Source organism: Populus trichocarpa, chromosome 2 (genome assembly GCF_000002775.5).
Source record: "Populus trichocarpa isolate Nisqually-1 chromosome 2, P.trichocarpa_v4.1, whole genome shotgun sequence".
NCBI lineage: Eukaryota > Viridiplantae > Streptophyta > Magnoliopsida > Malpighiales > Salicaceae > Populus > Populus trichocarpa.
The window spans coordinates 14,796,933-14,869,021 of NC_037286.2; the positions used below are offsets into that span (position 1 = coordinate 14,796,933).

At 32.9% G+C, this 72,089-nt stretch overlaps 5 protein-coding genes across 8 annotated transcripts; 3 read left to right on the top strand and 2 right to left on the bottom strand.

Moving 5' to 3' along the window:
* Positions 1–906: 906 nt before the first annotated feature.
* LOC7457191 (meiosis-specific protein ASY3) lies at positions 907–9,049 on the bottom strand. Of its 4 annotated transcripts, XR_002980283.2 has the most exons (13): positions 8,877–9,049; positions 8,179–8,256; positions 6,026–7,735; positions 5,770–5,914; positions 5,494–5,634; positions 5,326–5,389; positions 5,068–5,217; positions 4,934–4,992; positions 3,656–3,790; positions 2,891–2,982; positions 2,272–2,434; positions 1,518–1,774; positions 907–1,127 (listed from the first exon to the last, which is right to left on the bottom strand). XR_002980283.2 is itself a non-coding variant. In XM_024595063.2 (11 exons), exons 2-11 carry the CDS (start codon positions 8,212–8,214, stop codon positions 2,363–2,365), a joined length of 2,604 nt encoding a protein of 867 aa, XP_024450831.2. In that variant the 5' UTR covers positions 8,215–8,256; positions 8,877–9,049; the 3' UTR covers positions 2,084–2,362. The 4 variants fall into 4 exon arrangements, 1 of the variants encoding a protein (XP_024450831.2); XR_008058455.1 differs by lacking the exon at positions 1,518–1,774 and having other exon boundaries at positions 908–1,127; positions 2,263–2,434; XR_002980282.2 differs by lacking the exon at positions 1,518–1,774 and having other exon boundaries at positions 909–1,127.
* Positions 9,050–13,357: 4,308 nt separating this feature from the next.
* Positions 13,358–18,302, top strand: LOC7460503 (protoporphyrinogen oxidase 1, chloroplastic). The gene is made up of 9 exons (XM_002302774.3): positions 13,358–13,874; positions 14,023–14,208; positions 14,347–14,431; positions 15,010–15,157; positions 15,247–15,327; positions 15,536–15,707; positions 16,389–16,548; positions 16,718–16,821; positions 17,741–18,302. The coding sequence occupies exons 1-9, from the start codon at positions 13,479–13,481 to the stop codon at positions 18,038–18,040; spliced, it is 1,632 nt and encodes a 543-aa protein (XP_002302810.1). The 5' UTR covers positions 13,358–13,478; the 3' UTR covers positions 18,041–18,302.
* Positions 18,303–29,502: 11,200 nt separating this feature from the next.
* LOC7481449 (auxin-responsive protein IAA30) lies at positions 29,503–30,681 on the top strand. The gene is made up of 4 exons (XM_002302773.3): positions 29,503–29,734; positions 29,848–30,053; positions 30,160–30,256; positions 30,387–30,681. The coding sequence occupies exons 1-4, from the start codon at positions 29,568–29,570 to the stop codon at positions 30,439–30,441; spliced, it is 525 nt and encodes a 174-aa protein (XP_002302809.1). The 5' UTR covers positions 29,503–29,567; the 3' UTR covers positions 30,442–30,681.
* A 3,397-nt stretch (positions 30,682–34,078) lies between these two features.
* On the bottom strand, positions 34,079–35,291 carry LOC7460502 (chitinase 10). Its single transcript, XM_002301519.3, has 2 exons — positions 34,699–35,291; positions 34,079–34,591 (listed from the first exon to the last, which is right to left on the bottom strand). The coding sequence occupies exons 1-2, from the start codon at positions 35,154–35,156 to the stop codon at positions 34,222–34,224; spliced, it is 828 nt and encodes a 275-aa protein (XP_002301555.3). The 5' UTR covers positions 35,157–35,291; the 3' UTR covers positions 34,079–34,221.
* A 26,855-nt stretch (positions 35,292–62,146) lies between these two features.
* On the top strand, positions 62,147–65,697 carry LOC7481448 (probable WRKY transcription factor 47). The gene is made up of 6 exons (XM_002302772.4): positions 62,147–62,453; positions 62,659–62,733; positions 62,839–62,991; positions 63,763–64,098; positions 64,215–64,328; positions 64,713–65,697. Exons 1-6 carry the CDS (start codon positions 62,226–62,228, stop codon positions 65,325–65,327), a joined length of 1,521 nt encoding a protein of 506 aa, XP_002302808.1. The 5' UTR covers positions 62,147–62,225; the 3' UTR covers positions 65,328–65,697.
* The last annotated feature ends 6,392 nt before the right edge of the window (positions 65,698–72,089 follow it).

Sequence of the window (72,089 nt, forward strand, 5' to 3'; positions counted from 1 at the left end):
TATTTCTCATACTTTAACATCATGTTCTTTCTCATTCTACATGAAAGATTATCTTTATTTCTACACATTTGTGATATGTTTGTATGCATATAAATAAATTCATTGGAGAAAGAATTTGATATAACATACAAAAAGTAAAAAAATTTCAATGTAACCATGTAAAAAATCTTTACATGGTTAAAATAACTTCACATGGATCTAACATTTTTCCAATCCTCAAAACTAAGTGTCCCTATATTTTTTTTTTGTTTCTCTTTAAATCAACCTCTATAAAATAACTCATATCCATAAAGTCATTTTCACCTAACTTTATAAATATCCTCAAATTTTTCAGCAGCTTCTAATATCAATGAGTTGAATTCCATTGAGTTACTAGATCAAAACAAATTGATTTCTTACACCATATCTTCAATCTACCTCTCCGCACACTTCTTAAATGTATGTTATCTATATGGTAAAGATCTCAAAAACCTGACTGTATTTTGAATCTTAACAGCTAAAACATTAATCTCTTTCAAGTCCTTACGCACAATAAGGTTTACAATATATACATAATATGTAACATGCAAATACTCATTTAACAATATAATAGTTGGTTAATCTTGAATCATATTCTTCAAATATACAATAGTCAAATTATTAGAGCTTCCATTGCCTATTGCAACAATCAAAACTTTATCAATCTTCCACTTTAACAAACAGTTCTCAATAATTTGATCAATTGTCTCACCCCTATAATTAAAATCTTGATAAAAATTTAGAATTTTTATGCAAATCTCAATTATCATCAATCCAGTGAGTTGTCAAGCACATAATTAATATTTTAGATTGATGTTCATATATCAGTTATTAAGCATACACGTCAACCCCTAAGAACTTTCCTCAATTTCTCTTTTTTATAAACTTTCAAACAATATCTCATAACAGTAAAATAAAAAGGAATATCAAATGTAGATTATATAATCTTACAAAATAATATAAATCCCTAATTCTTCATAAAAATAAAATAAAAGGTTTGCACTTCACGTGTGCACGCGTGGTGGTTCACGTGCCTCTTTGTTTTCCTATCTGGGATGCGCCCTTTTCCCTCCCCGGACACCGACCGACTGACGAAACAAAATCACAGCCTATAAAATTCAACAATCAGACGAGGATTGATTGACAATGAAAACACAGATTACAAACAATGATAAGAGGATGCAGGTCCCACCATCAAAGCAATGAATGGTGTATACAGCACGCCAAGGAATTCTCTCATTTTCAGCTGGAATATATCCTTGCTGGATTCTAAAATGTCAAAAGGCTAACCCAGGTCACCTTTCTTTGTCATGTCATTATCATATATTATAACCTAGGAATTTCTTGGCTAATAATGGATGTACATGGAATATCTACAAACTTGTGGTTTATCCCAGCAAAGCATGTCAAATGCTGACATAGCGTATAATAAAGAAATCCAGATCACAAAAAGAAAAAAAAAAAAAAACTTTGAAATATATTTTAACCTCGAAAATGACCTGGATAGCCTTCAACACTCCGCTATTTGTTGGCCTCCGACATACTTAGCTTTTCGGATTATATGTTGCATCAATCAGGCACAGTTATAACCCATCAAAGCAACAATGCATGCTTACCTTCCACAACGTCTTCTTGAGCTTTTGTCTATCAAACTTATCCGTGAGCTCTTCACACCACATGCCCCACATCAAATACTCTCTTGAAGCTCTCACAAATTTTTAACCTTTTCCTTTTCTTTCTATTGAGAAGTAGTGGTCTGAAAGATTTGAACCTACTATCACTTTATATTTAGAAAGCAAATTGTCAAGAAAGACTCACAGGTGCCTCCTGAAGCAACTTATAGGAACATTGTCAAGTTCATTTCTAGTGAAAATGTTCTGTGCATGCAGTGACTTAGACTGTAAAATTGGACTACCCTCAATCATTCTCATGCACCGCTACGCTCTATATTTTCAGAAACGAAAATTCTGGAACATACTTTTACCATTATGGACTGTTTAACTCGTCCAAAGGCAGCTTAGGAAAGAAAAAAAAAGCTATCTAATCTGAGGTTGACTACTAAATGAAAAATCTCAGTATGGTTTACTATATAGCTAAACGGCAACACCGTGGACGTATGACAAAAATACCTGCCAGAGGGACTTGACTGTCACAACAATTAAAGCATGGTTCCCAGCGCAGTTATGAAATGAATGACCAATTCCACAGCATGATGTGCAATCTTATAACCTAGAAAAAGCTTACAGGCTCAACCTCTAGGAAACTCGTAAAACCTTCGGCCTCTTCCTAATTCTGATCTCTGTACAAAGTCCCCATCTTGTTAGCCATCAGTTAAAAAACCTCGTCAACTTAGAACACCCTCATTCAAGCACTCGGCTACAACATACTTCAACTGGAGCGTCTTTTCCCTTGCCAACTGCAATGAATGAATGACAGGGAAGGTTCACATTAGCTCCGCAAGCTCTCTTTCAATTATAAACACTAACATTATTATTTTATGGGCATAATCCTAGATGCACGAGGACATAACCTTCAATAGGCAACAACTTGACAAATCTATAGGTGTAATTATGAACATTAAAGGTTCAACCACTAATAGATTGATATTGCAAGAAGAATACTAATTCATAAGCTTCTAGACTGTGACCCCCACGAATGTAAACTCACACCATTATAGATACATACAGTTAGGTGTCTTGCCATCTTTTCATAATTAATGCCATACCAACGGAGGAAAAAAAAAACAGCTACGTATCCACACAAGCAAAGGCCGTAGAGCATGCAATGATACAATTATCAGGAATAATATACCCAGAACCCAGATGCTAGAAAATGCTGAGGATCATGTTTCCTAAAATAGAAGCAGACTTGCCTTTTGCACAGCTGTGATTCTTCTTTGTGCACCATCTAGCTGTGTCTTCACTGCTTCTTCCGCTTGCATAAGAAGCTTCTGGTGTGATGCTTCTGCAATATGGAGATAGACAACAAATAAAACACTAGGGTATTTCAGAGTTTCCACACAGGGTACATCTCCATTCAACTCTGTTTCTGTTGTTACCAGACTGTGACTCATTAGTGTATCTAGGATGCCCTAGATCAAGCTAATGGCATTTAGATACTTCCATGTTGTGTCAAAACTTAAGTCATACCATCACAATAAATAAGAGCATTGCAGATGAAGTAACTTTATTGATGCAAAATGATAAATAAATAATGTAGGCACCTATTTACATTCCTGTGGAGGTCCAAAGCACTAAAGAGACGGAGCATATGACTGCAATTAATCTTCAACCAAATAATTGCCCTGACATGTTGCTATCCCAAATCATTTACATCAAATGAAAACTTTGCTAGTAAAAAATTAATTTACGTTGGATAAACAAGTAACCAATTAAAAATAGAAAACTTTTTAACATAAAGATGCCAGTTAAAAATGTTTGGAAGTTGTTGATCAACTTGAAACTTCAATTATCACAGATCCACCACAAGCATCATGACGTCCAAACTCACATGCTTGTATGTGTAACTCAAGTTAAAAAGTTTTAATAAAAATTAGGAATAATATGAAATCAATCAAACACATTTCAATAATGTATTTATTAAAAAAATTTACTAGCTATAACATAAGCTCACATACTTCGCTTTTTCACAGTTCCGTTGAAGTCAATCTGGTGCAATTCTAGTCCTTCAAGCGTGGTTTTACACTCCTGGAGATGCTGATAAATATCTTGTTTGAATTTATCATGTATCAACTTTAGTTCCTCTTGTTGTTCTGCACAGAAAAAAAAAACAAAAAGGAATCAGAACACCAGCTATTAAAGCTTGGGCAAGAAAAAAATTCTCAGACAATGAATTGATTCAACATAACAGGTAGATGACCCTTAAGAAGTTAAGGCTGAGTTAGACTGATTAGAATTTATCAAATCCACAGAACCTTTTATTTAAAGAAACATGTATGCCTGGTATGGATCTGCATGAGTTGCTAATACTATGTTATATTAATAAAACAATCAGTTGTTGACAGCTTGAAGACCTTCAGATGCCAGTGGTGAAAGGGAAGGGGACGGCAGATACCATGACCGATCACCTTCGAGAAAGAAGAGTCTTTCTAAATTACTTCTGTTCAGTGGGACCTTCAATGGCAATCAATCAAGATGGAGCTATAGAAGACACCTTAGTTGTGGTTTTTTCCATTCTCTACCTTTCCTACTAGTAGTAAAGAAAGTGAAATACACCTTATTGCGGTCTGGTTCCTAAAAAAGATATTTTCAATCGCAGAGCTTTGAAATATAGGAAAGAAATACCATTAAGGCATTATTTCCAAATGAGTTGCAAATGGATCCACAGGTTCACCAATCATTGATGGTTCTAGAATCACTAATCCTACATTACAGGCAATAGTACCTAGACATGCAGTGATAAGGGAAACTAACATCAGAGACACAAGATTTCATAGAAGAAATACAAAGTCATTAAGACAGGAATTGGTCAAAAATTTGAATGTTCTTATTCTGAAGCTAGTTTCCATCCCTGGCAATATAAATATGAGACTCGATAATTTCTTGATAAAAAAACTGCATACTCGGTATTGATGGTGTACCTCACCTGTCAGTTGATGGATCTTCATGTCTAATGCACTAATGATTCAAAACAGGTGGTGCTAAGCGAGGTTTGATTGCTAATAAAAGGGACTGTTGGATGTTATAAAATGTGTATTTGCACTGCAAATAGATGGCTAATGGGAGTTCAGAATATGTTGGGTGAATACTAAAGAAGCAGAAAAATACACCATCATATTCAACAATAAAAAGTTGAAGATATGCTTTTACTGCAATAACATTCTGATAAATTTAAATAGCAGCAAACATTTAAGATAAGTTCATGAAGCTGTACAGTAGCAGATGAAATTCATTACCTTCAAATCTTGACTCCAGGCGTCTCCTTTTTGATTTACTAACACTTGACAGCTTCCCCCTGAAAACATTATTGAGATTAGACCTGATAACTAACTTTTACATTTAGAAAATCAATTAATTTAAAAAAACCTACAGATCTGTTTGGATTTGCGACTCAATATTCTTCAACTGTAGACGTATCTCCTCTGAGACAGACATCAAAATGTCCGAGGATTTCTTTCTAGTCTCCAACTTCATTTTCTTTTTGAAGTTTTCTAAAGCTGTGGCGAACAGCATAATGGCCCTGAAACATGATTATGCCCCAAAATCATGCAAAATTAAAAACATAATGGTATTTAATAGTTTGGATCCAATTAATTCTCATATCTGTCTTAAGTACAGAAAGGAATACCTTTCCAGTTCATTCCCTTGGTTTTGTTCTGAAATCTCAGGAGTGAGCTCAGTTTCAACAATGCCTAAGGATTTATTTTACAGAGAAAGGACAGATAAAAAAAAGTCAGATGATGGCAGTAACACCGTGGACATGGAGCAGAAAGTGTAACTATGTTATAAGAAGTGCCTGTTGGAGAGGGTGATGTGGGACTAAATTTTCTGAGTTTTTCAACATTGTGGTTGCGGAGCCTTTTAGTTGGATGAAGCATGAATTTTGATCTGTCAGCAGTTGCAATTTCTGGAGAGAAGTTATCTCCTTCTCTATGACCTGCACACCATGATTAAGGAGGTGAGAAAAAGAGAAAATAAAGAAAATGATATTTTTGAGAACAAAGAATGATCACCCTTAGTACTTGGTGAACATTCTATGACAAGCATGCATGAGGAATAAAATAGTCGTTACCCTTAACAATTGGTGAACCTTCTTCAGAGCTCTCAGAGTATCCATCTTCAGATGATGATTCAAAAAGACCACCTTCCACATCTTTTCCCCCCTTAAGAGGTGATGTTTTGCTGGGTGGGGAATCCATAATTTCTGCTGCAACATCCTGAAGTTCAATAAGGAAACACATAGGCAAAATGAAACAAAACTTAACCTTATACATCACTAACATGATAATACACTATCATATTGAAGCCCTCAAAATAGCTAAGGATACAGGCGATTCTGTTTGACTATTTGAGGCAAAACAATCTGCCTTTGAAGTCCACAAAGTCCTGAAGCTATTTATTTTTCCCACAGTAAAGTTTCTCACTGCTTGTTCAGGACTGCCAAAAACCTGTTTTATCTGGTCATATTTTGGCATTGAGCTTGGGGGGGAGCTTAAGGTACAGGAATTGATTTTGAATGGTGGACTCTGGAAATCATTCTGAGGATCAACAGCGCTATTTGAGGAGGGAGGATCAAATTTTTCTTGTTGATCCCCATGTTCAGGTACTGCGGAGCTGCTAAAATCCTTCTGTTGACCAGTCCTGAGTGTCCATAAAGACTGGTGGGAGTCTTCGCTTGCAGATTTATGGGAATCTCTTTCTTGGTTTCTATTCTTCGGTTCAGTGTATTCTCTCTTATTCCTACAAGAACCATGAAAATCTCCCATTTTGTTGCTAAGAGAAGATGCTTTCTCAGCAGGGAAAGGTGTTTTCCTTGCAGATTGATGGGGATCTCTTTCTTTGTTTCTATTCTTTGGTTCACAGTAGTCTCTCTTATTCTGAGAACCATGGATATTTCCCATTTTATTGCTATGAGAAGACATTTTCTCAGCAGGGAGTGATATTTCACTCTTGTGACTTCCTTCCTGAATCTCATCTCCATTGTTGTCTTCACTGAAGTGAATCTTACGTGGTTTGATGCTGCAACACTTTATCTGGCCCTTCTTCCTTGTAGACATTGAAGAGCCATCATTGACAGCAACATTTTGTTTTCCAAGCAATCCTTCTTCGAAGGAGTAGACATCCTTCTCTTGAATTTTTTGCCTGTGACTGGAGGATGGATCAACTTCAGTTTTCTCTGGTTTCTGTTTGGTTGAAGCTCTTTTTTGGGTCAAGGAACGAGTCACTGGTCTCTTCATAGTATGATCAGGAGTTTCAGAATCAGTTTCTATGGTATCTGAGCTCTGTCTAGGCTTGACAACTACATCATCTGTTTGATCAAGAATTTGCTTCTGATTTAAATTATTGACACCAATCTGATGAGCCTGAGAATTAGATGGCTGACTTTTCGGTGAAGAAACATTTCCCAGTATTTCCCATAGTTTCATTTTCAAAGTTTCAGTTCTTCTCTCTTCTGTCTTATCATCAGTCACTGCTATATCTTGCATGGTGCCTTCTTTTTCAGTTGCAAATGTAAATTCCTCTTCTGAATTTGAGTTTCTATACTTTCCGCCCTTCCTTTTGTAGGTGAATCCACTAAACTTCTGCTTTAAATCACCAGAATGTGAATTTGATGGTTGGTTGGCAAAAAACTCTACCGAGTGCGTTACAGGCACATTCTTTACTCTGCTAATCTTGTTCCTTCTTCCAGTAGAACCAGGTAAATTGGAAGTTTCTACTGCGTAAAGGACACCCTCAGAAGCTGGCAATTTTTGGTCAAAGGATCTTGTAGTAATCCAAGGGGAATGGACCTGCTCAGGAGCTTCAGTTTGGTTGCCTTTAGTAGCATCAAAAGCACCTTTTCCCATATTTTTACCTTCAACTGAACTTTCTTTCTTAGAATTTACCCTTTCTGTGTTTGGTACTGCAGCTTCATTTTCCTTAGCGCCTCCAGATCCTTTCTTCCACGTTGAGTCAATCAGAATTCCAATCGAAATCTTTCTAGACTGGCTAGATGGACGACAATTGCCGCCAAAGCTGCGACAGTCACTCATTTGATCCTGAAACGTGTATTTAGAAGTTGTCAAATATCTAAATTCACAAGACTTCACCAAGTGGCAACAGGTGACAGTGACATCATCTGGTCCTAGGAATCCGATTCCCCTGAATATTGTTTGTGTATTTAAATTTAATTCAAGGGTAATTCATGACTAAGAAAATTTCACCAGCAGACCAAGGGTTCCAAATTGCACAAATAAAATTCAACCAGGACCAGCAACATGCAGCTGAGCATTCCATGCAATGCAAAATTAAAATATTCATCACACAAGATTTTACAAGCAGATAATCTCATCTGTATCATAAAACAATCACTCTGCTATTTCTCTGACAAATAATACATTTCACTATAAAAATAGACAAAGCTTTAGCTAACAAGCAGAAACCATGTAGAAACACTTTCCATTAGCAGTATAGTCCTAAGAGTCACGTATTCACCACTTACATCTTGTAATTTCTGCCGTGTATCCACCTCCATCATGTTGCTTCAGCCAAAAAGGTATGAAATGTATACCGCAAGAATCTGCAGCCCAAATAACAAGCAAATTAGTCAAATAGAGAAATAATTCAGGACCAAAAAATCCATTATGAAATCGAAAGAAAAAAAAAACTAGAACACTTAAATCTAAGAAAATCCACGTAATCCCTCCACTCAGATCAGCTGTTTTCTTTGATATGAAAAATAAATACAATATTTTGCAGAAGATTGTAAGTTTCGGTTTCCTAATCAACATGAGATAGTGAAATATCAAAAGAGAAAATGAAAACAGTCCAGGAAAATTTTGAAGTGACAAATTCACTGTTCATACAAGTAGATCACAAACCATCACAAATTTCTACGGATATCTGAACCCTAATAATCTGCAGGTTCAACTTAATTTGTTATTCATTACATAATTTCAAGCGCACGAAATCTCGAATTGAACGAAGTTAGGTTTCGAATTTCTGAGATTAATTACTATATCAGAATAAATTAAGATAGTGAAATTAGAAAAAACAACTATAATCAGTCGCATATTTAGAACTCAGTACAGTAAGAGCAGATCATCTAGTCATGAAAAAAAAAATCAAGATTGAGCAGTACGTGCTAAATTGAAGCATTTGATTTAAAATTTACGGTAATTAATACGAGAAGTCGCTTACGGATTATTCGGCGGTGATAATCGGTGAGCTCGATTTTATCTTATGATTTTTAACATGAGAGTCACAGAGAAGTGAGACGCAGTGGAGAGATTTGGCGGAATGAGACAGAGAAGGGGGGATTGATTTCGAAACAATACTACAGTAGTGTTGCGGGTACCGAACGAGGCGGGAAATTAAAAATGTGTTATTGATGAATCTAAAACGGCCTGCTGATTCTAACTTGTTTAGAGTGCGTATCGCGCCATGATTCTCGAATAGACAGAAATGCCCCTGTATTCTTACTTATATTGTATAGTCAAAATGGTAACTTAGACCTTGTATGTTTGCTGTTTTTTTAAGTGGTTTCTATGAAAAGAAATTTTTTGGAAAGTTGATTATTATTTTACATTTAATAGTGTCAAAAAAAATTAAAATATAATTTTTATTATTTAATTATATTATGAAAAATAAATTGTTATATATATATATATATATATATAGAAAATTAAATTAAATGTAATCATCTAACTACTTAGAATAAAAGAATGAGATATAAAAAATGTAATAATGAAAAAAATATTATTGTATCATATATTTATATAAAGTTTTTTTTTATATAAAATGTAATTATACAAATAATATAAATATAATATTATAGACATAAAACCTTGTTAAATATTTTTTAAGTAAAATTTTTTAATATTTTTTTATTTTTTAAACCTCAAAATATTTTTTTCTCATATTAAAAAAGATAAAATAGTTAATGATAAGTAGATACAAAAATATTTTAATCGATTTTGTAGATAAAATATATATTTTTTTCATATTGAGAGAGAAATGTTTTGACAACGTTACCAATTAAAGATGAGAGGGGTGTTTTATAAAGATAAGAAAGGAAAATATTTTTCTTCTGGAAATACTCGTATTTTTCTTTGGTGGGAAACTACTTTCTTAGAAAAGTACTAACCATGGAAAAGTGGAAAAAGTGGTATTTAAAAAAAGTATTTCTAGAAACAAACAAGGCCTTACAAAGGATTTTTTTTTCTTTTATCATTATTGAGGATGGCAATTTGTTTGTTTACACCCCTCGGCCTCTGTCATCGAGTGTTACAAACTTATCCTTTTAAAAATTGTGTATCTAATAAAGCTAACTTAAACAACTACAGCTGAACTAAGAAAACACATGGAATGTATAAAGCTACTTGGAGTTTATAACTCAAGACAATTATGTTATGTGTAAAGTCTTTCTAACAACATTCAATTGATTTGTCTAGGTATAATGTCATAGCTTGAAGCTTAGCTGTCTTTTTACTTTCACGATCTCACCACTAAACTTATTTTCTAGTTTAGCTCAAGTATATCAACTAAGAAAAGTATAACTAAGCTCTTTTTCATCACACTATGAGAAGATGAGAGCATTAGAGTATATCATCAAAGGTTTAATGAGAAAATATTCAACATAAAAAGTCTACTTAAGCTTATTACCATTATAACCTTGATTAATGGAGTTTACTACTATTCTTTGTAGGAATGGTTGTACTCTCTTCCTAACCAAAATCTTCTCAAATTGAAACAAGAAATGAAAAATCATATTTGAGTAGAAGAAATGAGCATGACAAGGCAAGGCCCTCAATTCCAACTACAAAGAATAAAATCTCCTAAATGTTACTGATCTCCTAACAACTCCAGGGCATCCAAGAGAAACACCAATGGATCAATTCATGATTGACTGATGTTTCTTGAGCTCATGACCACAACTTTGACCATCACGTTTATTGATATTGGTTTTCATTAAAAACAATTTCGTGTAATATTCACCTTCTATAAAATATGGTGCGAATACTTTTGTTTATTTCACCATAATATTGAACATGACATTGAAGACTATTATGTCATGAAAAAAAAGAAGATAAAAAGACTAGCTACTAGAGTTTATCTCTAATAGTTTGTAAAGAAGGAAATGCAACCCAAATAGAAAAAAAAAGAGGTTATTGCATCCTATAAAACATTAGTCGAGATCATATAGTTTTTAAGGATTATATCTTCACTTATGTAAGAGAATCTCTTGAACTTTTCAATGAAAAAAAATAGTCTCTCCAATAGTTCCATACATTATTCCCCATGGCATTACTTATCTTCATATCTCTAAAATAAAATCTTCATGCAAAATCTCTATGTCTCTAATGAAATATCTATATTTCTAGATAAAATCTTCATATAAATAGTTCGTTTAGGAACGTGGTTGAAACCATGTTCCCTTAAATTTTATTTTTTTTGCTAAAAATTATTATTTTTTATGTTTTTAGATCGTTTTGATGTGCTGATCTCAAACATAATTTTTTAAAAATGAAAAAACATCATTTGGATGCATTTTTAAACGAAAAGCATTTTAAATCGCAATCACTACCACAATCCCAAATAGACCCAAAATCTTCATGTTTCCAACAAAATCTTTATGTCTCTAAATAATGAGCTATCTAAACATTCATCTTGACAATATCTTATATCTTCATTACTCCTCCTTTGTTATTGGCGCAATTCTTACCATTACATAACTTTGGCGATTACAAATATTTCCCCCCATAGCTTGATGAGAAGAAATTCATGAGCCTTTCAAATCATACAATTCCAAAACAAGGAGTAACTAATGGAACAAAAAAAAGAGAAATAATGAAAGGAATAGCCTTATACATTAAAAGGCCTTGTCCAAATCAAACAACCTCTATTCGTTAAGTTATGGGCCTCAACCCAACTTCTAATCTCATTTTCAAGGAGTTTAACATTAACACACACACCATAATGCAATGTTATGACCTTTAAGAGGTTAGTGTTGCACCTAGATTTATTGTCGATATCTATATAAGTACAACATACACCTTATCAGTATGACACTGATCTTTCTTGCCAATCACCTATGGTCGTCAACCTTTCCCATCAATAGTCACGACGGCTAACCCTTTAGTACGATGCCTAAACAATTATTCTCCATCATTCACCTATGGGTGTTAGCCTTTCCCATCAATAGTCACGACGACTAACCTTTTAGTATGATGCCTAAACAATTATTCTATGTCATTATTTAATATAATGTTTACAACTCTATATTCTATGAGATAATCTCATATAACCAATGTGTGCATAATATTTCGAATTATCAAGAGACATCATAAGTCACATTACATTACAACAATCAAAACAATATATACTTTTTTTATATTTTTGTTATTATATTTTTCTTTTCTCTTTTAATCTATTGATTTAAATTAGAGAGGTTCCTCTTGATAAAAAAAAAAAAAAATTCTTTTAGTAGAAAAGCACCCTAAAACACAGTCATGGAAGCGTAGAAGCCTATATAAGTTTCCATGACTTCATTAATTATTAAAATTACAATTCAACCTATAGAATCACATTATTTTATGATACAAATTAAGTTGAACAAGTTGAGTCAGTTAAACAATTGATCTCCGTTGAAATCATACTAAATTATCTCTTTAACTTGGTAAGGTCATTAAAATTGCAATCTCACAGGGATTTAAACGATTTTATTTTTGACACCTTGTTATTCATTAAGCATGAAGTGGATTCACATCACGGTAACTTACTTGTAGGGGTGATCGTTTTCGGTTCGGTTTTTATAAAAAAAAATAATCAAATCAAATATTTTTTTAAAAAAACCGAAACCGAACCGAAACCGGTTCAAACCGACTAGTTTCGGTTCGGTTCAGTTTTTTAGGGCAAAAACCGGTTTGGATCGGTTTTTCGGTTTGGCTCGGTTTTTTTGGTTTGACTCGGTTTTGGCTCAATTTTTTTCTTTTTTTTTCCGGTTTGGGTTCGGTTCAGTTTTTTCAGCTTCAGATTTATAAAACCGAAACCGCACCGAACCGGTCTGTTTTCTCAAAATTTTAATCGGTTTAATTAGTTTTTTTTCACGGTTCAGTTTTTTTGGTTTTCTCCGTTTAATCAGTTTTTCAGTTTTTTTACTTATTCCTAATAAATTGTGCTTAAAACATGTCTTTGTTTTAAAAACAAAGTTGAAAGAGGGAGGAAAAGAAGAATGAAAAAAAAAACTTTAATATTTTTTAAATACTAAAATTTATTCATTAAACATGAAGTGGCTTCGCATCACTATAAATTGTGCTTGTTTCTCTTATTTTTTTTTTCAAATATGATTTCAATTTATTATTCCTCCATATTTTTTCAAATATTTTCAAATAAAATTTAATATTTTTCTTACCAAAATAACTTGAAAATTGATAAAAATATACACTTTCAACATATATATATATATATATATATATATATATATTAATTTTTTATGTTTTATATATAATTTGTAAACTATAAAGATCTTACAATCCAAATTTCTTAACCCTCCACCGATCTTACATGAAGCAACCATTTTAATAACCTCGGGTTGATATAAAAATAATTAATTAAATAAGGGATCGCATTAATAAAAAACAAAAAAGACAAGTGGTTACAGACGCATGCGTCATCACAAGGCACAACACAACGGATTGAGATGCGGGCGTATAAGCGAAACAAAACACTTCCAATCTTCATCAAAGATAACAACACGCTTCCGGTGGTTTCTTTGCTTGTAAAACCGCGAGTGTGCCCGCCATGACTACCTTCATTGACTTCTCTCTTCTCCGTCCAACAACGCCCTCTCTCATCCCCTCCTCATTCTCAAAATTCTCCACTCCCAGACCCTTTAAACTCCGATGCTCCCTAACCGAAGAGTCAGCTACAATTACTCCGTCGAAGCTCAACGGCGAAGCCCAGTCCAACGGCGGACATTCTGCCGCGGCGGATTGTGTCATTGTCGGAGGAGGCATTAGTGGGCTCTGTATCGCCCAGGCTCTTGCAACCAAACACCGGGATGTTGCTCCCAATGTGATTGTCACCGAAGCCAGAGATCGCGTCGGTGGCAACATTACCACCCTGGAAAGAGATGGTTATCTATGGGAAGAGGGCCCCAACAGTTTCCAGCCTTCCGATCCTATGCTCACTATGGTGGTAAGTTCTTCAATTACCAGTCAGATTTTATTTTATCTTATTTTTCTAGTTCAATTGCAGATAGTTTCATATATGATCAATCAATGCTTTATATAATCTGGAGTTTTAAGAGTTTATTTATTACTGAATTGGTTGAATTTGTGTGCAGGTGGATAGTGGATTAAAAGAGGATTTGGTACTAGGGGATCCAAATGCGCCCCGTTTTGTATTGTGGAATGGGAAGTTAAGGCCAGTACCAGGCAAGCCTACTGACTTGCCATTTTTCGACTTGATGAGTATTGGTGGCAAACTCAGAGCTGGATTTGGTGCTCTTGGACTTCGGCCTCCGCCACCAGTTTGTTCTCCTTTTAACTTTAATTAATTGCTATAATATGCACTTGATAAGGACATCAAATGATAGTGTAATGGTGCATATTTATGTGTTCTTGTCAACGAGTCTTCTCGTAATTTTAGACTTTGACAAAGGTGACAGGGACATGAAGAATCAGTTGAAGAGTTTGTGCGGCGTAACCTTGGTGATGAGGTTTTCGAGCGATTGATTGAGCCTTTTTGTTCAGGTGATAATTAGTAGCTTATGTTGTCAACCAATGTGTATAACTTCTAATATGATGCCCATTTCTGTTCTTTATAACTGTACCATGCTCAAAGCCAGCGCGTCACTTCATGGTATAATCTAGTTGATGTTAAACACATGCAGCATTGTTGATGCCTGTTATTAATTAGTTTCACAATACCTTTTCCTCTATTTCTTTAGTCCTCATGTATTTCTTGTATTTGTCTGCTTCAATAACGAATGACAAAGAAAAATGAAACATTTTGTCAAATTGGCTAAACTTGATTTTTCTCTGATGGTTGTATCTTTATTCTTATTAGGCCATGCAAGACAATTTATTTATTCCTTCCCACAAATATTGTGTTCTATACAATGTGGTCATCCATCTAACTCCACTGACTATACGTTGTGGAAACCCCCAGCCAGTATTTTGTTGCATAATAGATGAACTAGATCTGTCACACACTGAATTCCTCTAATCTGTTTTTTTTTTTTTTTTGCCAAGAGCATCTATACTACAATTTATTTTATCTTATACGGAGAGTAGTTTCTGGGTTTACCTAAAACTTTTGCAGTACACAGGTGTTTATGCGGGTGATCCTTCCAAACTAAGCATGAAAGCGGCTTTTGGAAAAGTTTGGAACCTGGAGCAAACTGGTGGTAGTATCATTGGTGGAACTTTCAAAACAATCCAGGAGAGAAGAAAAAACCCCAAGCCACCTCGAGACCCGTAATAATATATGCTTGGACTGAATCATTTTTTATTATCTTATATTTGTTAGTTTATCCTCAGTTTCTTAACTCATAATTATCTTTCAGGCGCCTACCAACACCAAAGGGCCAAACTGTTGGATCTTTTAGAAAAGGACTTGCTATGTTGCCTGATGCAATAGCAACAAGGTGCGCCTTGCTACCGAATCTCTTTTTTTGAAAAGCAGACTTTCTGTTTGAAGGATACTTATCGTTCTTCACAATGAGCGAAGTTCCTCCATTGTTATTTGATTCAGTCAATGCCCTTGTGCTATTGTTTGAAATTGTCTTTTTCGTGGCTTTTTTTTTTTTGGTTTGATGATTTTCAGGTACTAATTAGCCATGTTGATTTTGGCAGGTTGGGTAGCAATGTAAAATTATCTTGGAAGCTGGCAAGCGTCATTAAATTGGATAGTGGTGGATATAGTTTGACATATGAAACACCTGAAGGATTAGTTTCTCTACTGAGCAAAAGCGTGGTCTTCACTATTCCATCCCACATTGCAAGCACTCTACTGCATCCGCTTTCTGTATGTTTCATTCTTGAAGACTTTACCCTATTTCAAATCAATCCTTTTTGCTGCTGTTCGTTAGTGAATAATCACAATTGGATTGTGGCCAAGTTCTTTCCATGCTAGCAGTGTTTGATTTTGTGTGCCTTTATAATTAGTGAAAGTTACAACTTGTTCTTGAAGTGAGGAAACTAATAGGGTTGAATTAGTGCATACAGGTTTCTAAGAAAATCTGTTTCGAATGTTGTTTGTATCATTCATGGATCTGACTTTCTTTTAAATTTGTTTTCTAAATTTATTGATAGATGCTAATGGCCTGTTGTGCTCTTGTGACAATGTTATTCCTAGAATTGGTTTCTACTATCCTAACATCATGCATATCTCCCCATGAGACATTCAAGAATACGAGTCATCCTATTTTAGCCCAAATGTCTTACGGTGTCAGAAATTTATTTTTGTAAAGTATATAATCTGCTCCATGATGCCTAATTCAAATATGTGTAAATTTTTAGTAATCTGTTGTAAAAGCATTGGTGGTATCTAACCAAAATATCCAATAATAAGGCTTAATAAAATAATTGGTGTCTGGCTGTTTTAACTGACCAATGGAGGCTTTATTTGCAGTTCCTTTATTTTTTTCTTTAAAAGAGATTTCCAAAATATGCAGTTAATCCTTTCCATGTTTACTCTTGTTTACAGGCTACAGCTGCAGATGCACTATCAAAATTTTATTACCCACCAGTAGCAGCAGTGTCTGTTTCATATCCAAAGGAAGCAATTAGACCAGAACGATTAATAGATGGTGAACTCAAGGGGTTTGGTCAGCTGCATCCACGAAGCCAAGGGGTGGAAACATTAGGTACATACGTTGTAGTGCGAAAATTATTTGCCATTACTGTATCACAATCTCAAACCCTGTCTTGCACCTAGAAGTCACCATTCAAGTATGAAAATAATTACAAAATACTCCACAGTTTACCAAAAAAATAATGTCTAATTTTGTTTGTGAATTTTTGTGTGTTCCGCAGGAACTATATATAGCTCATCTCTTTTTCCTAATCGTGCTCCTACTGGAAGGATTTTGCTCTTGAACTACATTGGAGGAACTACTAACCCTGGAATAGTGTCTAAGGTAAGACAGTTATAGAAACATTTAGATTTCTGTTGTGAATGATCCTAGACACAGATCCAAGGAGAAATATGATGGTGGGGTTGGTGATAAATTATCGATCTCATAGGCTCATGCACAGAGTATTTTTAGCTTAGTTCTCCAGAAAGATGCTTAGTTGGGTCCTAACAATTGTCTACTCAACATTGAATTCTCATATACCTTTATCAGCTTTTTTTTTTTTAATAAAGAAAATTGAACTCGGATAAAGTAGATCAGAAGTCTTATTTACAGGATGGAGGACAAGTCTTCCTCCAAAATCAGAACTAAAAGGAAAAAGATGAAACAACATGGTGAAAAGAATATCATAAACGCCTGATAAATGAATATCAGAAAAGAGAGATATCCAAATGAAGCCCTGGAAGTGGATCCAGGAACGCCTTATAAATTCTAAAAGAATGTTTCTATCCCATTACAGTTGATTAGACAGGATTGAATTGCAAAATTATGGAATTCCTGGGTTCCACAAGAACCAATGGCTGAGAAAATTGTGCCTTACCATAATAGCTTGTAATCCATTCATTTCCCATAACCAACCCAATGACCAAAGGGTATTAATCGCTCATCCATCTCTCTCAGATGGGTTTCATTTCCAACGAAGCAACTTCAGTTTGAATTTTTGTGGTTGATCTTGTCCCCCCCTGGTTCATTGTAGCTATCATATCTATGCTATGGCTTGTGTACCAAAGGTCTTGTTTACTTAAATTATCTGATTTTTGGTTTATGTGTAAGCCAATTATATCTTATGGGATACTGCCTAAAGTCTCTCTTTCCTCTTTTTGACAGAGTAACAGATAATCACTTCCTCTCTGAGATTCATGTTCTTCAGTCTCCTTTTGTTTTATGGGTAAATTTCTTATCATCACTTTTTTTGTCTTTGCAGACAGAGAGTGAACTTGTAGAAGCAGTTGATCGTGATTTGAGAAAGATGCTTATAAATCCTAACGCGACAGATCCTCTTGTATTAGGGGTGAGAGTATGGCCACAAGCCATTCCTCAGTTCTTGATTGGTCATTTTGACATCCTAGATGCTGCAAGAGATGCTCTCAAGGCTAAAGGGTTGCAGGGGCTGTTTCTTGGGGGGAACTATGTATCTGGTGTTGCGTTGGGCCGATGTGTAGAAGGAGCTTATGAAGTTGCTGCTGAGGTAACTGATTTCCTCTCCCAGTATGCCAACAAATAGTGTCAGATGCTGGACGATCACTACAGATGTTAGTCAAGTGTTCTGGTATCCTGTAGGAATGATCAGATAAGCGATTTCTCTACGGCTGTTGCATGAAGTTTTGATTGGCTTAGTTATTCTTTGTTTAGATCTTCTGTATGACTCTGTAATTACTCAAAATCCACTTTAGGTTTTATCATTAGTGACAGTAGCAATAACTCTGTTCTTATCGCTACACCATGTTCAGAAATGCAGTTAGCACAATGCTTAAGATTTGGCAACCCATCTTCCTGTAGCGTCAGGCTCTTAACGATAACAACAGCAGTCACACCAGGTTTAAACAGGCATTTCTCCCACTAATGCATGGAGGACCACAAATGTGGCAGCTTCTGGCACTGAATGATGTGTTTTCTCCTGGACCTTGGGTGACCATGGGCCTCAATAGATTTTAAACTCTAAGGAACCACACACCTCTAAGTGACTGTATGGCTTTCCAATAGCTTCTGTTTTTATTTTATTTTTTAAAATTATTTTTGTTTGAAAAATATTAAATTAATGTTTTTAGATATTTTTATAATTTTAATGTGTTATGTAAAAAATAAGATAAAATAATGAGAAATTATTATTTTAATATATTTTTAATTAAAAAATATTTTTTAAAATACTGTACAAAGAATAATATAATTGAAATCAACTAAACCCAGGGTTAGTCTATACCAACAGGCATAGGAACCACAATTAATTCTACGTGCTGTTTTCCAAATTGTTAAGCGCAAACAGCTGAGTTTATTTCCAAAAAGCAGGGCACAACATGTTGTTGAAGGGATATTCGACAGTATGACAGTCTTACGATACTTATTTTTTTAAGTATATTTTGAATGTAAATATATTAAAATAATATTTAATTTATTTTTTAAAAATTATTTTTAATATTAATACATCAAAATGATATAAAAATATTAATTTGAAATAAATAAAAATGATAATATTTTTTAAAAAAATATACAGAAAAGAAAAATTGTACACGTGCTTGAACTCTATAGGAGCCCGATGTTCATAGGGTGCCGTAGTCTAGCCTGGTAACTACCCTGGCGGCTATGTTTTTCCAACTGTATCGTATTTCGAAACAAATTTGGTGAGAAAGTCATGCTGATTGGAGAAAAGGATCTGTAAAGCAGAGCTCAAAGAGGGGATCCTGCCCCACTCAGGGCCTAATCCTGGAGACATGCTTGAATGGAGAATTAAAGGCAATCTGAAGTTTGACTGAATAGAATTAACATTCAAAAGGCGCAGACATCATGATGGAATGCATTGAAGCACACAGCTAGGCGAGGAGAGAAAAATGACAGGGTTTGCTATAGGAAACTAAGGACATTGAGGATTCTGGAAAGAGTGGTAAGGTTCGTAGCTAATGCCTTCGGGTTAAAACCAAAAAGTCGTTGGAGGAAGGGAAAGGTCCTATAATGTCAAATCTAAGCAACATTGGTAGGGGTGGTGGGGGACATTTACCTATTCTTTTTCTCCCCGTGTGTTTTGTTTGAAATCCCAAGCGGAGATTTCATGTTCCCCCCTGCGTTAAAGAAGATGGAGTATATATTTGAATCAGAGATTAGCATTTGACCCATGGATTTACACGTGATTGAGAGATTGGATTGAAGAAGAAAGGAAGAATGTAATCACTGCTTTGTGTCTTTCCTTCCTTTTACACCTTTTCCTTGTGTTCCCAAAATTAGTTGATTACATGTCTCCAATTTAGGACGACTAGATTGCATGTGAATGGAATAATTGCATTTGCTAGCAGATTGCTTAGCATACTTAGCAGATGCAGAATTAATAGATTTAATAGGCTATTCCAACAATTAAGAGATTTGAATATGTGATTACATGTATTTTAACGTCATTCTAGATCAAGAACATAAAACAGACTTGTATGTATGTGTCTTTCTCTCTCTCTCTCTCTCTATATAGAGATATAGACACACACACTACAACTTGTAACAAAGATATAATTAGATTGCAGAAGTTTTGTTTCTCTGTTTATTTTTCTTCATGATATCAGAGCAGGTTAGTGTCCACCTATCTCTTCACTAGGGATGGAGACCTTGATTGTTCCTCCTCCATCAAACAATTCTGATGACAACACAAATCAACGTCCGTGTTCAGTATTGTTGAACGATTTCAATTATCTTTCTTAGTCTAGGCTTATGTCATTAGCTCTTACAGAAAGATCTAAAATTGACTTCATCGACAAAAGCAATGTCGCCCATAATGTCAAGTCATCTCAATATAAATCTTAGTTTTCAAATGATCAGATGATTCAATAATGATTGCTCAACACCATGGAACCATATATTACAGAAATCTTTAGCTATTTAGAATTTGCTACTGATTTATAGGAGGAAGTAAAGGAGATGTATGAGAATCAGAATAATGTTGAACATGTATTTCAGCTGAAGAAGGACATTTCATGTCTGTAACAAGAAGGCAAATATTTTGTTCAATATCTAGAAAACATGAAAAACATGTGGAATGAGCTAGCAGTTTATAGACCTCACACTACTGATCCTACAATATTATTGAAACAAGCTGAAGAAGATAAGATTTTCCAATTGTTGGCCAATTTATCTCCTGAATATGAAGATCTCTGAAGTCATATACTTATAAATCTAGAACCTCCACCCTTTGCAAGTGTATGTGCAACCATCCAGCGAGAGGAAACCAAAAGAAGGGCCATAAATGTACACACCAAAACTAACATATCTGAAGTTAGAGTATATCTATCAAACTCTAGACATTTTGAAGACAAAAGAAACGAAGGTAAGTGATCAGACTTGAAGTGCAACTACTGCAATAATCTCAACCATTCTGCAAATCATTGTTGGGTTTTACATTTAGACTTGAAAGAAAAGTTTGCAAGAGATAACATGGAAGACTAGAAGAGATCTTAAGCATTTGGATATAAGGCTCATATGATGACCAATACAACAACTAATGGATTATCCAGTTTTATCTCTAGTCCCGTAACTCTCATTAATGAGTTTGCAGCATATCTTCAATAAAAATGTAACTGACAACTCCTCTGCATTGCTTGGAAATTTTGTAGGATTTCTTGCTACTAATAAAAGTGTTTTAGCTGAAGAAATCCTAGGTATTTTGAATGCCTTCATATAAGCTTTTACAATAAGTAAAGTACATGATTGTTAGGTCATAGATTCTGGTGCCATTGCACGTATTTAATGATCATAATCTCATACTTGACTTTAAAATCATGTCTCCGTCATCTCAAATTTCAGTTGCCAATAGTGACAGAATACTCGTTGTTGAGTAAGAGAAAGTGAAACTACTTTCTTAAATAATTACGTCTCTTATTTTATATGTTCTTTCATTTCTTTTTAAGCTACTGTTAATTAAGAAAATTACTATAGTGTTGAATTGTGTTTCTAGCTTCTCTTCTCACACTGTTCTGTTTCAGGATCTAGCCATTAAAAAGATGATTAGTGAGGGATTTTTTTTTAAGGTCTTTGTTATCTTCAAATAGACTCTTGCATCTCTAAGGGACTTCACTTCAATACTAGTCTAGATTCTGAACTAAAACAATGGCATCAACATTTGACTCATCCTTCAAAACCTATTTTGTATAAATTATTTCCTTATTTGAACGATAATTCAATAAATTGTGATGTCCATCATCTATCAAATCTACATGTCTATCGTTTTTTTTTCTACTTCTTGTTCTAATAAATCTTTTAACTTGATACATTCTGATGTCTAGGGTTTAATTTTAATGTCCTTCAATGGCTATAAGTATTTCGTTACATTTATTGATGATTACTTGCGATATACTTGTCTATCTCTTCTTAAAACAAAAAATAAAGTCGCAACTGTCTTTCAAGGCTTTTGTAATTTAGTTAAAACTCAATTCGTATCCACAATAAAAGCTGTACAATCAAATAATGACACCGAATATATGTCACACATCATGACATAATACCTGAGCATGCATGACATTATTCATCAAATTAGCTGTGTGGGAACTCCATAATAGAATGGAGTAGCATAAAGAAAAAAAACAAGATATTCTAGAAAAAACAAGATCACTAATAATCTAAATGAATGTTCTTAAAACATTTTGGTCACAAGGGGTACTCACAATCACTTATCTTATAAATCAGTTACCTAGTAAAACTTTAAATTTTACCTCTCATGCTGAGTTGTTGACAGGAAAAACTGTAAATTTGATGCATCTTAGAGTTTTTGGGTGTTTATGCTATGTACACATTTAACCCTCGTAACGGGACAAACTAGACCACCGAGTTATCAACTATATATTTATTGGGTTATTGAGCTACCCAAAAGGGATATAAATGCTATTATCCCAACTCATAAAAGCTATTAGTGACCATGGACGTACGTTTTGATGGGATCACTGTATATCACCTTTATTCTAGCATAATTAACAAATACAGGGAGTTCATATTCAGTTTTTTTTTCTACCGCCACTTTCAGATGACGATACAAATCATTCAGACCTGTCATCCAACGCCATAAATATGGGACACTCTATTGATTCTGATCCTTTACCATATGAAACTGCTGATACAAATATAACAGCTACCCCTGTTAGTGAATCTGAAGCTTTCTATAGACACCATTTAATTCATAATCGATAGCCATTATCCAGACTTCATGACTTTGTCACATATATTATATACATCCAATAAATAATGCTTTAACTTCTCATAAACTTTCTTCATCACATGCTGCCTATCTTAATGCTATATCCAAGAGGTCAGATCCTTAGAGTTTTCATGAAGCTAATCAACAAGAGGAATGGTAGAAGACAATGTAGCAGGAACTTTAAGCTTTAAATGAAAATAACACTTGGAGTGTTGTATCACTTCCAAAAGGAAAAAGGGCCATGGGCTGCCGATGGATATACAAGAGTAAATTTAGAGTAGATGACATCATTGAGAGATATAAAGCACGACTAGTTGCATAGGGGTTCACCCAAACATATGGTATAGACTACAAAGAAACTTTTGAACCTGTTGTTGTAAATCAAAATTTAGAGTAGATGACATTAAAATTTTGTTTTCAGTTATTGTAAATCATGGCTGGACATTGTCTCAACTGGATGTCAAAAAGGCCTTCTAGCATGGTGATCTCCAAGAGAAAATATATATGAAGCTCCAACTTAGACATCTAAATAGTTGTGATCCTAAATTGGTTTGCAGATTACATAATCCATTTATGGATTAAAACAATCTCTTTGTGCTTGGTATGCTAAACTAAGTGTAGTATTTAAAAAAAATGGGTTCAGAAGATGTAATGCTGATCATTCTCTATTTGTTCAAACAAAATTAGGTAAAAGGTTGGTGGTGTTAATTTGTGTTGATGATCTCATTGTCACTGGTACCAATCTTGTTGTTGTTGCTGCTAATCTTAAACGGGTTCTTTATTAGAAATTTGCTATCAAAGATCTTGGTGCTCTCAAATACTTTCTTGGTATAAAAATGACTACTTCATATAAGAGGCTGTTTTTTAACCAAAGAAATACATTCTTGATTTGTTATAAGAAGCTGATATGTTTAACTGCAAGCTTGGATGTTGAACTTCTTCACCAACTACAAGCCTGTCAGTATTCATTTGGATAACAAATAGCAAATGACCATGGATGTTGAACTTCTTCACCAACTACAAATTTATCAAAGGATGGTAGGGAAGCTTATTTATCTTATAAATACGCAACCTAATATAAGCCATGCAGTCAACCTTGTAAGCCAATTCATGCATGCACCTACTACAAATCATATATTGATTGTTAAAAGGATTCTTCAATCCATTAAAGGGTCTATTAGACGTGATTTACTCATGAAAAATATTGGTCACACTCAGGTACTTGGATATACCAATGTAGATTAAGCAGAAAACACTTTTGATCACAAATCAACCACTAGATATTGTATATTTGTTAGGGAAAATTTGGTTTCATGGAAAAGAAAAAAACAATTGGTTGTTGCTCGTTCTAGCGCAAAAACAGAATATCATGTTATGGCATCCACTGCTTCTAAACTTATATGGGTGAAGACATTGCTTGAGGATTTGGGTTTTTTGCCTTTTTAGCCTATATCTCTTTGCTGTGATAATCAAGCTGCCATGCAAATTACATCTCATTCAGTTTTCCATGAGAGAACTAAACATATCAATGTTGACTGCAATTATGTTTGAGAAAAAAGTTCAATCTCAAATAATGGTAACTCACTACACTCGAAGTCAGGATCAACTTACAGATATCTTAACCAAGCCTTTGTCTTCAACTAAATTTCATCAGTTACTTTCCAAGCTTGGATCATTCAATTTTCTTGATCCAGCTAGAGAAGGAGTATTAGCGGGAGCAAAATTCTTAGCAGAAGCAAATTTACAGTTGCAAATCACTTAGGATAATTGCATATACAAGCAGATTGCTTAACATATTAAACAGATGTAGAATAAATGGATTTAATAGGCTCTTCCTACAATTAAGAGATTTAAATATGTAATTACATATATTCTGGCATGATTCTAGATCAAGAACATAAAACAGACTTGTATATGTGTGTGTGTGTGTGTGTGTGTGTGTACACTACAACATATAACAAAGATATAATAAGAATGTAGAAGTTTTGTTTCTCTGTTTATTTTTTTTTCAGTACCCACAACCAACCAAATTATTACACACAACTAAAGTGTAAGGCAAACCTGATTGCAATCAAAATATAATGCAATCAAAGAGTGTGCTGTTGCAGAGGCTGAGTGGAAGCAAATTAACTTAAGGTAAAAGAAATAGTAAAGAGACAACACAAAAGCCTAATGGGGAGAGTCAACAAGAAGAAAAAGAAAAAAACAAATAAATGAAAAAAAAAAAACAAGAGCATAGCCAAATTAGATGTGATGCCAAAGTTTGCCTCTTTCTTGAAATATTTTCCTTCCTTTTTAGCACTCCATGAAAATTAATGTCCCTTTTCTTTCTATTAACATCTTTACTCAGATGATTGATTAACTTATGCGTGAAATACAATATAATAGGTGATTTTTTTTTAACTTTAATTGTGTTGGCATTGAATTCATCATAACCCTAAATTATTTTTATATGCTACATAATTTTTTTTTCTTATATCATCCAAACTTACCTGCAATTATATATGACTTTAGATACCTGAATCTAAGTTTAGTATGTTCTTGTTAAGAACATTAGCTATCTTATTTAGGTTGATGTGTTCCTATCATGAAATATAGAGCTTTTAGCTTGACAATTAAGTAAGACTTAAGTTCTTTCTCTTTGATGTTTTAAGTTCTCTCCATAGGTCAGTGATTGCAAACTTTAATAGCTAAATTTAGTTCAATTTTAAAGTGGACTAGTTTTTTTTTACTTGTGTTACGTCATAGGTCAAATTATTTTTTTTCAACCTAAAAAGATATAAAGACGTTAGAAAGTAAAAAACTTGATTTATACAGGCCGAAACACTTTTTAAATACTTGATTGGTGACACATGGCATGATATTTTTTTATATAAAAAAGGTATTGAGACAACGATAAACTAGATTGACTTAGAATAACTATGATTACTGTGTAAAACCTGCAATATAGGTATGAGATAGTGATAAAACCACAAAACCGATAACGAAACAAAATAGAAAGCTTAATTATAACAAACCAAATATTAAAAGTTAAAAATGAAAAAAATTAATTTTAAAAAAAGAACAAAAAAAACTAACTTGAGCAAAATTATATCAATGGTCTATGCAACGCCTTGGGATGAGACAAATTTGTCAACCTAAAAAAGAAAAAAGTTAAGACGATGCTAGGATTTTTAAAGAATTAAAAGAAATTCAAGACTCGAGTCGATTTTGTTTAATAAGTTTGGTGTATGTGTGTGTGTAAATAACCCCAATTTAATAACATGAAAATACAAGCATACCCGGGTGAATATTCTAAACCAGGTTTAATTTTCAAAATCACAACCCGTGAAATCTTAGACTTGGGCTTAAATAAGAAACCCAATTCCCATTCAAATTTAATTTTGAAGGATAGAAATAGAAAAAAAATAGCAATAAAAGGAATGGAGACCAAACATGAAAAAAAAAAAGAACGAGGATGAAATTGCAAGAAATAAATAAAATTTATAAACCATCCCAAACAAAAATAATAAAATCAAAAGAATGGAGACTATATTTGAGAGATAAGAAATTGAAGGAGGATAAAATTGGAATTTGTTTTCCAATTTGAAGTGATTTTTTCAAATAAAACAATTGCAATTCAAAGAATATGAATTAAATTTGAAGGAAAAAGAAATTGAAAGACCGCTATGATTTTTTATATGGATAGCGCACAAACCAAGGTAGAGGAGAGAGAAACGAAGGGGAAAAAAGAAAATCAAACCAGCACCAAATCAAATAGAATCACTAAACACGCATTGTTCAGGTAGAAAGAGAACGCCGAGACGCATCAAATGACACGGCATAACATTTTTTTTTCCATCAAGTGAAGTTAACAACACATGTCGGTCAAAGGTTACAGAGTGCCTAATGCATCAACAACTTGTTTTTTTTGTTTTGATGTATCAAAAGACAACATTACCGTCATAACCAAATAAATATTGCTAAAAAAACTATTATAAAATGACAAATTAGCCACTACAAAGATACTTTGAGAATTTTGATTTTAAAAGCGATAAAGTTATTATACTATGCTTAAAAAAAGTAAAAACCAACTATTGTTCCTTGTCATGATATTTTGCTTTTAAGAATATTAAAGTAAATTAATTGTACAAAACAAATCTAGGAAAGGACATAGATGCTTCTTAACAATTTTAAAACGACAAATAAACCATATAAAAATATAAATATATCCTTCTATGCAGTTCAATGAGCTTTCTTTTTTAAGGGTAAAAACACCGCTATTATAATTCACAGTCATTGACGCCTATTATACAATAGTTTGGCCACAGGGCTTAGATTCTGTTAGTGTATTTGAGTACTTAATAGTGCTCAGTAACTCAACACTTAGGGCTCACATGACAATGGCATTCCTTTTTAAAAATAAAAAGTTTTCACAGGCATCTCCCATATACTCTAGAGCAGCTTCATTTTCCTGTGATATACTTTGATATTTATGTGAGGTGTCATCTCTAACCTAGAAAAAAATACTGACTTATTATGCAATAGTAAATTATTACAAATTATATTGTGAAAAAATATTTTTCATAGGCATTCAAATTTAATTTTAAAAAAATACAATTACCTATAATCTTAACTAAATTTATTTTTTGAAAATATAATAAGATACTTACTAGAAATCTAAACATGGTTTTTTTTTTAATAATGTTAAATATATTTAAAAAAGGCATTATGAAAATTTCATAAAATATTTATTTTCTGATTAAATTTTAAAATACATTGAGGACTAAGCTAACAATTTTCTTTTTTAAAATATAAATGTTTTCATTGAATATCCGGATGACACTAAAATGTCATTTTTTATATATATTGACAAACACACACGAACATTAAACATAATAGCATATGGTAATGAAATATATACTAGAGATAGATAAAGCTAATGATTTAGATAACTGACAAAACCTTAAGGTTCTAAATCTAAGAACACAAACTTCTTAAATTAAATTTGTTATTGTAATGATATCTCGTTAATTTCTATTTTTTAAAAACAATATCTTATAAATTTTTGGACTTTATATTCTCTTAAGAATGATACATTTTTAGACAACAATAAACTTTGATATTAAATGATTTCATATATACACAATAAAACAAATTTAGTCACCATCAATAATATTTCGTATGCAATTGATAGTTTTAGGATTGTAATTTTTGACATGTAAATTAGCAATGTAAAATATTTAACATTAATAATGTACATTTTTTTTTCTATTACACGAATAATTATTAATTTAGTAAACAATCTCTTTTCTCAATTAAGCTTCTTTCCTTTTATAAAAACGTTTGCATGATATATGTGAAAAAATAGGGCATATTTCTGATTTAAAATGTAGAAATTTACTAAATAAAAAAAGAATATAAAGATTTTAATTATCAAAGCAACCTGAGAGTTTATTACTAGAATGGTATTAAAATGTAATGAATGCATCATGTTGAAGTGCGCTATCTTGTCACCGTACATAATATCATATGTCCGCTTGGGACGGTTGTATAGTTTTTCATAAAGTTTTGAATTTTTTTTTGTTTTAAATTAATTTTTTTTATATATTTTTAGATTATTTTGATATTAAAAATAAATTTTAAAATAAAATATATTTAATATATTTCAAAACAAAAATTATTCTAAAAACCAATTACTACTAAACAAGCCGCAGTCTCACCACCACCAATACCCTTAATTATGCAACTGTATCTAACCATCTAGTTGGTGGTCCAGTGGTAAGAGTTTAAGACCAAAAGATTTACTTCTTCTATGGTTTCAAGTTCGAGTTTTGTGATTGCTAATATGATAGCTACTAGAGGTTTACATGGTCATTAACTTTAGAATCTGTAAAATTAGCCAAGATATGCACAAACTGACCCGGACATCCCCGTCAATAATAATAAAAAAATTATATAACTGTACCCAAGGCCTTCAAGCGCAGCTCGATAATCTAATCCATTGAACATTGGCATGAGATTGTGTGTTAACTTCAATGTGTATTTTTTTTTTTTTTTGTGGAGGAGAAGGGCCTCGAATACCGATGCCTTTGTATCCTATCTGAATATCCCTATATCCCTAGCTAGTTTGTCTACATTCATCTCTTCAACTATCCTCAAGAGCTAGTCTTCATCAACCATGCCTGCAGAATCATCTTTTCACTGTTAAAATAATTCTTAACATAGTCATTAAAACGCTTTGCAACACCAATATTTTACTTCAACTGTCAAGCCCTGGATATGATCATGCCCATGACTTCAGCTTGTTAAGTGAGCAATCAATCCATACACTTATACTTCTACTACATTTGTATTGCTTGGAAAATACCTAATAATTTCTAATTAATATGATCACTACATTCAAAAAAAAAAAAAACCCTACAATACTTTATCAATTATCTCAATTTAGGAGTCGGAATAATTATTTCTTGAATGAAAATTGTATAGGAGAATTGAATGATCGAGGTCTCTTCGCACTTCTTTTTAATTTCCTTTTCTTCTAGAGAATCATTGAGCTATAAACCAATGATGAGTTTTCGGAAAATCCGAGCAAAGAGAATACTACAATAGGCCTACAAAGTAAAATAATTTGCGAATAAACGACCGATATATGTAGACTTTATGCACATGAACCACATTGAATTTAAGCTCGAACAAAAATCACGACACCTTATAAGCAGGATTCAACTTGACACGTGTAGATGCCGGCTACATGGACAACATATCAGGGCCGTGAGCTGCATGAGGAGATGCCTTTCCTCACTATATTAATACTCATAAACGTGGTATGCTCTCTATGCTATGTATTTGAGCCTAAGGTGGCGGCTTCATTAGCTTCACATCTCCAAAAATGGGCAGAGGAGCTGCCTCTAGCTCTTCATCATCTTTCGAAAGCAGCCGCTACCCATCTGTCTCCGGCGAGTCTTCTTTCCCTCATGTAAAGAGGGACCTTAGCACAGATCTAAGGCTTGGACTTGGCATATCAACCTCTCGACAGGACAACCCTTCCACACCAAGGTACATGTGTCTCTAATTAATTATTCAATAAACCAATAGTTCCCATTTGAAGAAACTTATTGGTAATCCTCTTAAATTATTAATTTTTGGTGATCTCATACGAATCAATCCAGTGAGCAGCTATTGGATTGGCCACCGATCAAGCCGTCTCCGGGGAAGGCAGTAACATCAGAAGAAAATGAGTGCTGTAGTTCCACCTTATTCGTCAAGGTGTACATGGAAGGCATTCAAATTGGAAGGAAACTGAACCTATTAGCCCACGATGGTTACCATGACTTGATACAGACTCTCGACGAAATGTTCAACACTAGCATTCTCTGTTAAGTGTCTTCTTTTTCCGTTGATCCATTTCCATAGCAATACAATTTTATTTTATTTTTATTAATGGAGAGTATATAATAATTAAGCTGAAGATGATTAAGCAGGGCCTGAAATGGATGTTGAACATTCCGGGAAATGCCATGTGCTGACATATGAAGACAAAGAGGGCGATTGGTTGATTGTTGGGGATGTTCCATGGGAGTAAGTTCCTTCGTTTTAATCTTCTTCTTTGTTTTAATCATAAACCATATTTCTCTGTTGACACAAAGTAGCAAGAGAGCAGCTACAAACATAAATGCCTTAATATTAATTTATTTTCTTTAATTTGTAGGGTGTTCTTACCTTCTGTGCGGAGATTGAAGATCACCAGGGCAGACAGCCTATGATTTTGGTTCATGATTCATATGCAGTCTCCTCTTCTCCCTAGACATGCACTTGTATATGGTGAATCGAAAATAACTAGGTAGTGGACAGCTAGGTAACTCCAAATGAATATGTTGAGGATGATAGAACAAAAGCTGGTCTTTTGTTGTAAATTAAGGATTTTCAGAGTGTATCATATTCTTTGTCAATTGATATGATACCACTTGCTACTTGCTATTATAAAATTCTTTTTTGAGAAAGTATATTATTAGTATTTCTCATAGGATATACTTTTCCTATTATTATGTTATAAATAGCCTAGCATCAATTGTTACTTTACCGAGTTAAAGAGTGAGTACAAAATTAAATCTTACGACTCCTAGCAGAGCTGTTTAATCTATCAAATTTCTCGCGAAACTGGGGCAGGCCCTAAACCTATCTTTGTTATACAAGTAACCACATCTTGTGTAGTTATTAGGCTAGTGTGGCCTTGAAAAAAATAGCTATCAAATTTATATAGTTTCGACGCCGGTAATTATATATATATATATGTGTGTGTGTGTGTGTGTGTGTGTGTGTGTGTGTGTGTGACCACTTCATAAATCAAACCCAAGTTTGATAGGAGAATTGTCGAGTAATTTGGGCGTGGAGAAGCTACTGGTATAGTGAGTTACGAGTTTATCTTGCTACGCCTGCAGGTTGGATATAAAACACTTAAAATAATATATTAAACTTGTTTGTTTTTTTTTGTTAGTTGAGAAAAGAATTTGGCGCCTCCAATTCTCAAACCAATAACCTCACGTCATTTCCACGCCTTAACCATTGAGCTATAACACAAATCTTGTAACCAATCATTAATTAAAGAAATATGAATCTTGTAAACAATTGATTAAAAAAATATTAACCAATTTCATTATTCATATGAACAGTTAAATTAACTTTTAGCATTTTAGCTGTGTTTATAATGAGTATTCAGTGTGTTTAGTTCCAAATATAATACTTAAGTAATTTGGTTATGTTAAGTTAGGTTTAAAATTATGTACAATATATATAGTAGAGATTATACAACAAGGACAACATGGTAGGATCGATACATGAGAGATGGGACTAATTTATATTTTGTTTAATAGATAACAAGATAGGTGGCTTGTATTATGCTATGGACTAACCTAAATTTTTTATAACATAGAAAAATATTCAAACAATGGTATCGTTTTCAAAGAAGCAAGAAAAATATGAGATAATGTTCATTGATTTGATTAAATTCAATAAACTAAATTAATTTAATAATATGATTTCAAAAAAAGACATTGACAACAAATAGAGTGAAGAAAAAAAATAGCAATAATTAACTATAAAAAATAAGTTGTCAATATCATACACGGGAAGAGAAGAAATAAAAGCTCGTTGGAGACTAACCGTCTCTCACCATAGACACTGCCCCACCACCAAAAAGAGTTCATTAAAACAGTTCTAACGCCACTATAAAACGTTGCACAATAACACTAAAAGAAGCCACATGAGCTATTAGAGTAATGATTTGGATAACAAACCAAACAAAATATCCTGAAGTGAGCACCTTATGTTTATAATTAATCAATCAATTTAATTTAATTCAAAAATATAATTTCTTTTTTAAAAAACTAATTTTAACAAAGAACTAAAAATAAAAAGACTCGTGATGACTCAATTCATTTTTAAAAGTAGTGAAAAATCCTATATTTTGTAGAATAGGGAGAGAATGTAGCAACATTGAGGGTTTTGTATTCTCCATTTTATCTATCTAAAACATCAAGTGTTTCATATGTTCTTCCTTTGTTTTGCTATATACTAAGATGTCATAAAAAAAGAAACAACACAAATTTTTCAAGGAAAGGTCTAAATATCTTATTCATTAAACATGACAACTTTTATTTGATTGTGGAATTGGCCATAACAAGGACTAGATTATATCGCTAGTAATTTCTCTCTCTTTTCTTTCTTCTTCATGTCTCTTATTTTTCATGATTTTTTCTTTTATATTTTTGATATTTTTGTTTAGACAAATATAAAAGTAAAAAATAATTCATGTGAAATTAAAGGTTAAGATTGATAAGTGAGGGGCATGTCATGAAGTTTTGTAAAGTTTATAAAGATAGCTTTGGAATAAAATTTTATAATGTTCTATGTCTTTGTCTTCATTCCACATGTCCCCTATACAAAAATTCACTCATTTTTGTTCATGTGATAAGAGATAAAAATGAAATTTGATCCCGTCTTATGAATCAAACATGATATCTTTATCTCGTGCCTATCACTTTCATTTTGTATATGATTCCAATCCCAACCTTATTGAATTTTAAATTAATGTAATTTAAAATATAACCTATTATACCAAACTATGGATTCAATTAAACTGAATCTAATTTTATAAAGTTAATTTTTGGTTATCATGATTAATCCCATTCCATAAGCATTTTTCCTCTCATTTTAATCTCTAAACTATTTAATTCCAAAACTCCAAATTTCAAAATTTTTCCATCTAAAGACATCTTAAAAATATCAATAAACCTATTTCAAACATTAAAACCCTCTAGTAAGTTTAAGAATAAAAAACAATATGAATGCAAAACTTCATGTCATGTTTTGCTTTTTTTCCATTATGTTTGAAGGGAAAAATCATCTCTATTAAACTCTCATTTGAAAGCCGAACTCATTAATACCAAGTTTGATATTTTTAGCGGTTAGAATGTGGTCGACTGAACCTTTTATCTCTCCCTTTTTTTTTATAACTTTCTCTCTCTTCTCTCAATAAACAAGGATTGAAACATGACAAAAAAAAATTCAAACCGATACATAAACACCTAAAATAGCATATACCAAATATGCATAATTGAAACTTCAAGAGCCAAATTGAAGTTTATGTGCATTTTGAATAGTGAAAATAAAAATGACTCCTTTTATGTTAATTTTGGTCATTGTTCTTTCAGTTTCTTAACTATAACCTAAAATTATATTTTGTAATATCGACTTTTAGTTTAATATCAAAATATGTTTTGACACCGTGTATATGCAAGAACTTGAAAAGAGAAAAATTATTCAATATATAAAATCATATTAATGTAATTTGTGAGGATGAGATTGTAACGAACTAAAGTTCAATGACCAAAGTGTAAAGAAAGAATTTCAGAGATCAAAAAGGAAAAAAACTGGCTATGACAATAAAATAAGTGTGAGTGATCTGTGTTTTGCTTAGTAAAAATCTGTGTTTTAGTTTATTTTGTATTGTGTATGGAGTTGTGATGTGATGAATTGGTCAATTTGGTTAGCCAACTCTAAAATTTCTTTAACCAAAATTCTTTTTAAATAGTCTTTCAAAATCCAAAGAATCGAACAAAATTGACCAAGGCAAGTTGTTTCTTAGTTTGAAAATTCAGTTAAACTGAATTATGCTCACCTCTAGATATGGTAGAGGTGAATTTCATCATAAAAGCGAGTGATTTCTTCTTTTCTATATTGGAACAAAAAGCTGAAAATATTAATATTAAATATATTAAAGTATAAATAAATTTTTAAAATGATTTTTTTCATGGGAGTGTGCATAAAAAAATATATTTATAATATTCAAAAAGCTATATCAACAATTTGACTTTTCTAAATTACCTTCAAAGCACAGTTCAGTTAATTAACGATATTTTTCATATAGTCGTCACAAAATGATCTCTTAATATGGATCATATACATAATCATAATTTATTGCAAGAACTAATCATAGCAACAAGCAACCACAACAGCATTCCACTGCCCTAAACGGGAAAAAAAATCTAAGTAAAGGGCTTCTGATTTTCACAATCTAAGTTAGGCCCAGTACTTACATTAAACAATGCTGCGTATCTCTGAAAAAACCCAATCCGATCATTAACTCGCGCATCGTTAGGTATTCCACATTCAAGACCACCGTTGATGATGTTAGTCACCAACCCGTAGCCGGCAGTCCGATTAGCTGCCACACCAGCTGCTGTTGGCTTATATTTTCCAATCATGACGTTGTGGCAAGATGGTTTTGGGCTCTGCTTAGTCATCCAAAACCAAAGAGCTGTCTTGAAGGCGATTAAGGAGTTGTTAGACACTATATCTGGGTTGTTAAGCCCATCAAATCCTAATGCCTTGCCTGCTGGTCCATAATTGTAATTCCTGCCCAACGTCATCAAAATAAGTATAAGTAGCCTTGTTAATATTGAAACCAAATTGAAATCAACATGGATCCTGAATGCAATGCTTGTTTAACGAATGAATATTACCATGATAGTTGAATAGGCCCTCTTCCTTTGTAGGATTTCCCAGGGGAGCATGGCCATCGAGTGTTGCTTGAGTTACAGTAATTACCTTGTGGACTCACTTCTTCCTTGAAGCACAAACCCCATGCAAATGGTCCATCGGGTGCGGTAGGCCACCCACCTGTGGTCTCATGGGATATCTGAGCAAGAAAAGCTGCAATTTCTCGCTTCCTCTTTATAGAACTACCTGTCCTGCCGAACCGAGGAAAAGATCTAGATGCTTGAATGAAGGAGCTGTACGTGTAAAAATCTTTAGCAGGGCATGCGTTGTTGTCCTTGTGTAGAAATATGGAATCAAAGAGGCCTTTACTAACAAGAGAAGAGATGTCATTGAATCTCCAAGCTTCAGCTTTATATGATCCAGACGAGAGGAAGATGGTGTAAAAAGTGAATGACAACAAAGTATAAGCAGGAGATGCCATCTTGTCTTTGCTAAAATGGGATGTAAAGAGGCGAGCAAGGCTTCTTATACATAATACATGTGTTAAGCATAGTTCTGTTTATGTATTTTAGTTCCAAAAACTCCATAAAGAAAGTCAGATACGTGCGATTCTTTTTCCGACGGTGCTATGCATGTATTATACATATAAAAGAGATTCAAGAGATCCCTTTTTCGAATGGTTTGCAGTTGACTAACTAGATATCACATTCTCCCATTAATGATCTCCTCTATAGTCTTTGCCTAAGCGGAAATGTCGAAACCAAGCACAATAGTTTATTTTTAGTCGCTACTGAAACCCAGCTTGTCATTTCTTAATGCCATCCAATTCCAGCGAGTCGTTTAATGCTTAATTATATACGTTGATTTCTGACTGAGCAGTTTCTTCCCACAGGCCACAGAGCACCACTTTAGGCTCAGAAGTCAAACAAAGAGCATGTGATGTGCGATCTTATTGCATATGCCTACGTTACCGGACCCTCTTTTTGGGTGCATCATCACCATGCTCTCCGGGTTCAACTCGCATTTACTAGTACTGGTCTTAAGAATCTCTGCTAACATAAAATACATTGTTCCTAAGGCAACGCTCATCTCTCTAGTGGGTATTGGGCTGTTAGCCGTTAATAATTCATACAATATCCTAAAAATACTCCCGGCCTCTTAAGAAGTGAATCAACATATGTCATTAATATTCCGGTTATAAGAAAAAATATATATGTAAAAAGAAGTCACAGTGTGAAAACGGAATAGGGCTCGATAAAAGGCTTTGACCCAGTGTTATCAATGCTCGACAATTATGGGCAACTAGCCGAGATATCATAATGGGCTCGGACTTACCTAGAAAATCCACGGGCTAGAGGGAGATATCCATGATTTATCTTTTCATCTATATATTTATTTTTTGAAAAGGATGATTTTCATTTAAATTGAAGACTAAAGAAAAGTTCATAACATAGCTCACCATTTCCGACGCGAGGCGGAGGCAAGACATTGAGTTATTTTGAGTTGAAAAATAAAATTTTGAGTTATTTTAAAGAATCAAAGGGGTATATATAAACCCTTTGAATTTTTTTTTTAAAAAATTAAATTTCAAATAAAATTCAATATCTAAAAATTATACAAAAGGAAATCAAAAGTTAACTCCTTTGATTTACAATTTCAAAAAAAAAAATTCATATTGAAACTAACTTTTCTAAAATATCCATATATTCATTTTTTGTTTTAGAGATTTAAATAAATAAGATAAAAGTAATATAGGAAATAAAATGAATTAAACTTTATTTTTTAAAAACATATAAATTCAACTAATTTATTAATTAAATTTAAATTAAATATTATAATTAAATTTAATTACAGTTAAGAATTAATTCCAAACAGGCTATAGTTTATCATTGGACACATTCTTTGACATTTGTGAACCATGCATAATAGAGTTGGATGTTTACAAAAGAAATAACTCGGTCAAACATAGGTGAAAGGGATTTATGCATAAATTTCATTTTAACGAAAGGTATTTAATTGTTTCCTGTAGTAGGTTTCATTTTTTTTTTATTAACGTGAGTGTCTGGATCAGCTTGTACGCACCTCAACTAATCCTACATGCCCTGAAGTTAACGACCATGTAACCTTCCAGTGACCCTAAGGTTTGTGGGACTCGAACCGGTAATCTCTATGGAGCAAACCTAGAATCTGACCAGTTAAACTACACCCTTCAGATTTAGTAGATTCCATTATTATCACTAGTTGTTATGGTGAGTGCTTATAATAGATTAATTTGATCAACATAATCGGGTTCATGTAATCAATTTTTGGGAATAAATTGCTTTGATTCATTGCATATTGAACGTAAATGAATAAAGGGGATCGAGGCGATCTGAAACATGAAAAAGAAAAAGAAAAGAAGAGAGGATTAGAAAACAATGCTAATTTCTTCCTTCTCGTAAACTAACCAAAAACTCTTTTTTTTTTCTTTTGAGAAATACAATTGTTTTTTTCTCAAAAAATAAAATAAGATAAAGTCACTCATCAAATAAATAAATATAAATTATTTCTTACTACATGAAAGTCTATTATATTTTGACGTTTGAAGATTTCCTTTGTACCTATATATTTGTTTAGCTAGGGCCAGCCATTCCATAGAATTTTCACAAAGTTTCCGTGTCAAGACCGCCAAGTGAGGTATGGAAACGAAGAGGATCCCATCAATTCACAGGCTGCAAGGGTGGCTGTGAAAAGAAAAGACCGTAAAGAGCAGGTTATGTGTAGATCAAGTCATCGATCGTTCAAAGAACCTTCGGACGGAGAGATGGAAGGAGGAGAGAGAGGTCTTCCCTGGAAAGAAGTGGTATAAGCTGCTAAATGACAATGAGGGGCGGCGGCCTCTGTTGACAAATTCGCTTACAATCCCTTGTATGCATGAGGTCCTTCCGTCCCCATCCAAAACCATTATTCTTCAACGTCTTTTCTAAGCTAAAACAACCCACCTGTACTCTTGTGTTTAAATGCTTAAGTTAATCACTTTGAAAAGATGTTGCTAATCCCACAATTAAGTCTAGAACAAAAGTAACGCTGACTTAAAAATATTCTTTCTAGGGACATATCTTTTCATGGAAAATCTTTTCAGAGTGATTACTCTTTATTATTCAAATGTAATAAAAAAAATATTTTTATTTACAAAATAAGTTGTTCTTGTACTAAGATGAGAGTTATAATGTTTATAACAGAAATAATAATAATAGTGATGATAATTATAATAATAATATATAATACTGATAATAATAAAAGTTTTCGTATAATAACAATTGTTATAGTTGTTGTGGTGATAACAATGATAATAAGAAGATTATTGTTTTGATTATTAAAAATTTTATAATAAGGTTATAATAAAATGATAATTATATTAATATTAAAATTATGGTTGTAATAATATGGTCGGTAACGGTAGGGTGAGGATAGGTGATAGTGGTTGTTGTTGTAGTGTTGATGGTGATAGTATCAATAATTAAAGTAATTAAATGAGGGTGTCCCGTAAATTAATAGTATCAAGAAAATATTTTTCTCTTTTTCAATAAGTTCAATTTTTTTAAAATTGGTATTGTTCAGGAATTAATTATAAATTGGTGATGGCTATTTTTTCAATAAGTTGAAATGATTCTGTTGAAATTTCATAGCACTTGAAATTTTAAGTTATGGCCAGGGGTAGGTTGAGTCAACCTCACCCAAATATCCCATTCCACACACATAAATTAACCAGGAAAAGGACAAAATAGCCCCATTGAAATTTAATTAAACAACCAAGAAATTTAAGAGAGGCTTTAACATAAAGTCTACAACCTTGAAAATGAGAATACCACTTGACATCCTACCTGGCTCTCCCATTCTATCGTTTTCCTTTCCAAATTTTAGAGGTGTTGGGATAGTAATAAATATTATTTTTAAAGTTTTTTTTATCTAAAAATAAATTAAAATATTATTATTATTATTATTATTTAAAATTTATTTTTACTATCATCAAAACGATTAAAATACATAAAAAAATAATTTAAAACAAAGAATAATTTTTTTTGAAAAGCGCTATCCAATCCCAATGCCAAACACCATCGGAAAGGAATGATCCATTTGCTAGCTGATATCACTTGAATTTGTATCTTATTGTAAATCTAAAACTCTAAAACTCAATTTTTTAATTTAAATTTGTTTTTTTATGTTTTCGGATCGTTTTGATGTGCTGATGTAAAAAATAATTATTTTGATGTATTTTTGAGCAAAAATCACTTTGAAAAGTAACTGTTACCACACTTCCAAACACCTTAACCTAACCGACTTAATTGAAAAGTTTGAAATTTAGAATTTAACCCTTATGTTGCTACTTAAATCAATTAATACTTTTGACTTAATAGAACAAATTGAACCCAAGTATGTATTGGGTCTCATTACTTATTAGCCAAAAAGAAACTTCATATCTTCATCTTCCTTAATTTGAACGAATCAATAAAAAATTCAAACCCAAACATCAACAATTAATAAAGAGTAAAAACAGCACCCACAACTTCCTTCTATTGCAGATTGTAAAATGAATAACCTAATCGGATCGCAAAACTCAGTAAATCACCCCTATTCGAACCTTTCACCACCCTTAAAATCCATGACACTAGTCCTCACAAACCCCAACACAGAGCCTATAATCATTGGTGGTCGAATGAAACCTAAACCACGAACAAATTTATAGTCAAATATCAATTACTAAACAAATTTCTTTTGGTGGGAAAAGATTTTACACTACCAGAAATTCACCTAAAACCAACGGAATAATTCTTTCAGTAACTTGTAGTGATAATTACTGACAACATTACAGATGGAATAGATAGAATTTGAAAAAAAAAAGTGGTTCGATGATGTAGAAGTTTTTGTGGGCGATTTTACCGATGGACTCACCGAGGGATTTAAAACAGGATCTTCATACAGTGATGTGACCAATTCACTATCAGAATGCCTGACGAAACCACCGACATAATAAGTCCGTCGATGATTCCATCAGCAAAAGTTAATATATCACCACTCTGCCGACTGTTTACTCCACTATTTCTCCTTCTTCTTCCCCATCCCAACTCTCCTCTCCCAAACTGCAAACAACCACCCCTCCAAAAAAATCCCTCTCTTCTCAACACAAGTCATATTTCTTTAAGTTTTGTGGTCACAACATCCGTGTTTTGATTTATTGTGGATTTTATCATTTTTTGTAAGTAAATCTATCTTTTTTAATTTTAACATTTAAATGTCAATTTTATTATTTTTTTAGTATATGTATTTTGTTAGTGTATATATGTACATGTTTTATTGTTATTTCTCAAACAAACTTGTAGTATGAATGTATAATGTTGTACTTGTTATGGTTTGTTTTAGATTTTGTAAAATTGTATTTGTTTGTAAATTGTTGAAACTTTGTTGAATTACCGAATTACATGTGTTGTGGTGAAATAATTAATAGCTTGTTTAACAGCTCCGTTTTAATTTTTATCAATGCTATTACGGAGTTGTAATTTTCGTAAATTGATATGTATAAATTTATAAATAGCTTGATAATTGATAATGAATATTATGAGAAGTTTTAATTAGTTTGTTGGATAATCTTGAGGTAAACTAATATTCTTGCAAATTTATTTACCTAACATAGTTAATTAATATATGTTGTCATCATAATTTTATAGAGGTTCGATAGAAGTCATGGATGATCGTTCATGGATGTATCGAGATTCACCCCAAGGATTGTGAAGGATGAATTATTGTAACGGGGTTTAGGGTTTTATTAATTTCACAACATCTATTCCCAGAAATTTTACTGGAGGCAGTATTAGGTGTCCATGCAGGAAGTGTTAAAATAAAAAGTATCTGCATCCAGATATTGTAATGATGCATCTTCTATACAAAGGGTTCATGGAGGATTACATGTGTTGGTATGCATACAGAGAATTATTTGTTCGTAATAAGAGCATGGGAGAAAGGGTTGTTGGTTCAACTTCTAGTGCTAGCAACGTGCATGAAGTTGCAAATGAGAACAGTAATCCTTATGTGCACGTTTGTCGGCATTTCGCAGAGAGATACATAAATATTTACTGGAAATGCCACAATCACCGACGACTCTATAGACGGATACAACCTGTCAGCATTTCACAGAGAGTTGCAAAAATATTTACTAGAAATGCCACAATCACCGACGAATCTACAGACGGATACATTCTGTCGGCATTATACAAAGAGTTGCAAAAATATTTACTGTAAATGCCATCATCATCGACGTCCCTACAGAAGAATATCGTCTGTCGGTATTTGTCGGCGCAATTCACAATTATCGACAAAACTTACCGACGGATAGTGCAAATTTCAAAGGGCGGGTATTAATGCATCTATGACTGCGTGCATTTGCCGACGGACTGTGAAAATTCTGGAGGGTCATCTAAAATTTTTAGTGCGAAATTCAAAATTTACCAACGGATTTTGGAAATTACACCGACGGAATAATTAAAAATAATATTATTTAAATAGTCCATCGGTAAAATTGCACTATAAATCCCAGCAACCGCCCCTTCAGTTTATTTTTTATCTGCTTCGTTTGAGAGAGAGTTCTCTTATTTTCGTTTTTTTCCTCTCATTTCTTTCAAAGCTTTTGTTTTTCTAGCTTGTAATCTCTAGTTCAATCTTCATCAAATTAAAAGGTATGTATTTCTATTTAATATGTTTAATGATTTTTTTTTATTTTTTCTTTGTTTTAGTTATTGTTGTATTTTTATTGTGTTTTTTGTTTTGGTGTATTTTTATAATGTAGATAAAGTCTTGAAATACACACATTATTAAGGTAAGAATTTTTTATTCCTAAAGTCTATAGTTTTTTTTTTAATTTGTTCAATATATTTTATTAGTTGTTTTGCCATATTAATTGAATACTTTGTTGAATTTTAATTGTTATTGTTGAATTTTCCTTGTAAATAGTAATTGAATATATAGGATTCAATTTAATTATTTTATCTCAATTTACTCTATTATTGCATGGTATGTGTTTAATTATTTGCATTAATTTTAATTGTTATTTGTATTGATGTTAGGTTATATATAAAATTTTTGAATGCGGTCAATTGGTTGTGCCTATTGTTAATATTTGCAGGTTTGAAAACTTTGGGTAGTCTCCAGTATGGGGGAGGTGCTGCCGAATATTTTTTTAATAATCGAATTTAATTGTGAAATTATTCGTATAAAATTATGTAGATGCGTAGAACGAAATCAACAGCTTGTCACTCACATATGGTCGCAACTAGTTCTTCTAGCAGTGAGGATGATATGTCCTTAGGTGTCGATCAAGAAGAGGCACTTGCGCCAACTCGCGATGCTACCTCTTCCAGCGCGGTTTCACAGCGCAGAGGCGGTGTGCCTTCACAACGAAATCAAATCACCACAAGTACGAGGCACATTTGAAGGACGACCTTTCAATGTAAGTTTGTTTTGGTTTTAGTTTTTTTTAATTATAATATAATTTATGAACAACTAATCAATATTTCATGAATTTAATTTATTTTCAGGTTCACAAACATTCAGGTTGCCCGAGTAATATCATCGGCGTTTAAATTGTCGATGGAGATTTCATCATTTCAATGGAGGCAGGTTTCCAGACATCCTGAATGAAGACCTTATATCGATGCATGGTTTGACAAATTTGAGGTTGGTGTTTATTTCTAATTTCTAGCTTATTTTTAATAAATTATTTATACACAACACAAATTCGACTAAGACAGCGCGTTTGACAATGCTGTGAGGAGGGTGTGGGAAAATCATGTGGCAACTAGGTAGCATCGAAAACAATACGATATTTTATTTTTAATTTGTCACTATGGAAGTAGGTTGCGTGATTTTTGGTACGAAGCACAAAAAAAGGCAAAAAAAAAAACGCGAGAGATAACGGTCTCCAAGGCTGAAATAACATGGCGAGTTGGAGGGATTTCAAACCGCTATACATCCTGGGAGATATATGGTTGCAATATATTAAGCACGTGATGTTTGAATGGTTCACACGACGCTCATAGTCCAGTGCTGGCAGCCGGAATCGGTAAATTCATGGTTCGGTGACAACGCACACCGGCGGCTCTGTTCTGTTTGTTGCACATGTGAAACGGATAGTAAGATTAATTTAAATAAAATATATCATTAATTAATTTGTTGTTACTTAATTAATTTTTTTTTCTTAGAGGCTACGTCTCTTGGACGTGAGTCGAGCCCAATGGAGCTGTTTGTAGAGACGCACGTGTAGAGTGAAGACCACCAAAAGGGAGTGCAACACTTCATGGTATGTTCGTTGAACCATTTTATTTCGTAAGTTATTATTTTTCTTGAATTGAATATGATGATTTCTTTTTTTATTTTCAAGAGACCTATAATAGCCGGTTGAGGGAGAGATATGGGGACGATCCTTCAACCCATCCGGATTTCGATCTGGATTTGTGAATGGAGGTATGATCGTCCGGTGGACCCGATAAAAATCAGGTGTACGAACTCTCCAACAGTACGACCGAGAACTTACAGGCGACCCGTAATGTCTCAACCGTCGGGAGATTTCAATTAATATCGAGCACCTAGTCTGAGGAGTTCATGGCCTTGAAACAACAATACGGTCAACTCTCGACGGATTATCAACACCTCCACCAAATGATCATAGACATTAGATCAAAGATGGGTGATGATATATGTACGCCTCTTTTTTGGCCGTTTCGTCCCGGAAACGACCAGCCTCCACCACCCTTCTCCTCCCGCTCCCGCTCCCGCTCCCGCTCCGTCATTGTTCTAGTTTAATTTTTTTTGGAAACACATTAAATTTGTTATGAATATTATTTAACTTTGTTTTTATATTTTTGATGTTTTATACAATTTTATTTACATAATTGGTTTTTTTACTATTAATTTATATTATTTATTCTAATTTAAAAAAAAACATTATTGATAGATTTTCGGACGGAGTGTTTCCGTCGGTATTTTACAGAGAGTTGAAAAATATTTACTGCAAATGCTATAATCACCGACGTTTTCATCGACGGATGCCATCCGTCGGTATTTCACCGAGAGTTGAAAGATATTTACTTTGTATGCCACTATCACCGACATAATATTTCCAACGAGAATTTTTTTTTGTGCGCATTTTCCGTTTGGAAAACCATCGGTGAATTTTTTTTCCGACAGTCTTACCGACGGAATGGAAAATTACCGATGAAAGACATGCTGACGTACACTTTCTGTTGGTGATGTAGTCGGTAAAAATTTTACCGACGATGTCTGAAACTCATACGATGAATTCGGTCCGTCGGTAAAACTATGTAATCTTACAATTGCCATTTTTAATTATTAGCATGTTGACAAACTAAGAATTTTCTGAAAATGCGATGAAACAAGAGGAATAAAAGGTATCTTTTCGTTATGAGAAAGATGAGGAAAGCGTTGGATTTAGGGTTTCTCATATGTTTTAGGTTTTTTTCAAGGTCATAGAGGATGTGTTGTTTCGGTAAAAGAGAAGGAACACATAGTATATCGACAAGAGCAATAGGAAATTTTTTAAAGATGATCAATGGGGCATGGCATATTGTAGAATTTAAAATAAAAAAAATGAAAATGAAAAATAGAATTGACGTGGAACTAAAGGTTGAGAAACAGAAAGGAGACATGTAAGGTGATATAACCTAAGACTTGCAAAAATAATATTTTAAAGGAAATAGTAGCTAGCTAGCTATTTCACCCGTGTTTTATTGCGAGTTAAATAAATTTTTATTTCAACATAAAAAATAAAGATAATAGTAGTTTATACATGTTTTTTGAGATAAACAAATCCCAATCATAAATTTAAAAGTTGATGTGAGTATTTAATTAAATAAATTGAGAATTATTCGTATAACCAACACAAAATAGAAAGCTCAATTCCTAACCAAACAAAATATTTTTTATTTAACTATATGATAAGAAAAATAGACACTAGCAAAACTAAGAACCAAATAAATATTAGGACGTTTGTTTGAGATCACGATAAATCTACAAATATCAAACCAAGATAAATTGCGTTGCCCAACTAAAAATCAAGAAAATATAAAAGGATGAAAAGATTCAATTGTGAATGATCAAATTGAAAAAAAAATAAAAAAAAAATAAGGAAAGAAAGGCCCAGGTGCTCGTGGACCTGGGGTAGCCCACATGTCTGGGCCTGTTGATCTTTTTTTTTTGTTTTTTGGGGTGAACAACAAATTCTTTTGAAAAAAATAGCAGGCTACATGTCACATGCTGATGCAGATAACACATCACTTGCTTTGCATAGATTGCAGCAACATCCAAAGGCTGTTGGGAAGTCGAGGCGAGGGTGTTTTACATCTAAAAGATTCATTTTCAAGCATTTATTTGAACCAAAAACACTTGAAACACTTTAAAGACCTAAATAAACTCGCTTAAGCCTTCAAATATCCTAAAAAAATGTCCAAAAAAACAACTAATCGACCTGTTATCCAAAAACTTTCCCAAGTTCATATATGATTTTTAAGCTATTTGAAGCGAAATAAACCTTATTGAAGCTCTTGTCATTAAGTGGAACATGTAGACACCAAGATTAATCATTTTGGTAGTTGTAATCATTGTCAATTGATTTTTTTTTATTAGTGAAATCTGGTAACTTTCTCTCTCTTACCTCAAACTTGAGACACAAAAAAAGAAGAAGAGAGAAATGAAGTTTTGAACCAAAAATGAACCTTGAAAAAAATTAAAGACACAAAAATAGGTTTGTTGCAAATTAAGAGGATCAAAGTAATCTTTTCTAGTCAATTTTAAAATGACCATCTATTTTCTCATTCCTTTTCATATTGGTCTATTGTCTTTCAATTCTACTATTCCTTAAGAAATTAGAAGCAATTGACTTTTAATTTGATCATAGAAGGATGCAATTGATAAGAAAAAAAGTCTAATCACTAAAATGAAAAAATTTATTGTGGGAGTCCACAATGAATTGTGAGGAGAGCTATAGTGATGTGGAGAACAATATTTCCCTATACCTCTTAGTATTTTGTTAATATTAGGATTTTTAGTTAAGACCCTAACAATTTCCTTGAAAGTATTATGAAAATCTCAAAATTAACCCTTATATGTATTAAAAAAGAAAGAAAAAAAGAGTTGAGGGGTTTTAAGAAATAATAAAAATTACAAAAATACCCAATCATTAGATGTTCAAGAATTAACGTTAAGAAATAAAAAAAAACAATTTTAAATGAAAAAGAAAATGCTCAAAGAAGTGGGTGTAGGAATAAATATTATTTACCAATCATTATTCCAAACCTTTATATTTCCTTTCTTTTTAAAATTAGCCCTCGCACGTATAATTTTTACATATTTCACTTCACCAATATAACCTAGTAATCCAAGTTCTTTTTCGAATCATTTCCTAGTTTAGGTCTGAGAACTACAATAAATATAACTTTATTTTGTATGAAAACATCACCACCCTAGGGTTGGCTATTAGAGAGAGAAAAAACAAGTAAAGTTGACGTGGAAAGAAAATATAAAAAAGAGAGGAAAAACCTCTCTTTGTTAGTTTATATATGATTAGGAACAACAATGAATTTACATCACTTTAATAGTTCAACTCCTTTACACAATTGAATTGCTCAAACTCCATACTCCATGGCATTACTTGACTTTTTTAATTGTTAAATTAATAGTATTTAACTAGCTGTATTATGAAAAAAACTTGATTTTTTTCTTGTAAAAAAATTATGCTTAGGTTTTGCAAAGGCGTTCCAAAGAAGAAAGACAAATTTATGACTCGGGTTATAAGCCTGACTGGGTCAAATGGGTCAATAGGTAATGACAATAGATAAACCAAATTAAAAAAAATGATTACAATAACCTGAAAAAAAAATATTTTTCTCAATAAAAGATGAATGATGTAGCTCAATTCCCAGCCCATTAAATACGGAAATGACAAAATTGGGTAAAAAAATGATCTAAAAAATTAGTTTGAGTCATCAACTCTAGTTAGTATAAAAAACTTGTAACCTCGTTAATCAAAGTCAAGCTAACTTAGGTCGTCTTACCAAACTCGTAATCTAGATTATAAGATTACGATAATCTTATATAAAAAAATAATGAAAATCATAAAGCTTATTTAAAAAAAAAAAATCAATGTTAGCCTATGTTAACTTTCAAACATGTGACGCAGGTCATTAGACTAGAAGCACCATATTTAAAAAAAAACCATAAAAATCAATTTCAAATCATTCAAGAATAAAATTGGAAAGAGAAAATTATAAAAAAAAGAATCAAAATAAAAAATAACAATTCAAAAACTAAGGATAAAAAAAAAAAATTAGCTAGGCAATATATTCTAACCTACCTTTCCAAATTCCCTTTCACTTTCTCACCTTTCACTTTCTTATTTCTAAGGTTTCCATATTCTTATACTTCTTAGACATGATGCAAATAAAACACAGGTCTCTGCGAAGTTATAAGAATTTGAACGAAGCTCCTCTATCTGCACTGGACTTTTTTCAGCAGCATTGTCAAACAAATCATTTGATACTGCAATTATCATATCATTTATTTCTTGTACATTCTTAGTAGCTTCTGGGAAAAATCTTGGTTATAGTGATTTAGGAGTTAGGCAGATGAAGATGAGAACAAAATATAATGCCTAAACCTCGAGTCTATGACCGTAGTTTGAACACAACTCAGGTGGCATATATATAAATCTTCTCTGGCCTTACAAAACTATTTCGATATGCAATTAGAGTTATGGACAAAATCTTAGAAAGTGTGCAAGCCCTTGGTACTGCTCGATAACAATTTTCTTCACTGTTATGAAACTTGGAAACTATGGAATCCTTGGAATCTCTTATGATGCAATGAAAGGTCCTAATCACAGGCAAGTTTCAAAGAAAAGCTTTTTTTGCTTTGACTTAAGGCATTCAATGCCGTGTTTGGTTGGCAAGAAATCTTTTGATTTTCCATGGGTAGTTAAAAAACGACATCCTCAGATGAAAAACTGATGGGTAGTTAAAAAACAACATCAGAGAGCCAGGATTTCAGATGAAACACAATTTTTTTTCCTTTTCTATCCAACATCCTCTGCCTCATGGTAAAAGAATCACCACTAGCACCACCATCCTCAGCATCAGTTACGTGATAGAAAGGTCCTCTATTCGCAGCTTCCTCTTCTCTATTGCGACTTTCTTTTCCTCTTTCTCATTTGTCTGTTTAGCACCTCTCTCCCATCCCTTTCTTCTTTTGGCTCGGATTATTAAATAAGAAGAAGAACTTGATCACACCTCTACCAACGTGATCTTCACCCTCTCTTAGCCTTTTTTCTTCTCTGATGCGTCTTAATTACTCTTCTCAATATTTTGTTTGTTATGTGCTTCTCCTATCTCTTCTCCCAAAAGCCAGAATGGCCACAATGACCAAAAACCAAAAAAACCCTTCAACACACCCCGATTCTTTAGTAGATAAAAGGTAAAAACGTAACCACACTGTTATAATCTACAATGTTAATGAGTCTTTGTCCACAATAATATCACCACGCCTCTTAGTTTATTTGTTAATTTGATCATGCCTCAAGGATATCATTTTATGCTTGCCACGTACGAACTTCCGGGTTGGAGGTCGGCACTCGGCTGGGGGAACATGATTCTCGACCCCATATAGGCACATGGCTAAATGAATTTGGGAGCTAGGCAGAGTCAGAGTGATGTGCCCAGAATAATAAAATTAAATCTCCTCCTCAGAAACGAAAATTAAGGTGTAATCAATACTGTAGCACAATAAAAATATCCCCTTTCTTTCTAGAAAAAAACCTCCCTTGAGAACAAAGTCCAATGGATTCACGTCCACCTACAAACCTAACTGGACCACAAGTTCGGTAGGGTGAAAAGCATATATGAAAGATGAGGCTGGGTTTGGTTTTGTTACGTTACGTTATGTAAACAGCACTGGAGTTTGTAGCTGAGTGCTTGTATGCATGTTAATTAAAGGTTAACTACTGTGTAGCGAAATATCTTGAGATCACGAGGCTTAGTCGCGTATTCACAACGTTAATTTTTATCACTTTGAGCATTCAATCTTGACCTCAACATTGCCTAATGATTTTAATATCATCTTTATATTCACACTCAATTAATTAAGCAGATGATGATGCACTGGAAGCTTGATCATCAGTCTCGACTTCTTTGAATATTGGAGACTGAACGTGCAGGCAAAGATGGATGCCCTGATGGCTGGGTCATTGTTTAATGCTAATTAGACATGTAAAGATAGTCTCTTTTACTGGGGTATATAGCTGTTGTTCTTGAGCTCCAGCTACCTCAATGGGGCGCCGCTTTCTTTTACTTTGGCTCCCATCTCTTTGTTGAAAGCTAAGCTGATTACTGTTGATAAAAATCGATGAAGAAGACTGCAGCAAGAAGGATGAAGAAGTTGCAGAAATTCTGTTAAAACAGTTAAGAAGGCAGTTAAAACCGTTATTTCTGTTTTTCTGTTTTTACTGTTACAAAACTGATTGTAAATCAGTTTTACGTGAGATGATCTTGATTCCTAAAATAAAGGAATCAGTTACATGAATTAAGTATAAAAGCAAGGCTACAGAATTGAAAAGTAATAAGAAAAAATACAGAACTTCTTCATTAAACTTCTCTGCACATTCAAGCTTTATTTCTTCTATCATATTCTTCTTCTTCTTCTTCAACAAAATACCAGAAATCAAACATGGTATCAGAGCAGCAAACTGATTCCTGAGAGGGGCGTAGACTGTGAAAAAGAGATTGATTAAACTGTTAATTACTCAAAAATGGTAGGATCAAGCTCAGCTGGAGGAGACTTAAGAACTCCACAGTTCAATGGCACGAATTATGATTTTTGGGCTGTAAAAATGGAAACTGTCCTCATAGCACTCGATCTATGGGAAGTAGTTGAAGATGGAATGAAGTCTCATCAAGCACCTGAGATTGCAGGAGGATCAGGCGATGAAGAGAGTGAGGCTGATCAAATTATATTGCATGCATCCACGACATCCAGAGAAGAAAAAATCAAGAATGCAAAGGCTTTAAGCCTCATACAAGGAGCATTAACAGATGATCTATTCCCACGTATAAGAAATGAGAAAACTGCAAAAGGAGCATGGGACATCTTGAGCAGAGAATTCAGAGGAGATAAAAAGGTTAGAGCTGTGAAACTTCAAGGAGTAAGAGCAGACTTTGAATATTTGAGAATGACAGAAAGTGAAAGCTTAGATGGTTATCTAGCTAAATTCTTTGCAACTATAAACAACCTAAAATCATTAGGTGAAGATGTATCAGAAAACAGAATTGTGCAGAAATTGTTAATGAGTTTAAGCAGAAGATATAAATCCATTGTGTCTATAATTGAAGAGACACGTGATCTTGAAGTTCTAAGAGCAGAAGAAGTCATTGCTTCTGTTAAAGTATATGATAAGAGGGAGGATCTGCATGATGAAAGGGATAAGCTAAGAGGAACAGAAAAAGCCTTTAGCAGTTTTAAAATTGGAAACAATCAAGCTTACAATTCTCACAAGAGTTTCCAAGGCAGACCTACACAAAAATGGCAACCACAAGACAGGAGGGGATCAAACTGGAATCCAAACAGAACTCTGAATTACAGTAACTCAAACTGGAATAACACTAGTGGTGGGAGCAGTCAAGCAGGAGAAAAACCACAGTGTCAAGTTTGTCAAAAACATCATTTTGGATTGTGCAGGCACAAAGGAAAACCAAGATGTGGAAGATGCAATCGTTTTGGCCATATTACAAAAGATTGTGAAAGTCAGAATCACAAACAACTTGCAAATTATGCTAAAGAAGAAGGAGTCATCACTGGAACCATGTTCTATGCTTGCCATGCTGCAAGTTTGCAAGACAAAAAGATATGGTTTGTGGATAGTGCCTGCAGCAATCACATGACTTCTCAAGAATCTGAATTAATCAACATTGATAGATCAGTAACATGCAAAGTGAAGATGGGCTCAGGAGACCTTGTACAAGCTACTGGAAAAGGTACATTGGTTGTGGAAACTCAGCATGGGAAGAGATACATAAAAGAAGTGTTGCTTGTTCCCGGATTGGATGAAAACTTACTAAGTGTAGGGCAGATGATGGAGCATGGCTATTACATTCTGTTTGGAGGTAACAAGGCAGTAATATTTGATGATGAAAGCCTCAACAATGTTATAGCAATAGTAATCATGGGAGGAAATCGATGCTTTCCACTTTCACTTGAAAGTATTACACCTGCAGCAAGGAAAGCTTCAGTGACTGAGGATTCCTGGATATGGCATAGGAGACTTGGACACTTGAACTTTGCCAGCATGAAGAAGATGCAGCAGAAAGAGATGGTGTGTGGACTTCCTGCTCTGACTGAAGTAGAAGATGTTTGTGCAGGCTGTGCATCAGGCAAACATCACAGGGAGAAATTCATCAAAGAGCAAGTGTGGAGAGCAAGCAATCCACTGGAATTGATCCACACTGATCTGTGTGGACCAATGCAGAATGACTCTGTGGGAGGAAACAGATACTTCATCACATTCATTGATGATTACTCAAGAATGTGCTGGGTATACTTTCTCAGAAATAAATCTGGTGCACTGAATGTATTCAAGAAATTCAAAGCATTCGTTGAGCTGCAAAGTGGACACAAATTGAAGAAGCTAAGAAGTGACAGAGGAGGAGAATATACTTCCAAAGAATTTGAAGAATTCTGTGAGAAGCAAGGAATGGAGAGGCAATTGACAGTTGCATACTCCCCTCAACAGAATGGAGTTGCAGAAAGGAGAAACAGAACAATTTGTGAGATGGGGAGATCTATGCTGATAGAGAAAGGAATGCCAGTAACCTTCTGGGCAGAAGCTGTTAATACAGTTGTGTATATACAGAACAGATGTTATACAACATCTGTTGCAGAAAAGACTCCTTTTGAAGCCTTCACGGGAAGGAAGCCAGGAGTCAAGCATTTGAAGGTGTTCGGTTGCTTGTGTTATACACATATCCCAGCATCACTAAGGCAGAAATGGGATAGCAAAGCTGGAAAGGGAGTGTTTGTTGGATATGGCAGCTGTGAAAAAGGGTATAGGATATATGATCTGAAAACTGAGAAGATTGTTCTCTCAAGAAGTGTGATTTTCAGTGAAGATAAAGCATGGAATTGGAAGGGAAAACTGATGAACCAAATCCACTTGTCCTTCAATCATGAAGGAGGTATAATTGAAGGTGAGAATCTTGAGGAACACACTTCTGAAATTCAACCCGACAATGTTGAACATTGCAATCAAAATCCTGTAGTTGAAGAGTCAGCTAAGAAGATTGATAGTGTTAACAGTCAACAATCTTCACCAAGCTCTACTCCAGTGAAACTGAAAACCTTGGAAGACATATATGCAAGGTGTCACATGTGCATCATAGAACCCGAGAATTATCAAGAGGCTGCTGGGGATAAAGCCTGGCAGGAGGCTATGAAGGAAGAATTGGAAGTGATAGAGAAGAACAATACTTGGGAATTGGTGGAAAGACCAAGTGATAAACCTGTGATAGGAGTGAAATGGGTGTACAAAACCAAGCTTCATCTTGATGGATCAGTTCAGAAACACAAGGCTCGACTTGTAGCAAAGGGTTATGCACAGAAATCTGGAATTGATTACAATGAAACCTTTGCACCAGTAGCAAGGTTAGATACAATTCGAACTCTCATTGCACTTGCAGCACAGAAGGGATGGAAGTTGTTTCAATTGGATGTCAAGTCAGCATTCCTAAATGGTGTACTTGAAGAAGAAGTATATGTTGAGCAGCCTGAAGGGTTTGAAGTAAAGAATGCAGGACACAAAGTTTACAAACTAAAAAAGGCTTTGTATGGATTAAAACAGGCACCGAGAGCCTGGTATAGTGAGATTGATACATATCTCTCTATGTGCAATTTTAAAAGGAGTGGAAGTGAAGCTACTCTATATACAAGATCAGACATGGAAGGAAATTTGATCATAGTTTCAATCTATGTTGATGACATAGTGTACACTGGCAGCAGTGAGAGGCTTCTCAATGAATTCAAAAGGGAAATGATGCAGAGATATGAGATGTCTGATCTTGGACTTCTTCACCATTTTCTTGGCATGGGGATACTGCAAACCAATCGAGGAGTGTTTATTCATCAAGGGAAATATGCCAAATCTCTGCTCAGTAAGTTTGGACTTGATGATTGCAAACCAGTTTCCATTCCCCTGGCCACTGGAGAGAAACTGAAGAAGAAAGATGGAAGTGAGTTGGCTGATGAAAGTCTTTATAGAAGAATAGTAGGAAGTCTACTATATTTGACAGCTACAAGACCTGATCTAATGTATGCTGCAAGTTTATTATCAAGGTTCATGACTGGACCTACCAAGATTCACATGGGAGCTGCAAAAAGAGTTCTAAGATATGTGCAAGGAACTCTCAGTTATGGGATTGAATATGTGAGGGAGCAATCAGCAACTCTCATTGGATTTTGTGATGCAGATTGGGCAGGAAGTGAAGATGATAGCAGGAGTACTTCGGGCTATGCATTCAGTTTTGGAAGTGGAGCATTCTCCTGGTCTTCTGTAAAACAAAACACAGTAGCATTGTCAACTGCAGAAGCTGAGTATGTCTCAGCATCTGAAGCAACTGCTCAGGCCATTTGGCTACGGTTTGTGCTTGATGATTTTGGGGAAATGCAAGCTGAAGCAACACCCTTGTTCTGTGATAACATGTCAGCAATTTCGATGGCCAAGAATCCAGTTTTTCATCAGAGAACAAGACACATAAACAGAAAGTATCACTTTATAAGAGAGGCTCTGCAAGAAGGAGTAATTGATGTCAAGTTCTGCAGAAGTGAAGAACAACTTGCAGACATCTTCACAAAGGCATTACCCAAAGACAGATTTAAGAAATTAAGACTGGATCTTGGAGTTAAATCAGTAAACAGCTTAGGAGAGGCTGTTGAAAGCTAAGCTGATTACTGTTGATAAAAATCGATGAAGAAGACTGCAGCAAGAAGGATGAAGAAGTTGCAGAAATTCTGTTAAAACAGTTAAGAAGGCAGTTAAAACCGTTATTTCTGTTTTTCTGTTTTTACTGTTACAAAACTGATTGTAAATCAGTTTTACGTGAGATGATCTTGATTCCTAAAATAAAGGAATCAGTTACATGAATTAAGTATAAAAGCAAGGCTACAGAATTGAAAAGTAATAAGAAAAAATACAGAACTTCTTCATTAAACTTCTCTGCACATTCAAGCTTTATTTCTTCTATCATATTCTTCTTCTTCTTCTTCAACAAAATACCAGAAATCAAACACTCTTGGTATGTCGTTATGATCAGTTGACTCAAAAGCAGTACTCACGTTGCATATGACATGACCACGAACCTTAATTAGTAACCATCCCAATATATCCCATTAACATCCCTTCCCTGTTTCAGATTCCCATGCTGAATTACCTTCTCTATTCTCCAACTATACAAATTAAATCCATATTTTTCTTTTCCTTATCTGGACACTACCCATACAAGTCAGAAACCTCGCATCTCGATCTTTTTCTGTTCAAGGTAAGGGTTTCATCACTAGGTCTGGAGATTGGTCGTCAAGGCCGGCCCGTCCAGTCTCTGAGGCTGCTAGTTGTGATGAGCATGCTTACATTTTTCAAGTTTTTCCCTTTTGACAGAGAATGAATGTTAATTAATTTACACCCATGTTTCTCACGGAAGAGACGATTCTATAATATCTCCTGTAAGTTGGGAATAGTGTGTGTATCCAAGAAAGTGTTTAAGAACTTCTAATCCCTCTTGCTCTTTTTTTTTTGTTGCAAGGCAAAGATATGGATTATCGAGGAGACCTACCAGTATTTCAAGTTGTTTATATTATTAGATTTTCGTAGTAATGTAACTTTCCAGTCCTAATTAGGCTATGCTGACAGAAACAGGCTTCTTTTAGACCATTGCCAAAAAAAATCTAAAACAGGAAAAAAAAAAAAAAAACACTTGAATCCAAGTGGACAATCACAAAAGGAATAATTCAATGGCTTAATGTGATGACAATTTGGATTAGCAGGCCTCTTTTTCAAAACAATGGATAGATCGAGAAGGAAGATTTGGACGGAGATATGATTATCTTTGTTTAACTAGAATTCATTGACTTGTGGATATCTTCACATGGAAAATAAAGATCGGCCTTGTTTTGTTGTGCAGAGCTAGAGACAACTGATCATTCTCAATGCTTTTTATTATATTAACTCACGAGAAGGACCTTCCACCTCTTAGTTTCAGTGTCAAATACAGCATCTTCCACGATTGACCAAAATTTTCCACATCCTGACCAATTAAACTGAGATTGTTGACAATAAATTACATTTGATTATAATAATATGTGATGACAAAGCATGAAAACTTTTAAAATCTGACTATTACATGCTTGCCATGCATGCATACAATATATATATATATATATATATATATATATATATATATATATATATATATATATAGAGAGAGAGAGAGAGAGAGAGAGAGAGAGAGAGAGAGAGAGAGAGAGAGAGAGAGAGAGCGGTTTCAAGTTCAGATGTGGAATTTATCTAAAATAAAATACGGTAGTTGGATTTTTGCCACTAGAAGTGGAGGTTATAATTTCCTTTTGTTCTGTATATTTAGTTCTTAATCATTTAAAAAGGATTTTCACAAAGTGAAATATCTTTTTTGCAGTAGTGAGTCCCAGAAACTTTTGTGAATGGGAAAATATATAAGAATATAAGTGGACTAATTTAAAAATAAATAAAAAATAAATCTTATTCGGGTCTTTCTTAAGCAAATATGCTAGAAATTAAAACACCTAATCAATATTTATTTGTTATTTTTCACAATTTTATTCACATCTTCTCCTTTCTTGGGCCAATCAAAAACATCTGTCAAGGAATATTGAAATGAAATTTCCCTGCTGTTTTAGTTAAATGTGATTTTCACGTGCACCCGAGATCTTTGAACATTTCAAGCAACTTGTGAAAAATGCCATTGACAAACCAAGTTGATAAGATACCGATTTATTGATTAATTAAACATTTCAACCTATCATTGTGAACACAGCTTTTGTAATTGTTGAGATCTCTTTCTGTCAATGTTATTTTTATAAATAGTAATTAAAAGAGAATATTAGAGAGAGAGAGAGAGAGAGAGATCTCAGTTACTACACAGACAGAGTAAACTGCAAAATATAAATAGGCATAGATATAATGTATATTTAGACATGTAGTAGTAATACTGAGATCTTTGCATTGTAATATGAAAAGATCGAAGTCAAAACACAATTTTTCTACCAAAATATTAATCAGGCGACCAGTTAGCGTGTGGAAAAAAAGAACCAGCAAAGGTGTAGATCAGTTGGCACAGTGGGAATATATATGATGGAGTAGTTTACATTTCTTTGCTTCTTTGGATTAGTGGGAAGTGGACCAGAAGTTAATTAACAGCCGTATAAACGCCTAGACTTTAAGAATTTGTAGAAGGAAGAGTACCATGCAACAAATGGTCATAAATCGATACCAGATTAATATAGCAGCCAAGAATTCCAATATAGGTCCCAGCCCGGCAGCATCAAATATAGGATATGCCCTATTTGTAGGGGAAGACAATATGTTCAATATTAATGAACAATGGAATTGAATATAAGTGCTTATGTGAAGTTGAAATTAAAGACATAACTTAACTCTCCTTTCAGTAATGCCTTAAAAACCTTTTTCAAAGTTTGTAACTATCAAATGTTTCTTAATGACAAGATATAAAGATAACTTATATTATAAAAGAATTGTTTGTATACATATATAGAAGCACAACGTATTTTATACACTCGTACATACAAAATTTTACGTATTAAAAGTACATTAAAAATGATGTCAAAATTACAGTAAAGAGTTTGATTGAAAGAAGAAGTTGAAACTCTCTTGAAGTGCTCTTCACGTGCACAAATTCTCTGATTAACTGTAAGATCTGGATCTTGCTTCGAATGAAAAGATATTTATATAAACTCGAAAGTTTTAACCATGTGAGATCTTAACTTGATTTGATGAAGATGAAGAGTATTCACATAAGCTCAAAAATTTTAACCATGTAAGATCTTAACTTGCTTTGATTTGATGAAGAAAAAGAATATTCATTATACAAGCCTAAAAGTTTTAACTGTGTGAGATCTTAACTTGATTTGAATTGACAAAGGAAAAGGCTTTGATCCTTTGTTTTCTTGATTTGATTTGATGAAGAAAAGGATTCTGATCCTTCGTTTTCTTGGTTTGATTTGATGAAGGAAATAATTTTGATCATTTACTTCCTTAATGAACTTGAATTTTTTTTATAGAACTTTTAAGTATTGTGCTTAGTCTTTAGTCTCTTTCTATTGTCATTGTGTTTGATTTTGTGGCTTAGTTATTTATTTATAGACAAGTTAGATACAATTTACCTCAAATGTCCTTTATAACAAGGATATTTTATAAAATTAAAGTAAGAAGCATGAAATGTATTTGGACTATGTTTTTTAATTTAATTTAGGTCTAAACCTTAATAAACATTTTTTGTCATAGAGAGCTTGAGTCATGGGCACTTGTTGAAATTTTAGTGTTTACAAATGTCCCCTCAAGATTAATTTACTTTTACAATTTTGGTACAATAAGTAAATTTATCTCTTTTGACTTGAAAATGTGGTGAGATCAAAAGTATGTCTAGTTCAAATATGTACTTGATTCCAAAGAGAAATTTATCTCCTAGTATAACAAGGACACTAGGACACTATATATATATATATATATATATATATATATATATAGACACACACACACCACAACAATGTCCTCAAATAATTAAATATATAGTGTTGAAAATTTAGAGAAATCATATCAAGCCTTTCAAATAATAAGATATAAATGTCACATCAATGTTTGTTTTTTTTTTTTCATAAATGAATTTTTTAGGCTGATTTTTTTTCTTTACTTTACTTGATGAATTTTTTTGGAGTTTTTTTTCTCAAAAGTTTTTGGAGGTTTTTTTTGGAGAGAGGATTTTTTTTATTTCACTTTTTTTTTCTTGTCTTACTTTTTTATTATTATTTTCTTATCTTTCTCTCTAAACTCTCTCAATTTTCTTGAATTTTGACCTTTAGATTTACGTATTTTATAGGATTCAAGAATTTGAGGTGGTGATCCTTTTAGGTAATCCCAATTGACATGAAAGTTTGGTGAACCTTTTAAAAGAAAATCATTTTGAAACATTAAACTTTAGTAAATCTTTTTGGAGAATCCTTGAGAACTTGAAACTTTGGTAAATACTTTCGAAGGATTCTTGAGAACTTGAAACTTTTGTGAATTTTTTTAGAGGACCTTTAAAAACTTGAAACTTTGATGAACCTTTTTTGAGGATCCTTGGAAACATGAAAGTTCGGTGAATCCTTCTAGAGGATCCTTGAAAACTTAGAACTTTGGCAAATCCTTTTATAGGATCCTTGATAACGTGAAACACTAGTGAATCCTTTTGTAGAATTCTTGGATAAATAGATTGTTGGTGAGTATTGTGTTGGACTCATGCTTTCTTCTTTTTCGTAGTTTGTACTCTTACGAACGAGGAGTATTATAATATAACATGACTAGTTCTTAATTCGATTTGATTTTTTTTTTTGTTAATTAACTTCAGATGAATCTTAAGCTGTTTACGAACATCAATAAATAAAGGATCAAGTCATAAAGTTGTTCAAAGTGGATTTTTTTTCTTGCTTTTGTTTTTGTGCTTTTCATAGTATATACTTTTACGGGCCAAAAGTAGAATAATGGAATATGATTTATTCTTAATGTGATTTGAATTTTTTTATGACTGAAATCATGATGAATCCTAAACTATCTATCCACTACCAGAAAATCGATAGATACAAACGGAAATACCGAGAGAATATTTTCGTCGGTAAATTTTCGAGGGATTTTACCGACGGAAATATTCCCTCGGTATATACCGAGGGAATTACCGTGGGAAAAAAATTAAAACAAAGCAAAAAAAAAAAAGATGACGTGCCATTTTTACCAACGGAATTACCGATGGAATTTATTCTTTCCAATTGCACTGTTAATTGTTGTTCTTTACAGACAAAATCATCGATGGATTGAAAAGTCGTCGGTGTTATTTGGCGGTTTTCTGAAAAAATTCAATTAATTTAAAATTTTCATTTAAATATTACAGACGAAATCACCGACGGATTGAAAAATCATCAGTAATTGTTGGCGGTTTCTGAAAACTTTTTACGAAATTGAAAATTTAAATTAAATATTACCGATGGAATATTTAAAAAATATTAATATTCAATTATCCGTCGGTAAATCCGTCGCTAACGCGCCCCAATAAAAAGCCCGAATCCCTTTATTTCACAAGAGACAGACTCATTTCTTATTCTTCTTCTTCTTCTTCTTCTTCTTCTTCTTCTTCTTCACTATATGTAAAAAACATCAATATCTATTTCTTTCTCTTCTTTTCTCTCCTCATCTCCTTCTCTTTTCCTCCATGCTCGGGTATGTCTTCTTCTTCTTTCTTCTTTTATCCTCTTAGTTTTGTTTTAATTAATATGCTTTATGAATTATTTCTCTCTCCTTAGCTTCACTTGCAACTACATTAAGGTAAGATTTTTCTTTCTTCTTCTTTTTTCATGATTTTTTTCACTGTATTTGTTCTTAATAATTGTATAAATGTTGTTGTGAGATTTTTTTTTTCATATGAGATCAATTTTTAATTGAATTTATTTTTTCATTTTATTTATTTGTTGCAAATTTGTTTGAGTTGATTTTTTTATTCTTTTTTCCAAGCATTTTGAGTATATATTATAGAGTGTTGATTTATGTTAATTTAATTATTTTATAATTTTATAAAATGAATTTTTTATAAAATGTTTTTAAATAATTACCGACGGAAATTCCGTTTGTAATAAAAAATATTATTACCGACGCGTCTTTTCCGTAAGTAAAGCCGTCGGTAATAATATTTTTTTATTACCAACGGATTTACCGACGGAAAAAAAATTACCGACAAAAGATTCACCGACGGAGCATTTCCGTCAGTGATTTTGTTGGTAAATTAATTACCGATGGAATATGTGTCTTACGCCGACGGAAAAATTCCGTCGGTAAAACTGTTAAATCTTGTAGTGATCTATCTCCATAAATAAACGATCAAGTCATTATATAATTCAATATGAATTTTTTTTATTTGTTTTGGTGCCATTCACGGTTCACACAAAAACTATCATGTGCAATAAAAATAGTAGTTAAATTTAATGGAATTAATTGTTGTAGAAGATATGTATGTTAGAGACTAGGAACAAAGTAAAACTAAAATTGAAAATTAATTTTCTTTATGAAAGGTTAAGAACAAGAAACAAGATAATATAAAAAGATATGTTTTCATATTTTCATATAAAAACCATATCAATTAGTTAATGTGCCTTAATTTCAAATGGGTGTTATACAAGCAATGTTTAGGTACTCTTCAAAATTGAAGTTTTCCAAAAGGAAAAAGCAAGACACTTTATCTTTAATCTTAATGCATTGAAGGTTTTTTTTTTATATATAGTTTAAGTCAATGGGATTAGGTTTTCTTTTTGTACTCTCTTTATATATGTAGGACTCGTCATCCTTTTATTCTAACCACCATGAGATAAAGTCGTGCCATCAACCTCGTTGACCTCTAGAGATGTCATCCCCACCCTTATATAGAAGGCCTTACCATACTCAATCTCAACCTCAATCTCCGTTAAATGAAACCCCACTCCGTTATCACTAACAACGACTCTAGGAGTTAACTGCAAAATTAGTTGTTTGAAGTTGGTCATTTTTTTATATTTAGATTTTTATACTTGAATCGTTTTTTTATTAAATTGTCTCATTTTTCAAAACTTAATCAATCAAAATAACTATTTTTTATGGTTATATTTGAGATTCAATGATTAATATTATCCCATAAATATTTACTTTATATAATTCTCTGAAATTTTGGTTGTAAACTATCTTAATAGAAATACATTGTTTTTTAATTTAGAAACTCCATTTGAATTTTTTTTTAACAAGCATTGAGAAAAAAATATTATAAGTAAAGATTTTATGCTTATTTGTTATTGCGGCCACATCGCGCTTCTTAGAAAATTTGGATTTTTTCTTACTTTAAATTAATTTTTTGTGTATTTTTAAATCATTTTGGTGTGTTGATGTGAAAAATAAATTTTTTAAAAATAAAAAAAAATTATTTTGATTCATTTTCAAGCGCAAAGCACTTTCAAAAGCAACCGCTATTACAATATCTTTATGGTTATGTCGAAAATCTAGCTACCCTAATTCTTATATATATTTTTTTAAATTAGCATAGTAAGTTAAAAAATTTAGCAGAATAACACCATTTGTAAAAGATTTGACAAAATAACATATTTTCACCATGTCGCGCTAGCTTCTAAAGGGCGACAAACTAACATGTAGCTTCACAACCAATTTCTTAACTCAACCAGTCGGTCGGTTGATTCAGTTGTATGAACTGGTCGACCGTTTCACATAAAAACTATAATTTTATGAACTTTTTTCTTTCAAATATGTTTTATGAGTGTCAATGATATAGTTGGACTTGCGATAACAGGTGATTCTGAGCAGTCAAGTGTGAGGCTACCACAACTAGATGAGGATCTGCCTCGAACAAATTACATTGATGGCCTATCAAATGTATTTATGGACCATTGTGATAGGTCTAGATTTAAGAGAAGGTCTGGTTATGCCAGAATATAATGATGATTAAAAAAAGTCATAACTTTTTATTTGATCGCTGGATTGCACCTAAATTTTCATAGGAGTTTTCAAAGTTTGTTTTTCTTAAAGTAGTTATAGAATTACTACTCCGACCGTCAAATCTTTAGATTTCAATAATATCATCTTAGGGCCCTGGTTTTGATAGTTTTGTAATTTTTCTTATTATTTTTGAACTGATCGACTAGTTAGTCCTGAATTTAATTGATGTCGTGGTTGTGAATCTTGATATCAATTAAAATTTAATCGGGTTTGCGGTTCAAAACCATAACATCCCAAAATATACTATTTTACCAAAACTTTTTCTGCTATTTTAGTTAGCCTTTTTTTTTAAAAAATAAAAATAAATTGTATGCTAATGGCACAAGTTATCCCCAATTCTCCTACATGCTATAAAGTTAATATATTATGTTACAAGCTGCACGGCTGCGGCATGGTCCCCCTCTCTAATAATGCCACGTGTAACCTAACGCAACAATGATGTCAACAATTTCGAGAAAATAACGGCTGGGTCTTCTCTAGGGACTTGTAATTATTTTTTGGACCCCTCCCTTCTCTTTAGTCTTTTGTTAACTAAACAATACAAATACCTCTCGTTGAAAGGCCTACACAACCACTACGCTCACAATATCTCTTCTCTCTCTCTCTCTCTCTCCCCCCCTCCCGCTCCCTCCCCTCGTTTCAGTCATGGATCAACAAGGCCGTGAATTGGTGTTCATGCACTCCGGCGACTTTCTACGGCAAAACCCAGGTGTATCGGATCACTTAAATGATTATAGTTCGGGTGATCATGCCAAGCCCACGATGAAAGAAGTTGATTTCTTTTCTACTGATAGGAATGGTAAATCACCAAGTGAGCATCAAGAGATGAAGATTAATATTGGATCATCATGTCTGGTTGATTCTAGCCTAAACGTAAGGTTTCTTTAATGTATTTACCTACCTATTTAATTTTTCACCTTATTTTTGTCCACTTATTACTCTTTACATGTGATCACGCACTTGTGAAAGGTTAGGTTTTAAGGGCATGACGATACTGCATTTACTACATAACAATATATGAGCACAGTAGGTACGTATTTGTGTTTGCTTGTTACAGACTTAATTTCATGTGTTACAGACTGGATTGAATCTGTCAACTTCAAGTTCTGGGATTTCAATAATAGCGAATGCCAAAGAACCAAATGATAATGAAGTGAGTTTTCACGTTGGTACTTAATTAGAGTCTTTTGAGTTTCCGATGCTATTAATTCACAAGCTTTTTTATTTTATTTCTAAGTTAGAGGATTTGGTTTTGCAGCTGAGAGTACTCCGAGGAGAGTTAGGGAGACAGCATGATGAGAATAAGAAGCTGAGAAGCTTGTTGGATCAGATTACCAAGAGTTACAAGGACCTGCAAGCTCAACTACTCGTGGCAATGCAAAAACAGACACAGGGATGTCGGGTTGAGCAGGTGATTCATCGTTTGAGTTGCTTAACTGATCAGTTACCTCTCCACTAGTATGTGTGTCTAGTATTGGTCGGAGATAGATGGATTTTCATTCATCCTTACCAATCATACGAATTTCTTAAATAAATGGTCATGGTGTGATATAGCTACGGTAATTTGAAATTCATTAACAAGTGCCTATTTTAGCAATTAAGAAATTAATGAGTAACGTGCTTCCCTTAAATTGGAAAGTGCGATTACTCGGCTCAGTATTACTTTTTCAATACCTTAATACACATTTTTTAGGCCTTTCCAGTTCCAAAACCACCAAGACAGATGACGGGAAAGTTCCGAGTTTGTATAATTTGAATAAGTAATTTCTATTTGACCACCATCGAACTTGCTTCCATAGGATCTCGTGTTTGCAGGAGTGCTACTGCTTAACAAAGATTTGTCCCAAGTTTTTTTGCTGTAGGGATCACCAGCCTAAGCCTGCAATATCTCCTAGCTATTGCAATAGATCGTACAAGGTGTTCCATTATCAATACCTATAAAGAGAACATATGCTACTATTCCTTTTTTCTCTTTGGCACTATTTTCTCTCTCTAGTTACGAAGCACGGCATTCATTGAATGTAATCAGATGGTCCAAAACTTGAATCTTGCATTTAGATATTCAATTTATCTTCAATAGGATATGAGGATCAATTTTTTATTTTTATTTTTAATAAATGGTTGGCGGAACTCTTTGGTGTCTTTTTCACTGTATGGAATCTCATTTTAATGTTTGATGCAGAAAGGGGAGCTAAATGACACACCAACTCCAGTAATGTCAGCTCAACTCTTAATGGACCCACGGCCATCTGCAACATTAGATGCCAATATTGAACCTTCGGTATCCTACGACAAGACGCATGAAATGCTGGTCTCTCCAACAAATACAATGGAAACAAAGTCTCAGATATCAGGGAAACGAGCTTCAATTGGGGATAGTAATATTGATCAAACATCCCAGAGTTTGGGCTCTCCAAAAAGTCCAAGATTAGAAGAAGAAAAGCCTAACGAGCAAGTCCCTGAGGTCCCTTTCAGGAAGGCTAGAGTGTCCGTTCGAGCAAGATCGGAGGCTCCTTTGGTGAGCATTAATTTTCATGGATTAAAAAGAAAAAGCATTGCACTTCTGTGCTGCAAAATAATAATAATTTAAATGAATTAATGGGATCAGTGAATTTCTTGTGTTTAATTAATTAGATAAGCGATGGATGCCAGTGGAGGAAGTATGGTCAAAAGATGGCCAAAGGTAACCCTTGTCCTCGTGCCTACTATCGGTGCTCCATGACTGTAGGATGCCCAGTTCGCAAGCAGGTAAATAGTCAAGTGTCAATAACAAATACTACGGCGCCTTTCAACTCTCAATATATAATTTAATGTGATGATGGTGCTGGTTACTTCATTTTCACGTGTTAGTCAATAAATATTAATGGTCGGTATCGTTCAACTTCTTTTTTATTATTATAAGATAAATTACAAACTTGTAGAAGTTTAATTAATCGAGCAAAATAAAGATGGGATTTTATTTTTTCCATTTCCTTCGAAATTAAACAGATCAAGAGGTGAAGAGAGAACAACGAATTTTTTTTTTTTTTTTGGAGGTCTATATGTATTCTGACTTCAAATTAATATTGACCAACCGTACATTTAGGTTTGATTGCTGGTTTACTGACATTTTTCATGTTTTTGTTTTGACAGGTGCAAAGATGTGCAGAAGACAAGACCATTCTCATTACCACATATGAAGGAAATCACAACCACCCTCTTCCCCCAGCTGCTACGGTTATGGCTAATACTACCTCAGCTGCAGCAACAATGCTCTTATCAGGTTCAACCTCTAGTAGAGAAAGCCTATCCTCAAGTAGTGGCTTCTACCCTTCTTTGCCCTATGCATCAACAATGGCTACCATATCTGCTTCTGCACCATTTCCCACAATAACCCTGGACTTGACAAATGGCCCAAACACTACAATGCCATTCCCCTGCACTTCTCCTTCTCCAGTCACATTCCCTTTTCCTTTGCATGGCTGCCCACAACTCCCAGGGAACCCAATGTATGTCGCTCCTAAGTTACCTGCAATTCCATCAGTGCAATTAGGGCAGCGGCACGGTTCAATGGTTGAGACAGTTACTGCGGCCATTGCTTCTGACCCAAATTTCAGTGCAGCCTTAGCAGCAGCTATCTCCACGTGTATGGGTACACCAAGGAGCAGAGATGGGTCTAACAACCTTAGTACACCTAGTGTAATACCTGGATTGCCCGGATCTCCAGTACAGATTCCTCAATCTTGCACCACTTTTTCCACCAACTAGGGCTGCCACCGTCTGGGCCTCTGGTCTTCAATAAGGTGCCTAGCTAGTCTGTTATTTCATTTTTTTCGCGAAAGCTAATTATGATTTATTGTTGGCTTTTGAGAGAGTTTAAAGAAACAGCGCTGAAGGTGTTAAAAAGGAAGCTTGAAATCATGGGCTGTCCAAGGATGATGTTTTCCAGCAATCTTGGATGTGCATTTAGCTAGCTTCTAGCTATGGTTAAGGTATCGCTGATTCAGCTTGTTAATTTGGAGTGTTATTATTACTCTTATGTAACTACAATTTGGGCTCAGAGATAAATTTTGACATGTATACAGTTAAGCTGAGAAAGGAGATAAATTAAAATAAGATATATATATATATATATATATATATATATACACACACACACACACACACATAAAGCTTGTGATGGAGAGAGATTGCATACTTGAATTTGAACTGCAGGCAAAGTCATTGCAGCTTTCCCGAATATGCTCTTGCGTGTAATTATGTCATAAGCACTAACCAGCTCAGTATATATTAAGGTAATAAAAAATTGTCAAACATATATTACCGTGAATGATGATCTTTAACATTTTTTTAAGATATTGTATCAAAATAAGCCTACCTGGCCGAGTGCCGAAAAATCACAAAGTCAAGTTTTATGAGTTATTTTGGTACTTTTTCTACAATGTGCTAATTAAATAGCATTAATTGAACAATGACTTGCCATCCTTTCCTTTCAAGAACTTTGATTTATTATACAGAAACACAAGATCGTTACATTACTCCGAAAATTAGTGTAAAAAATAACTTTTTTTTTCTGATTCAAATCTTAAATCTATATCTTATCTAATAAATATATTTAGGTGTTTTATTGAGAAAAATAATTTTCTCACTGCATACTTTAAACAGTTTACACTACACCATTAAACAGTTTTATCGACGGATGCATTCCGTCGATGTAAGACACACAATTCGTCGGTAAATTTTTTACCGACAGCCTCATCGATGGAATTCGTCTGTCGGAATATTTATCTTACCAGTTTTTTTCTTTTAACTATTTCTTTTGGATTAAATTTTAGAAGCTTTGATGATATCCAAATTTGCATTGTAACAAAAAACCTCAGCTACAAATTTAATTAATATAATTCTAGATAGTACGTAGGCATGTTTTATTTTAATTTATTTTCCATTTTTAAGCCATGTTAATACTAATTGCATAAGTTTGATTCTATTTTATACACATATATTAAATTGTTATTATAAATTAGTTTATAATTGATAATTTGATGTTTTAGGTTAGTTAACTATTTAACATGGCAGTAGTGTTTATTGAGCCTGTTGAAGAAACATATTAGGTCAGGAATTTATGGTTCTACTCACTTTCCTTCGATCAATTTGTTGGAAGTTTGGGGTTGAAAGCGAAACTTATTGAATTAATTTCGAGTACTTCGTCTCTTGGGAGTTTAAGGGACCAGAACTTAATTAAGAGACAGTCAATGCTAAGAGCCACATCGAATTAAAGCCATCTCCAAGGGTATAGGTGTGGACCAGCTTCCCTACTTTAATTATGTACATAGTCTCCTAATACATTAGGAGAGACGAGTATAAAAGAAATGAGAGAGGGTTAACTAATTAAAAAAAAAAATGATATGAGAGAAGATTATCCTCTTATATATGGTGTTAGTGGCGTGCTTCCGAAACACAAAAAATAAAAATAAAATAAAAAATCATGGACTTCATTGAACCTTACATTTTCTATATTCCACATGAAAGGTTTTTTAATTGGATTTTGTTTTTTTATCAAGATATATATATATATATATATATATATATATATATATATATATATATATATATATATATATATATATATATAAACCATGTAGAACATTAATGTTTTTTTAACACACTCATATATATTATACTATTTTATTTTATATTAAATAATATTTAGTATTCAAGTAATAGATATTATATAGATACTTGAAACTCAATAAATACATATATCTAAATTTCTTACTAGTTGAGTATGAATATGATGAAATTTAATCCGGGGTTTTTTATTATCATCCAAACATGAAATGCACCTAATTTGTAATTTATGAATAATCTTATTAAAAAAGTACCCAAAAATATTATATATCAAAGTGATTTGTGAATAACTTCATGTGAATTTTTAATGTAACAACTCTATTGTGCACAATTTATAAATATACTCCTGTATTTAACAATTTATCTATCTATTTTATATATTAAAATTATAGCATTTTCTTAATAAAATTATAGCATCAAAATGAATGCAATTCAAAGTATTGCTATGATTATGACATATGAATTGTTAATCTATTAATATTTTTAAATTTTAATCAATAAAATTTTGACATCTATAAAAAAACAAACACATACACTTGATACATTTTTCCACGTATGCAAATAAAAAAAATATTGATATCAATTTGAAAAGAGAGCAAATATGAGGAAATCTTTTAAATTAAATATTTTGAATTATAATTTCTTAATGTATTTTTAATGTAAATTCTTTTTTTTAAAACAATAGAAATCTCTTACAATAAGTTTTAGTTTAAGATGCATATTGAGTATTTTTAGTAAGATATAAAAGAAAAATCAAGAAACTCATCTCGTATGCTAGATCAATGTATATCAAGGCCTTTCAAATTGTTTAAAAGTTTATGATAGTATAGAATTTTATCTATTTTAATTTTTTATTATTTTTGAATTAACTATTTTTTATTAAAAAAACTACAAAATGAAATGTTACAATAGTAATTTTTAAAATAAAATCGAGAATAATTGAAAATCTAAATTTTATATGGATTGAGAAAATAAAATATGTTATATAGGTTTTTTTTTTAAAAAAAATTAAGATAGAGATTTTATAAATTCAATTTCAATAAAAAAAAAGGTTAAAAATTGATACCAAAAGATGACACATACAAAAGTAACACAAGAAAGACAACAAGTACATGAACACAAAATAAAATTATACCGAATAGAAATCACATAAAAATCATAATTCAAAATTTTATTTTCTATGCAAGTAGTCTATCTCTTTAGAAGGTTTGCAACTCAAATAAACCCAAAAACTAATCTAAATAAATTAGGCAACCTCAAAATAAACAATAAAACAATATAAAGTCTTAAACATACTAGGAAAAACATCTTAAATAAAGCTAGAAAAATAATAAAAAGTTCTAAACTAAATAGTAAAAAGAATTATAAATCAATTAGAAAAATATAATAAATCTCAAACAATAACTTTTGGGCATTATCAAAAGACTCTTTCAATATTCGATTGCTGTAGAATTTGAACTCTATAGGAAACAAGGTTTATAGAATCTCCTAGAAAAATTTCAGTTTGATCCAATTGTCGGATACAAAATTATGCTTGATAACATAAAACTACACTTTAAGAAAAGATCATTAGTATTTTCAGGTTGGATCGTAAGAACTCATTCTCGAGTTTAAATTGTTTTTTTCTCGATCCAATGCTAATAAAGACTCTCAAACCCTTTTTTTCTTATTCTCTCTAAGCATATAACAATTTTACACATCAACTTTAGTCTTTTCATTTCATCAATATATGTCATGTTCATATAACCCTTGAACACATCTGCCTTCATAATAACATTAACCTTGCAATCAAAAGGATAACATAGTTTAAATTAACAATTTTTTTTTGTTGAGCACCTTTCGTGTTTTCTTTGCACTCAATCTTTATATTATTAACAAGAACACCATCAATGATATCATCATTATTATTACTATCATTTTTTATGATATCATGATCAAAATAATCATCATAGATTGGTAGAGAATACAAATCCATATATATCTCACCATAAACAGAATCACTAAAATCTCTACAATACTCACCTCGATCAAAAAGTTATATTATCTGCTTATGCTTCTGAAAAGGGTTTTCAAAACTAGCCCTGGATCCGTTAATACTTCAATATTCTCCTTTTCATCTCCATCAATTAATGGGATAATTCTTCAACTTGCCTTCGCATGTTTATTGTCTTTATTTGATGAGTTTTTGCATGTGTGCGGCGTTGCGATGATCATCCTCCTGGATCACCATCGTCGGGAATGATATAGATGGAAAGGACAAGGAATTCTTGTTCTTTATCAGTAAAAAAGGAGAATCGAAGTCGCCACCTAATATTTTGGTCATTATAAACCTTAATTGATCTCAGTTTTTGGGTAAGTGGACTGATTACGTAAAGGAAAAGTATTAGCACCATTAATACGTCTTACCCAAGATAAATTGTATTATTTATTTGTCTGATGTAAACTAAAATAATGTTGTATTTTCTAGTCGTTGGTCTATCTAGGGTTTAAGAAAAATCTTTTTTTAGTTAAGAGGTTTTTATTTTATCAGGTTAAAAACCTAACCATTCTAATGCCAGTATAAAAAGTAAAATAAAACTGTCTTTTTATTTAATATCAAGAATATATCTTACATATAAGTTCATAATCCTGTATATTAAAAAAAAACAAAAAACAATTGCTTTTTTTATTTCAAATCAGGAATATATCTTACGTATAAGTTCATAATCTCACATATTAAAAGAACCAAAATAATTATTTTTTGTTATTTTGAAAATGTAGGCCAAAATCCTTTGGAATTTTACAAACTTGTTATAAAATCGATGCAATATTTTTTTTAAACATCTCAAAGAATTTTATTTAAAAAAAATGCTTAAATAACTTTAGGATTTTTAGTCATATGCAAGAAAAATGAAAATATTTTTTATTTATATTTTTAGGCTTTGTTTGACAAAAATTCATTTTTCTTTGTAATAAAACTACTAAAAAAAATAGACTTAAAACGTGTTTGCAAAGCACAACCTTAAACCCAAACACCTTTTAACAAAAAAATATGGCAAACCAATCAGGATCTTAAACTTTTTGACCTAAATTGTTTTGACCCCACCCGACCAGGTTGACCTGAAATCTTTGGTTCGACCATAAACCGAATAAAAAATCATGGTTTGACAAAAAAAACAACCAAAAAACAAAAAATAGATTAAACACCCAAGGACACAAAAAACTCAAAAGACCTTGAAAATCATACACAAATGAATTTTTGATCAAATGTATATGTTCATGCAACATGGATTATTTAAGCATATATGTTCATGCAACATGGATTCAAAATTGATTTTTTAAACTCATTTTGTGCATGAACAGGTCTAACAAACCCAGAGTAAACACCCTTTCTTTAACATGCATAGCTTAAGCTGGTCAACAAACTGAAACAACAACTTTAATGTTTCAAAAACATAAAAAAACTTCAAAATAACTTAATTAAATAAAAATCATAGCAACACATTGGTAAATGCAACATCATTTGTTAATTATTTCAAACCTCTTTTCTATGCTTGCAAACATAAATATAAAACAACAAAATCAGGCCATAAAAGGACATATTTTTTTATCAGCAATGTATACCTAGAACAACCACTCTCTTTTGGCTTTTATTTGAAAAATTTTGCCTCTCACAAACTTGAAAAATCTTAAGAGTTTAGGTTTCTCTACACTTTTGTTCCTTATTGATATTTCTCTTATTTTTCTTATTTTATCTTATCTTTTTCTTTTTTACTTCTTTTTTTTTTCAGCCCCTTTTATTGATCTTGAAAGGGGTATTTATAAGGTTTTGCTAGACTTTTAGAAGGTCTTTAATCCATTTCTAACCTTTTGATCTTGAGGGAAGTGTTGTAAACCCTCGATAAGAACCCATTAAGGAGCCTTTATGTGTGAACACACGAAAACCAAATTGGTTATTGCATGATGGTTGCACTATCAGGGCTAATTGGGTTGCTCACTTTTGAGGTCTCGTCAAAGCAATTTTGACGTCATCGTCGTCTGAGACCATTTGAAGTTGGTAGAGCGGGTGCCCACCTTTTATTTAGATTCAATTTTTCTCAATTTGGAGGTCATTACCTCTACATTCATTCGTTTAAAGTTGCCAATTCATTCAATCAAAACTGTCAAAACAAAGATACAAACTGACAGATGAGGTGTCATTCACATTCTTTTCATTGAGTCTCAACGACACATCATTTAGGGTTTTTAATTTGGGATTTAGAAAATTTCAATTAAGTCTCTATTCTTCTAATTGCTTTTAATTGTATCTGTAATTTCCTCTAGACTTTTAATTTCATGCAATTTCACCCTTGCCTAACTCAATTGTTAGCCCTAAAGTTGATCACTATTTTAATTATAGTCTTTAGTTCTGAATTTATGCATTTTCGACCCTCAATTGACCAACAAACTTTTAATTTCTTCAATTTGGTCCCTGATTTGATCAATTTCAACCCTTACATTCATGCGCCTTTTTCAGTTTGGTTCTTAGTTTTTGATTTCTTCAATCAAGTCCTTAATTGGTTGTCAAACTTCAATATTTAAGCAATTAATACCTTGATTTGATCAAATTAACTCTTAAAAATTACAATTCAACCTATAGACTTTAATTTCTTCAAATTAAAGTCTAAATTGACTTCAAAAATCATTTTTGAATTGCAATTAAGCACTTAATAAATTCAATTAAACCTTGAAAAAAATCCAATTGAGTCCTTAAATATTTAATTTTGAATTTTCCTCTTTAGATTGAAATTTATTTGTCAAGGCCTTCATCAATCGAAGATACACTGTTAAATTTTTCAATCTTGTATACTTTGATATTCCTCAACCAATCTTCAGCAAATTTCTAGGCGTTCTGGTATATTTTTCTTACTGATATTTTTTTTA

Coding starts and splice junctions, on each gene's coding strand:
- LOC7457191 (XM_024595063.2), bottom strand. CDS start 8,214: ATGATGGAGGTGGATACACGGCAGAAATTACAAGAT. Junction 5,218..5,325: donor CAAGGGAATGAACTGGAAAG/GTATTCCTTTCT, acceptor ATCATGTTTCAG/GGCCATTATGCTGTTCGCCA. Junction 2,983..3,655: donor CGGAACTGTGAAAAAGCGAA/GTATGTGAGCTT, acceptor TCCATATTGCAG/AAGCATCACACCAGAAGCTT.
- LOC7460503 (XM_002302774.3), top strand. CDS start 13,479: ATGACTACCTTCATTGACTTCTCTCTTCTCCGTCCAACAACGCCCTCT. Junction 13,875..14,022: donor ATCCTATGCTCACTATGGTG/GTAAGTTCTTCA, acceptor ATTTGTGTGCAG/GTGGATAGTGGATTAAAAGA. Junction 15,708..16,388: donor CTCTACTGCATCCGCTTTCT/GTATGTTTCATT, acceptor TCTTGTTTACAG/GCTACAGCTGCAGATGCACT.
- LOC7481449 (XM_002302773.3), top strand. CDS start 29,568: ATGGGCAGAGGAGCTGCCTCTAGCTCTTCATCATCTTTCGAAAGCAGC. Junction 29,735..29,847: donor GACAACCCTTCCACACCAAG/GTACATGTGTCT, acceptor GAATCAATCCAG/TGAGCAGCTATTGGATTGGC. Junction 30,257..30,386: donor GTTGGGGATGTTCCATGGGA/GTAAGTTCCTTC, acceptor TTTAATTTGTAG/GGTGTTCTTACCTTCTGTGC.
- LOC7460502 (XM_002301519.3), bottom strand. CDS start 35,156: ATGGCATCTCCTGCTTATACTTTGTTGTCATTCACTTTTTACACCATC. Junction 34,592..34,698: donor GGGCCTATTCAACTATCATG/GTAATATTCATT, acceptor GACGTTGGGCAG/GAATTACAATTATGGACCAG.
- LOC7481448 (XM_002302772.4), top strand. CDS start 62,226: ATGGATCAACAAGGCCGTGAATTGGTGTTCATGCACTCCGGCGACTTT. Junction 62,454..62,658: donor TGGTTGATTCTAGCCTAAAC/GTAAGGTTTCTT, acceptor CATGTGTTACAG/ACTGGATTGAATCTGTCAAC. Junction 62,992..63,762: donor AGGGATGTCGGGTTGAGCAG/GTGATTCATCGT, acceptor TGTTTGATGCAG/AAAGGGGAGCTAAATGACAC.